The sequence below is a fragment of the Anneissia japonica genome, unplaced genomic scaffold, assembly GCF_011630105.1.
Source record: "Anneissia japonica isolate Jap-2015-1 unplaced genomic scaffold, ASM1163010v1 scaffold287754_len4335492_cov202, whole genome shotgun sequence".
Lineage (NCBI taxonomy): Eukaryota > Metazoa > Echinodermata > Crinoidea > Comatulida > Comatulidae > Anneissia > Anneissia japonica.
Window position 1 is genome coordinate 4,245,523 of NW_022705543.1, and position 66,443 is coordinate 4,311,965.

The 66,443-nt window shown below is 32.6% G+C and overlaps 3 protein-coding genes across 5 annotated transcripts in view; 1 reads left to right on the forward strand and 2 right to left on the reverse strand.

Annotated features, from left to right (window-relative positions):
• LOC117105709 (RING finger protein 44-like) overlaps positions 1-20,451 on the reverse strand; it is a 40,855-nt gene extending 20,404 nt beyond the window's left edge. The window contains exons 1-2 of one of the 3 annotated variants that reach the window (XM_033246943.1): positions 20,152-20,451; positions 1,121-1,332 (exon numbers count right to left, since the gene is read on the reverse strand). In XM_033246943.1, the coding sequence (XP_033102834.1) occupies positions 1,121-1,332; positions 20,152-20,205 (266 nt within the window). In that variant the 5' untranslated portion in view covers positions 20,206-20,451. Of the gene's footprint in view, positions 1-1,120; positions 1,333-11,365; positions 11,480-20,035; positions 20,105-20,151 lie in introns of those variants that run through there. The other 2 variants (XM_033246944.1, XM_033246945.1) reach the window with 2 other exon arrangements.
• Positions 20,452-32,060: 11,609 nt separating this feature from the next.
• Positions 32,061-59,859, reverse strand: LOC117105865. The gene is made up of 4 exons (XM_033247178.1): positions 59,672-59,859; positions 57,952-58,381; positions 38,761-38,840; positions 32,061-32,249 (listed from the first exon to the last, which is right to left on the reverse strand). Exons 2-4 carry the CDS (start codon positions 58,307-58,309, stop codon positions 32,061-32,063), a joined length of 627 nt encoding a protein of 208 aa, XP_033103069.1. The 5' UTR covers positions 58,310-58,381; positions 59,672-59,859.
• A 3,982-nt stretch (positions 59,860-63,841) lies between these two features.
• Positions 63,842-64,186, forward strand: LOC117105866 (proline-rich nuclear receptor coactivator 2-like). Its single transcript, XM_033247179.1, has one exon. The coding sequence runs from the start codon at positions 63,842-63,844 to the stop codon at positions 64,184-64,186; it is 345 nt and encodes a 114-aa protein (XP_033103070.1).
• Positions 64,187-66,443: the final 2,257 nt, after the last annotated feature.

The following is a 66,443-nucleotide window of genomic DNA, read 5'->3' on the forward strand; positions in this document are numbered from 1 at the left end:
CCTTTGACTTTGAGCAGGCAAGACACGGGGAAGTAGACAAAGTGACAACTCGGAGATTTTCAATGATGCAATGTGCAACAGTGTTATTTATCAGTTTGACTGAACAACGTAGATAGCAATATCATTCTTGAAATTATTAAGATAGCTTTCCCACATAGATTATATCACTTGGCTATTCTGTATCCATTTAGTGATTACTTAAAGAGTAAAATCCCATATTTTGTGTGCATATCCCTTCCCTATCGATTACAAGATGAGAGACTAATCCCATTGATATCTTGCGTTAATATCACAACTTTATTTCCAATGAAGTCGTACATGAAGGCTTGCTTCTGAAATACTATAATTGAATAATGCGAGGCATGACTGAATTCAGAACCCAATGGGCACCTTTGCTTGCCCAATGGGCACCATTGCATGCAAGTATGTAGTTCGTTGAAACACAACATGTAATTATGCTGTAATCGTAATCCATTATCTATCAGAACAAGTAAGTTTCTTCTTGATATTCACAAATTGTAAAGACAAATTTATCTATTTACTCATTGGAATACAATTGATTGTTCTTTTCAAATACATTTCCCCACCACGAACAATTTACTACAGGTTCATTCTTGGTTTGTTTAAGACTTTTATTAGCAACAACTCTCAGAAAAAAATCTTGCAGGTGAAAGTTCACAAACACATGAATGGAAGGTTGAGTTGAGAAAATGAATAACCTTCAGTTCAGTGCTATGTCACAGATTCAGAAACCCAATATAGAAATGTGAATTTATGACTGTATTTAATTACAAAACTTAAAACACAGTGCAAGTTTGTGTATTATGGGGCAGACTAACTTCGTCCCAGATATTAAGTTGGTTAGTAAGAGGTTCCCTAATACTATAATAGCAGTAAAGACACAAATAAAAATACTATATGATGAAAGCAAAATTTATTCTTCAATTTTCAACTGTTGATTAAAACTATTTCTGAAAGTTACCACATGATTTAAAGTTGAATTTTACTTGATTTATTGACAATAAGACTACAAATTTGGAAGCAATGCTGTTTTTTCAAGAAACTTCATTTTTAATATCAAAGGAAGTCCACATAAATTTCAATGGGTTTTTCAACATACCTTCTCCTATCTGATATTCTAGCTTGCGTGTTGCAACGGTCAATGATTGAGCCCAATCGTGGATTATTATAATTACTTAAGCTGGAACTTGGCAACCACGGTTGCGATTGGTTTGGTGTTTGCCACGGTCTAACTAAGGGAGGACTTGGTGAAGCTGCCAAATCGATCAACCCTTGCGACATTCTCCTACGTTTCCGGGTTGGGCTTTCACTCTGTAAGATACAAATAATTAATTATTTAATTTTCAACTACATGTTAACAATTTTATCAAAAATCATAGGAAGGAAAGCTGAAAATGATTACATTATCAATAGCAACAGAAGGATGAATGTATTCAAAAAACTGTAGAATTTGTGTTTGGCCTTAAATCCAATTTAAAAAAAATAATAATTATATTATAAAATTGAGTTTGGCTTTAAATAATATCATACAAATAATACTATTAATTTGAATTTGGCTTTAAATCAATTCATTGTACTTATTATAATGACACCAAATTTTAATTTACAAATGAATAGATTATTGTGAAAATGTTCAACTGTTGGTCTCTAAACAAAACAGAATTTCTAACAACATGGCCTACATCAGTAGAACTAACTGGTTTTGTTTCAACCTGCATCTATCACTAAATTCACACTCACACCACAATGGATGAACAGACCAAGAAACCCGGTACTTTTGCAAAAATGCAGGGGGCCTTATGCAAAGTCTTTTAACCTATTCATCGACTACAATGATGTTAATGATTGAATTTGTATGCAAACGAATCTTTGAATGCTTTCATCATCGATGAAATTAATTAAGCAGGAATACTGTTGATTTGCTTAATCAAGTGGACAACTCCAAGCGCAATCTATACCACTAGCATCGCTATGCACTTCAATTCGATAGATAGAATTAAACAATACAAAACCTGCGATTAAATATAAAAGACAAAATATGATTATAATATCCTTGTTTCTTTACTCTTATGAGATTGACTTGAATCATAATTCAAATCTCAGATACCAATTGTAACTATTGTTATTGTTGATTCTATCTTATCTATTTACACCTAATGAACACTACTATTGTTATTTTCCATTATTGTTTATACTTTTTTCAAGACTTTTCTTTAAGTAATATCATCAATTATAAAAATTGCCAGAATACAACTACTGTAAATAGTTTAAATTAGTAGAATAAAGAAAAAAATTATTAAATGTTAGAAGTTTTAAAATATGTTTGCTCTTATTGATGTTAAGAAATAATGCTAGAACATTTTTAAAATAAATTTATTAAACATAGTGACCTGAAGAAACCAATGTACCTTTTGTTGGAAATGCTAAGATGTCAAAGGTTAAGGGTTAAACATCCTTTAGTTGACAATGAACATAGAGAAATTCATAATATTGACCTGGGAATTTCGCAACAGAATTATGTGCAAAAATGTTATGTTTATGTATGTGGAATGCAAGCTTTGTGATGCTTTCACACATGAATAATACATTCCTTTGGCATGAACTTAATTGTTGCAGGTACAAAGCACTTTCTTCTACTTATTTTATCTATTAATATCCATCCTAAAGCACAGTTGTAAATTAGCAATTAATCCTCAAGGTTATCATAGTTCACATGGTACTTACATGAAACCATATCTAATATATTGGATGCTATTATGAGCAATCGTTTTTTTCTGCAAGCAATGAACATCAGAAATTGGCCATGATATGAGGAATTGAACCATAAAAAAACTTAAGGACAATGGCTCAAAATTATCTGCTCATCACTAATGTCGATTCAAAAGAAATTGATTGATATAAAAATTGTTCAATCTGCACAGATCTGTGAGCAGAAACATATTGTGATCATTTCTGATTATAAAGCAATTATCTCTGAAGTGGCCATCTTTTATTGCTTTAAAAACTCAATATTTTCTTCAAGTCATGAAATAGGTTTCCATGAAAACCCTGCAAACACAAACTTTATAACATTCGCAAAGTTTCAGAAAATAACAGTAATAATAGAACATTGCACCAACATTGCTGTACATTTGCAATGTCAGACATTTTTTAAAATGTATATGGTTCTACAATACAAAAAGAAAACAAGTTTTGGACACTGTAATGTTCTTATAATGTAAAATTGGTAGCTACAATAGGTGGAAACTTATTCTTTCTTTACTCCGACCATTTACAGAATTCATAATACAAACATAAATTCATTATCCAAAAAAATATAATATAAGACTTTCTACAAGTTTTTAGAAACATTTATTCAGTCTTCTTAGAAATTTATCACTTTAGCCACATACTGTAATAAAATTAAAATAAAATTTATGTAATATATTTGTAACTGTTGGTGGTATATCTCTAAGGCCCAAATTGCAAGGTACTTTCCATTCAGGGGTCTACAGTTGCTGGTCTCCAAAGACAAAAATATACTGTGGAATGTTCATACACCAAATTCAATTGTTATAATATTGTATTGTACTACAAAATGTCTTTTCTTGACAATAATTAACAGGTTGTAACAGATGATGGCACATGATCTAGCATAATCCATCTTTGGAAACTGACAAAGAAATACCAGATCCTCAGAATAATGAACATTCAATATCAGCACAATGCGAATCCAACTCAATACAAATTATCAATTGTAATTATGTAAACTAAGGTTCGTCTGGTGGTCAAAATTTCCACAGCCTTGCAAAACAACTAGAGTATTTCAATCAAAAACGATATTTGAATATTTAAAGGCTGTCTATATGGGTGTATCAACAGTGTATTAAATTGAAGCTTGTATATACATAAAATTATATCAACATTTTTGTACAGTGTAAGTACCATCTATGTAAGTACTTTCTAATATAAAATAAATTTAAACCAATAACTTACACACATTGTTGAAAACAGTTATGAATTTATATGTTTCAAATTGCTACAGTATTATACCTCAAACATGCAAATTTTAAATAAATACAGTAAAACAGTACTAAAACAATTATATAATAATATAGATATTATTGTTAATTATATGCTTCATAAAGTTTCATGTGAATCAAGGATTTAGTGTCAATCATTCTTTTTAACTTTATTTCAGACTTAATTGGATAGAAATTAATACAATAACTGTAAACAAAATCAGTACAGTACAAGACAATGCAAAACAACAATTTTGCGATGTATCAAGTACTTTCTTACAAACTTTGATACTATCAATAATATTTATGCCAAGTGCTTTTGTTTTTTTTAATTTTATAATTCACAATTGAAACTAGCTAAAGGAATGTAATTCTTGCAATGCTACTAAAGCCATCAGGCATTGGAGTGCTTCAGTATTTTTCTTGCCTGGCATAAATGCAACCGTTCAGTTGACAATGACTGTTTTTGTATGGAGAGAGAGTGAGTAAAGTTGATCAGACACCAAGATACGCATGGATAAACTGTTACTAATCAAACAAAAGATGAGACTTAGCAACAACATTCAGTTAGTGGTAAATGTCTATAAACTGAACTCGAGAACACAAATCTACTACTAGTTTGATTAGTTAACTACACCTAAACAAAAATTAGATTTCCAAATAACACCTAACAGTAAAAAGCAAATCTTCTTAAGTGGAATTTATATGGATGCTAATAACTTTCAACATTCAGTTTGTGACTACATCATTAGTATAGGTACAATCAGGGAGATACAGACTTGAATGAATGAGTCAATGAATAGGCCTATTGATTGCACAATCTGCTACACACACACACACAGTATACAGATCATTTACTGTTGTTCTGTTTTAACCATTAAGGAGTTGCATCTGTTACTTAGTGTCCTTCCTTCATTGTCAATGTTTTCCTACATATCGTTGCTCATATCACGAACTAACACAATCAAAGTAGATTGTGTTAGTTCGTGAAATCACAGTAGCGCGTCAAAACGAGCGCATATTGGTTGTCAAGCAATTTTGTATTCTTTACCACAAAAAGTCCCTAACAACAACAGCGCGTATTTTGACGCGCTTTTTTGATTTCACGAACTAACACAATTGAATTTAATTGTGTTAGTTCGTGATGTGAGCGACGATATACAAATTTTAAAAGTAACTGCTATAGGTGTTAACATTTCAACCACAGCACACCGGGTTAATTAAAAGTATAGCATTCCCATGAAGTTTAAAGCTAAGATAAATAGGCCTGTAAGTAAGACAAAGTGTTCAAATTGGTAATCTACAGCTACAACTGGTTTCAAGTCCTCCATACTTATAAAGTAATTGGTTGTTCGTACACACAGTATTGGTCAATTTATTAAGTTTATTAATACTCAATGACGTTGCCTAACCTACAGGTTATAACATGCTAGCAGCGAGTTCTGTGCCCCCAAAAAAGGTGGTAAAATTTAAAAATATTGTTTGTACATTTATTTATCTAACCTTTCTATTTGAAATGGAAATTGAAGTATATTGTTCATACACAGTGTATTTGGTCAATTTATTAAGTTTATAAATACTCAATGACGTTGCCTAACCCACAGGTTTTACATGCTGGCAGCAGTAAGTTCTGTGCCCACAAAAAAAACAACAAAATTGTTATACTACTACTAAGTATAAAGCTATGTTCATCCAATATAGGCCAGCACTATTCAGAATCTAGTGGAAATAGGACATTTTACTTTATTGGGTTATAAGCATTTTTGCTTTTTGTAGGTTTTTACCTTTATTAATCTAACCTTTCTATTTGAATTGTAAATTGAATTGTGTTTCTTAATCTTTTATATATATATTGAATTTCCTCCTTTTATATATTGCAGTGTATAAACAAAGATTTTGTAATGTACTTTTTTTATATATTGAACCAATAAATATTAAATTGAATATACAATAAAATATAAATAATATAATAAAATGAAGTGATTTCCTTTTCATCTTGATGATGATATTGTTGACAAGTCACCCACATGTGCTGAGATTCCCACAACATTCTTAGTGCAAGTTTAAAATAATCATCAATTAAGTAATTATTAATTAATAATTATATAATGTGTACCATACGTTAATTAGTTTAGTCCAGACATCGCACCTTGTCTTTTTACTGAACCATATTTCAATTAATAGGTTGTAAAGCCTCTTGAACAATATCATACTCCTGTATGAATTACCAATTCAAAATGATTATACACAACTGGTACACCACTTACTTGTACCTCGGTCATTTAAACTTGCAGCTACATTTACCCTTGCATCATTATCTTATCAAAACGAAACTACAGCAAACACACATCTAAGTTATTAGATAATGTATTGACTTTATCCAGGCTTCAATTAAATAAAAATGGCATGGAAACATTGAGGGGGGCGAAGCAAGCAGTGGTTATTGAGTGGACAAAGCACAACTTTCTTCCCTGTCATGTTTGATGCTGTCTCTTATACACATCTCGATGTGTATAAGAGACAGTACTTATGCATAGTACTTAGATTAAGTTTTAGTCAAGTTGTTTGACTTTTTTACTTTTCTTTAATTAAGTTTTTTTCTTAAATTTACTGTTACCTTCTCTTTTTTGGATGCACCACCATTTTGGATGTGTGCCACTGTAATGAAAGTGATTCCAAATAAAAACTAAACTAAAAACTACAATAGATATCCTATTTCCAACCAGCTTAATTAGAGGTAAATTCAGATTGTGCTAATTATGCCCATAAATCAAAGACTGAAAACCGAGGATGTTTGCATTTACTTTCATAGGATAGGTGAAGACACGACACAAACTTCCATGTCAACCTGGGAGTCGTTTCAATAACATAATAAATACATGCCAGATACAAAATTATTCATCAGAAAGAGAATAAGTTCCAACACAAATTGGACTGCTGCTGGACAAAAGCCTTTCCTGTACGTGAAATTGTAATTTCTTCATATTGTTGACATCGACCATAGATAATGGCTAATTGTTAACACAAGCTACAAAGTTCAATTTAAGTGTATGCATGTGTCAGGGTACATAATGAGTGCTTGAATAAATAGATCCTCTGTAGAAAAGTACCAAGATTTCCAATGGAAGGGTATACACATTTAACAGCAGAACCTCATGCTTTCTGGCCTAGATTCAGGATTTAATCATCACCAAGGGAGATGAAAATTATGGAGCATGAGGGTAGCCTCAACTAATGGTATTTGAGGGGGATTAGTGTTTCCCTAGCTAAAAGGATTTTAAAAGGATTAGTACAGCCTCGAGAGCTGATCATAAACCATCCAACAACAGTGAACATAGCCATTGCTTGTCACTTAACTTTGACAATCAAAATGCATCAAGTAGACGGCAAAATAAAATTATGAAAATCCCACAAATTGCTTTATTTAGAAGAATCATACATATTGCCTATCAAGTAGAGCAAATATATAACTGCAACTTTTCCTACCTGCTGACATTATCTTAGGCTATAGAATGTGGAGTAAAATCTTACAAATACCGCACGTACCAAAGTATCAACTGAGTACCTTACCGAGACACGCTGATGCCCTAGGCCTACACATAATATACTAGCCTTGTTAAAGCTTGGTTTCCAAACAATCGCTCACCCTCTCGATGACAGTCACCAAAAGTTGTTGGTGAGTTTGAACCTGGTTCAACTTTGCCGGGTGCATTGCTAGCTGCCACGATGCAATAGTGAAGGCACCCTGATTCGTCTGCAACGCAATCGGCAAAGTTGAACCAGGTTCAACCTTCCCAACAACTGTTGCCGATAGGGTGAGTGATTCTATGATAACCAAGCTTAACAAGCACGAACTTTGATATTTAAAATATATGATCTTAAAATTAAAATCATATCTTTACTATTCTTATATGATTAGCCAGTTAACTACCCTCAAACAAGGAACTAAAGTCCATAACATAAATCATATACTGTAGCACATGCAATATCAGGCTTACATTAGGACAATACAGTACAGTAGTCTATATATTGATTACTCATTCATACGGTTAAGAAAAGAGCTGCGAAATTTAAACTTTCAATACAAAGAAACATATTGAATTCAGTGGAATTATATAAACACATACATTATCATAGTGCAACCAATATAGAAGATGAAAATAATAAATTTTACCTTAAAACTTTCTTTTTTTAAGCTATTATAATCCAAAACATTGTATGCTGAGTGGTAGACATTAAAAATCTCCTTTTCCTCGATGAGTAACTACATGAATGCTAAGCTACAAACTCCCTGTTGGCTTATGGAGATGAGTAATTCTGTATATTGTTGAATGAGATAGTATTGTATAGTACTTCCACTGACTAGCATTTTCTGGGAGAATCTATTGGACTATATAAATGTTTTGTTTACAACCTACAGAGAGTTCAACGGCCTCACAATGACAATTAGGCGTTTCATTCAAGTGCGTGAAATACAACAAATTGTGACTTTCATAAATATACATTATTAAATATATTGATCCACAAGTCTGCCTTTTTATATATCCATAATAGGGGTCTCTCCAAAATATATTCTGCTTTAAATTAAAACTTCAAGGGCGGGCATTCTTGTGATAAGCATTGCATACAGAAGATGGATTGTTTGGCTGTAGAATGAAGACAAGCCCATTAATTGTAATCTGATAAATTTACTCACCAGCTTTATTTTTTTTTAATCTCAAAGCAAATGAAGGATGCAAGGACATTACAAGATAATATGTAAATGATGATATCAACAACCGTTGTTATTATTGCAGATAATTGGTACAAATCCAGTTCGGAATAATACAGTATGCCGTAAAATTCTATTCATCATAACCACAGGCTTGTCCATAACAAAATACAATTAAACAATATTATGTATTACGGATATATCTTAACCACATTTAGTCAATACCCATCCATACCAGAATCAAGAAAGTTAAATTTATTCTTATTTATAGCTTATCTGTAACAGAAATAAACCGCAAACAAAAGATTGGAATCCTGATGATGATAAATTTGGATATATTTCTCACAAAAAAATGTATCCATCATTCATCATTGAGTGCTTACAGGATGGAGATAAATGTTGAAGTACTTTGTTAAATCCAATGAATGACGGAATGAATTTGAGCCAGGACTTGCAAGAAGTCCACCCATGATTCAGCACATGAGGCCTAAAATGAAATTCATAAATTTCATGTTTCTCTGAATCAGGGGTTATTAAACAAAAATAAGTAAAATAAGAAAATATCCTAATTAGAAAAAAATGATCAAATTTTAAAAATGGATGTAAAAGTGATAACAATTAAGATACAATCGTGTTGCACAGTATGTTTCCGAATGAACAAATATATATCTATATACGAGCTATCTTACATTCAGGAAACATATTGGAACACCAAGTGATACCAATTAATTGATACATTTGTAATTGTATACATAGAATTACTAACATTTATCTCTCATGTTATTCATGAATATGTTGTATTCACTGCTACTAAATCCAAAATCCAGTCATAAAAGATACCGGAAGATGTATTACAATTTTTTTGATTAATATAACATTTTTAAAAACCAAAATTTGCTATGTCTAAATTTAATAATGTTCCATTAAATAATTTTAAATGATAATGATTTATGATATCCGAGACCCACTCTGATGTGTTTTATGTATCAGGACATGATACAACATACATAAAAAATAATTAATTGTAAAATACATCGATAATAGCTTACAATTTTCCTTTTGTATATAACTCTGACCTTGACTTTTTTTAGATTTTCCTAATTTAATATAGTTGATATAAGAAAATTAACAAAACATATTTGTAAAAATGAACAAAACATATCTGTAAAGTATGTAACTGCAAAATGTATCCATCAGCAAAACTGAACACAATTGAACAAACCTTACTATAAATGTATTATAATTTATGTATTTAAGCTAACAAATGTTAAACAGATCAGCAACCTTTCGTACAAGAAGCTTTTGTCCTAATATTACCATATACGGAATCTTGAATATTCTCTTCTTGAGTTACAAGTACAGTATCTGAAACTGTTTTACATCCATTTTAAGTTGATCAATTTAAAAGCTAATCAATCCAAACATTTCATATCACTTTACTATTTTATATTATTTATGGTGAATATCAAATCTTTTTTTAATGATGAAACCACAAGATTTCTATTATTCTAATATTAATATCTTTTCTAATATTAACATCAATATTAATTTTTTAAAGAAATTCATTATCATCTATATTTATCACCATTTGAGGAGGTGTAACTCATGTACTAAAGCTACTATCATGTGCTAGTATTTTATTAAATCCAATGAATGCTAACTTACTTTCATCAGGTAAAGTAGTTGTTACAGCCCCTAAAGTTAGTAATTTGATTTTTTTTTAGGGGGAGGGGAGAAGTGTACTGAGCTCTTTACTCCTTTTTAAAAGGGTTGAGGAGAGAAGTTGTTTTGTAGGGAAAAACACAGAACCTTGGAATTAAGTGATTGTTTAAGTATTCCATTGTTTTATAACACCATACTATCTGAGAGTTTAGTCTATTCCAAATTAAAGTTCATTTGTATCATAAAGTTTACCCTTACCACAAACAGTATAGTCTGAATCCTTACCAAACTTTGTTTCGGTCAGTACATCTACCAGGCTAATAAGCATTATCCTGAGGTTTTCTTACCATTTACTTGATGGCTTTGTCCTCAATCTATTATCCCCTACACAGCGTGCACTTGTTCAATTTCACCTATGTTTACTAAAAACTAGATTATCAACTTCCTTAATAAGTAACAATAGTTATCAAAGAACAGTTTACAAAACAACTTCCTTAGTGAGACCAAACTCAAAAGAGCTGTTTAATACATGACTTAACATAACAAAGCAAATTTGTGAATAGAGGCGGAAGTGGTTTTCTTAGCAACAGAATTTATCGGTGCATGTTCATTCAGAAAATGCGATCAAAAGTTCAGATTAGAACTAAAAGGCATGGAATAGGCCTACAAGAAGAAAAAGTAACCCCATTTACTTCAAGTAACCCTACTTACTTCAAGCACAGGAACGAACCTGGTCTGAATGATGAATTAACCTTCCTCTAAGCCATACCATCAAGAGGAAATTGACACGCTATAGTCTTTTATTTCAACCGATTTCAATGCACTTTTTTTTTGGTTAGATCTGGCCGAGTCCTAATTGTAACTGCATGGGTATTTTCTCCTTTGGGCTTTAGGGAGGAAATGTTATATCATCTTCAGCTGGAGGTTTATGAAATTATGAAAATAGTATAAAAAGAGCCTACCACAGTACCTGAGAAATATAGTTGTTCCAAATAGAATCACTGAAATCCACAAAAGGCAACTTTTAAAAAGCAGGAGCAAAATCGAAATAGTTAAAACTAAGCATACTCCTTGAAGATTTCTCCTATACTAATCAGCTTCGTAGTATGGATTAGGTTTTAAATCATTGTAATGAGATTAATAATTAGATCCCACACACAACACCTGTGACTCATGTCTAAGTTATTCTGTACTCAGTATGAGTCACAAAGACAATGGGTTCTGCTTAAAGTTGAAACACATCATCAAGACAATACAAACTAAAAATTTAGGGTTCTGGTTAAACAAACAATAATTCATAAACAGTTTGCATACCGCAACCTCACAAAGATTAGTGCCAATAATGCCTAACCTTGTACTTTTGTGAATTTAATCTATAATCTGCTTGACAACATTTACCAAAGCCACAAGACAATGTATACTAATATATTAATAAAATTTCACCTAAGGCCTGTTCTTATTAAGGATACATAAAATAACACTGTGATACAAAAAGTGAATAAGGGGCAACTGAATCTATAAAACATACAAGAGCTAACGGAAACATTACCTTGACCCAAGAAAGGTAGAATGGCCTAAATACCTGAATACATTAGTTACAGTATAGCACATGCCATGCTAGCAAGGCCCATTGATTTTTACTGTAGATAATTTGAGGGTAATGGTGAGAAAGCCTGATTCCTTCATGCTAATGATATTTGGATGTTTTGCACATAAATACAAGGCATACTCCATCATGCTTCTTGGTTATTTATTCACTTTTAGTTTATATTCATCTGCAGTATGAACACCAATAACTGGATGAATAAATACATTAACATTACATCAATAATTAAGAATTACAATCAAATAGTCTTGATTAGTTATTTACAGTAACTCAAATTGGAGTAAATCGTATAAGATGACACCTGGACAGTAACCTCATATAACTTACACATTGCTGAATTCGTAAAAACCTAAGAGCAAAGAAAAGAACTGGGTCGGGAGAAACTTGATACAAACACAGTACTTCCCCTTCTCGGGTCAAGTATGCTCTAATAAGCACATAGATTACTTTTTAGTTTATCTTTTGTATTTTACTTGCCATATAAAGTATACTATTCATTGAGGGGAAAATTGGGGAACAAGGAAGTAAGGGTTTGGTATAGAATGTTAGCAGTCAAATCAGTGACAACATGAATTTTAATTTGAGTACAGAGTAGCAATACCACAGTATTATCTTGATCACAAATTTATATTTTACCTCTTTATAAATATTTTCCATAACCTCCAAATACCAACCAAATATGCATTATCCACAAAGGCCTTAACTCCTACTGTCACAAATTGTCTACAGCATTTATTCTAACATTCTAAAGAAAGAGAAGTCACATGCTAGGATCTGTCTGTCATTTTGTTGGGGTGTGTTATTCGAGGAAAGTCATTGTGTTGGGGTGTGTTATTCAAAAAAAGCCCTATCTGTAGTAGTGTGACTAAATGTAAGATGTCTACTGAGTCATCATTTTTGTTTACAAATCATAATTTGGAATTATGAATTTCCCAAGTTTTTAGTTTGGGTCAACAGATATTTACAAGTCAAAAGATCTGGATGTAGCTAAACAAATAATTAAGTTAAGAAGGGATATATCATCAAAGTACAGGCTTATTATTGCCTCATATATGCTTATTTACTTCTTATATAATACCAGAAGTTATTAAAAGTGAATTGCTTTACATCACCTATTACCTTACCACTGGATGACTAACATGCACTGGCCTAATTACCAACGTTTTACTTCACTAGTTATAATAACGTGCATAATATCTTACAGTTTAAAACCATAATACACTATAAAATATTGGATGATTTGTATGGATTTTTTCTCTTACTCATGATTAAAAAATTGAATTTCTTCATAATTCTTTTTAGTTGATGTTCGAAATAAAGTATTAGATTACTTTAACATGAGGTTCATAATTAAATTCTATGTGATGATATCAAATACACATTAATCTTATTAGTATAATCAATACATAGCTTGCACTATGACCAACATAGTATTCGAGCTGCAGATCTGACTGTTAGAGTTTAGGTAGAATTTAAGTAATGATGATGAAGCCGGTGATGGAAATGGCAATGTTATGATGATGAGGATTGAAATAGTGCTGCTGAAGATGCCATGTCATTGAGGTAGTGACGATGACGATAACACTGCTGATAAAGATGACGATAAGCCTGCTGCTAACGAGAATAAGAATGCTCTTGAAACACATGACGGTGATGATGATGATAAGATTAAATAATAAAAATATTAATATGATTATATTTAGATATCAACCAACAATAACATTAGCATAAACAAAATAATTAACCAGTAAATTTATCTAACAGAAATGATATATAAGATACCTAGAAAAATTCAATTTATGGATACTTATCTCTACATTATACAGATGAAAAGACACACTGACACACAATTATAATTATCACTTTCATCATATTTTGCATAGAACATTCTACAATAACCAATCATACAGAAGCAGAGAAATTACAATCAAGATAACTGATATTTGCTGGCTGTGTGGCTAGGAACGTATCGTAATTATACTTAACAAATTCAGTCGCAGTTGCAACTGAGCAATTGAATTCATTCTTCTGTGCTCCAATGAATGCTATAGAAACATACAATGTATATAATGCTTATAAAAATCAATTATATATTCTGTTTACATTTTAAATACATTTTTTACTAAATACATTATTAACAGATAAATGTATTATGTTTTTATAAGAATCACTACTTTTAATATAGAAGGTTTGTTTACAAATTGTTAATTGTATTTTAAAATAAAACTATCTATAACATAATAAGAATAATTTAGATTCATGTCCATGTTTTAAACATAACATAAAATTAAATCTTGCATTTTTTTACAGAAACTTTGAAAGAACATAACTGAGGACAATGTTAAATGTCAATTGAGATTTAATCCACAGAATAAGAAAGGTTGTTCAGGCAGAGAAATCAAATAATCATTCCATGTATAGAGATTATAGGGTGCGTTCGGGCGAGTTTTTTGTGGCGTCTAACACGGTATTAATCCAGAAAAAGCCATTTCCAGTTCTCGCCAGGTCGTTCGTCTGAGGTTATGGTTTTTTGGAAGCCGAGTTCTGCACGAACCGGTAGACCACCCGCTGATACAATACCGGTAAGAACCCTATGTAAATGTTTCCCGTTCTCGCCAGAACACATCCATAAAATAATAATACTTCATAATTGTTATATAATATATGGATCCAACTTTTATTTCCATAATTATATTATTTTTCTTCACATCATACACACAACACCATGTAGTCTATTAGCCAGACACAACTTTTATGCATGTAATAGTTCGTTTTCCTCAACAAAATGCTTTTACAACTGACAAATTTTCACAGCCGTAGAACCGTAATCATGTTTTACAATAACCTTATCACAACTAAGGGCAACCTATGGACCCTAGTCCAATTAGCACAAAAAATATAATTGATAAAAACAAACTAATTAGTATCCTAATACTTTTATCCGCCGAAATTCACTTTAATTTACTGTCACCAATCAAAATGTACCTATAAGTATGGGCAACTTCATACCTTAATCTGTAGATTATCCTGTTAACTAATTAACAAGTCTGAGACATTAATAACAATCCATTTTGTAATGTTATTCTTAAAAATATGGCTACAGTAATTTAGATCTTATGTGGACGTATTAAGTATAATAATAGTAAGGCCACTAATATATTCATAGTCATCTTTAAGCAGTAACATCTTTATTCAAGGCACCTCTGCCACTATCTTCCTTCATACTTTTTCCTCTTTATACCATTGTTGTCACTGCATTCACTCCCTGCTTCCCATATTTCTGCCAGAATATTACACATCAAATGACCACTATCCTAGGCCTAAATGACCACAATCCTAGGCTTATATACAACCAAGAATAATTTATCAAAGATTTTAAATAAATAAAATCACTCTCATAAGATGCTTCTCTAACGTTTTGCATATTTAGTCTTCTAACACAACGATCATATCAAAATTCTGTTTGTGTGCAGACATATCTACATTTTTCTGCTTACTTTTTAGTCAAAAGTTAAACATTAATATCCATGAATATATTAATCCAAATACCAACATACATTTTAACACATTCAGTAACGATGATTTGACAAGGCTTAGTAGGCCCCTATATTCTGAAAATTAACCAATTTTGTCACTTGATACGATATAATAACATAGGTTCCACCGAGTCTTGCATACAAATTCGCTGTTGTTTATTATGCTTCGTTGTTTGCATCTACATAATGATACCTGTACACTAATAAATGCACAAGTGACACCTGGAATGCAACTGTTTTTGACAAGTTTAGTGAGAACTTTCAAACATGAATATTTGAGTTTATATATTAAGATGGAAGCTTGTTAGTTACAAAGGTATTTTACTGGCGACTGACCATATTGGGGTTAGCTTTGACTTTTCGGTATCAGAACATGATAATGGTACAGATGCCAAATAGCCATTTTATGGTAAGAAACCATCTCATTCTACTACATGCTGGTATTTACAGATCGGAATTTAATTCTAGTGAAAATGTAAACATTAAACATCAATAAAGCTTTCAATATTCTTAAATGAAATCCTATTTCTAAGAACTCAATTGTATAAGAACTGCTGACAACAGATGTCATGTTTCTCATACCAGGTAGCATAAGAATATTCTTTAATTCCTCTGATATCCTTCTTACTACAGCACAAAACAAAGCGTGGAGAATCACTCATAGATTATAAGAGAACAATGCACAGGTTTAAGGCAAGAGACCACAATACTGTATCTTAATACCTGTGTATTTTTCTAGGCTTAGCGTTTTAGCTTATTTGACTACAGCTTACTATAATCATTGTAATAGTGAACCCATAAAGGAGCCGTAGTACCTGTTCTTTACCAAAGCAATCCTCTTTTAAAAACAGGATCTCTGAGGCTGTAAACCTTATGTCCAAGGTGCTATCTACTTCCTCTCCTTCTACATTAGTAATTTTCCACAGTAGCAGTTAAATGCAATACCTGCATTACTGTTTACCATGTTTTCTTATTCCTCCTCAAACACCACTGATGTACCTCCATGGTAACTGTTTTCTTGTAAGCACTACCAAACATAAATTGTCTGGATTTTTTAATGAAGGCCTAATGTAACACCTCCTAATTTTGTACCCCATGTCCATCCTTGAAACAGCATTCGTAATTGAGAAAATTTGTAATTCAGGATGTCCAAATTTTTGTATAGCATCTCAGTAGCAAGGCTCTCCTAGGGCTAAGCTTTTGAATACTCAAGGTCCCCAGAATTTTTTTGTCAGCGAATAAAATTAATTCAAATAATGCTCAGAGCTAGAAAAATGTCTGCCAGTTGCTACAATACAATTTCTATTTCTTACAGCCTTTGCATGGCCTACAGTATACAGCACATCTAAATTTCTCACAGGAAATTTAAAGAATTTTCATAGAATGTCTATTTCAAAACTAATTATTTTGATCAGTATAAACTAATAGAAACTTGATAAGTAAATAAACTGGTATAAGTTTTACTTAAATTTTTGGTGGATTTTTCTTTATTTTTTTTGATTGGCAGTAAACTGTACATGTATGCAGACCAATTTTCTTGTTATCTTTTGCAAAATATCTTAGCTTTGGTTATTTATAATAAAATTATTGAGTTTCTCAATCTACTTTGAAAAATATGCATATTCTATTCATTGTTCCGTGTTCATTCTTGGGCTTTATTTCAATTCACTAGCTGAAAAGCTTTCGCTTACAAATGATAGCTCTAGGGTGTTCTTGGCGTCACTTCGCTGAAGTCAGACAGAGGACTCAGTCAACTTCAAATTTACAAGCTAATGTAGGGTGTTTGCAGAATCCGTTCTTGTATGTTTAAGCTAAATTTGAATTGCTAAAAAAAATTATAATTTATTCAATTCTAATGTAAAATTTAATATATATAAACCAAGCATGTTTGTTTATAATCATTTAAATCAACTGACATGATGACAACATCTTTATGTACCATACTCTATTGGTTTTCCAGAAAAAGGGAATTCAAAGGGCTTCAGCAGGAAAATATGAATAGATTGAGGCAGGCTATATTATAGTGAATACATGTATATTGTCAAATCTGCCAATTGTCAAATATATAAAAAAATGAATGTGTTAATTTCAATTTACAAACAATATACATAATGGTTCAAAAATACACTGAATAAATTCTATACTTAAATCAATTGGATTTAGTTACTTGAAAAATATTTAATTATGTAAATATTATGCAAATTATGTAAACACTGTCTTGACAAACAGAAATTTCCATTTTCACAACCGACTAGTCGTCCTTATACTGACAGATTTTTTACACCAGTCCAAAAATCAACAGGTTTGCGTTGATTTCTTAGAATAGCCCTAGTCATTTGGCATAAGACGTGCCAGCTAGTACTATTAGCGCCAAAGTTATCAGAGCTTCAATTTTTTTTTTGTGTAGAAAATTACATTAAATTGTTGGTGGTTGCTAGTACTATCTACTAAGCTATAATCATGCTTGCATTTAATGAATGGCCTTAAAACAGATGATGAAGAACTTGGACATCAACCAAGATAACAGTTTTATATTAAAGAGGCTCAAATTTATAGATGATTTGGTTTTTGTTAAAAAAATTCCTAATATCTTGTAAAGGGCTATATACCTAGAAAAATGAATGAAATGACATAGCACTTTTATTACACAGTGTGGATGAAAGCTAGAGCTAATAAATGTTATAGTTAGTCTTAATAAATCATGAAAAACAAAATAATTGAAAATCAGGAGTTAATTGAATACATGAATGTAAGAATAATTAATTACATAAACAGGAAGCAATGATAATATATTTCATTGGATGAGAATGAAATACACAAAAATATAAACCAGACATAAGCAAACAGATAAAAGAAAAAATAAACAACTGTAACTCACAACTAGCTCATATAACAAAGCATAACTGGGTAGATTCTCCAGCATAAATAAGACTCAAATGTTGCGGATGAATCGGACAGTACCACTACCTAACATCTGCCGCGATGAGTATGTACGTGCAAGAGGCAGTCGCATCACAGGCTATTGAACAAGATATTCTCACGACGGCCAAAAGGCTATCCCCAACGATAAATCGAGTCAGTCTGTGTCGTACAACACTGCCTGAGTTGGCATTAAGGCCACCACTTCCAGTAAATGTTTAAAGACAACCAATTCCAGTGCAAATATACTTAATTGAGTGATTTAGTTTATTTAATTTGTACTAAATTCTGTTCAACACCTTTCCTATTAAACTGTGTTAATCAAATCCTATCAGTCCGGATATACTCACTGTATGAGCCTTTAACACAATATTGCAACTCCGAGTACAGAAACTTGTTTATATCAGAATTTATTGAATGTTACACAACATGACTACAAAAATCACTTGTAAGAAGTCGCTAGAAGTGTGTGTCCATTTATTTATTAGAATTTAAATGACCCCCAGATGCTTAGTTTAATTGTATGTTTCCTTAATTTTGTTGATAAAAATGTTTTCTGAAATAAGGTATTAAATGAATGATATTTTTATGATGAATGTATTTTCATTTTCTTATGAATCATGTTTTTCCTGATATTGCAAGTTATAATGACAAAAATCATTTTTAATGACAAGTCAAAATATATATCTCTAAGCTTTGACTCCTTAAGAACTCTTCTGACAAAATATGAATTATTAAATAGAGAATCAATTTACTAGCAATGTTATTAACCTTCCATGGAAAACTCATAAACAATATTGATGAAAGCACTCATGTTCGACTATATAGCATGTGACCTATTTAATATACTAGGACTATCATATAACATTTCAAGATAGATTATATTAATACTGCCTATATTATATATATATATATATATATAGTCTCTATACGTACGTACATACATACATATTACATTATGATGAAAATAAAACAGTATAGAACATCTTTCAGTGTTAGATACCGCACACAATAATTACTAAGTTGCAAACAAAAATATCACCCTTATTTTCTTAGAATTATAAAAAATTTGTAGGCCCACCATATATATTTCTTAAGAACCAGCTAAGTAAAACGTGGTAAAACACATCAGGCCCGTAGTGTGCAGTGGTTAAGGGGGTTACGACGAACCGCCGAAAAACTGGATAAGGTCCGCATTTAAAAACAAAAAATTGATATTCGTAGATATATTTAGAATGTTCGCCACAGAATCGGAGACCATACAAGCCAAAAGTATTTGAACTCGGCATTTCTTAAGCTTTCCCAGCTAACAATATTACGTTATTGTCTAATGGTTTCCAAAGGGTTCACTTTCCACTGAAAAGAACCTCCCACAAATTAATCACGCTATGGGCCTGCACATGTTGATGTGATTAAACACTAATCATAGATCACATCAACTTGCTGATGATAGTTAAGTCACCAGAAAGGCAATACAATACAATACAATACTTTATATGTACCACACATCAAAACAGCAATGCCAAATAGCTCATTCGATAGCTATGTTTTGGTCCGAAAATAAAGGGAATGAACTAACCATACACAGAATGGTTACGGCCACCATGACCTGCCTAGGCACAACGTAAGACATAACAACAGGGCCTGGAGATTTAAAGTGCAGCTTGGAAAATAACACTACTGTTTTCTACTTACATCTAGCCTGTGTGAAACCCTGCAAAAAAGTAAGTAACGTTTGTGTCTTTGCATATGCTATTAAATCATCTTTCTTCCTGAAGTTCACAAGTGAAGGCACTCTAGATTGAGGTGAAACTGTTCTATGTGAAATGTGTTCGAGGTTTCCTTTGTTGTGCTCCAACAGTGCATTTGCATTCGAGCGCGCTCACAGTGGTTGTATTGCATCTAGTTCCAACAATCTGATTTCCTGCAGGCCATTTGCCCTTGCTTTATTGAACAGGTCTAACAATTCTGCCTAGCATATTGACAAAGGGAATACCAACCAATTACCATAGCCCTTACCATGCCAAGGCTAAGCCTCTTCCAGGCTTGTGGAACAGTCCATTATCCGTGGCAGGGATGAATAATAACTTAAGTAGTCAGCTAATGTAAACAAGCACCCATAGCTTGGAATAAGGAGATTATTTAAATAGTTTCGAAGTAGATTTAGGTGCCAGAACATAATGAGTTGCCTTAAAATAATTCTTGTTAATTGGTAGTTACTCTATTAGCATGGGCACCATGCTATATAGTCCTTTAGAAAAGAATTGGATACGTACTCAGCCTTAGTAATGTTGGGAATCAATAATCTACGAAGAAAACAAAACTCGAAAGAAATGAATATCAATATCTAAATTCAAATTAAGAAAATGAAAATTTAGATACTTTTTAAGAAATAAGCCTACAATAAAACAATAAATAGTATGTAAAATCAAAATATATATTAACATAAAATAAATAAAATTTAATTGACAACTAGAAATATTAAACTACAATATTTTACCTGTAAGTTAGTCTTCATTTTAAACAATCACATTAAAAAAAAAATCTTTTGTGTTGTTAGAATTTATCAATGCAAAATGTTCAATATTTTTATCATATTATATTACTATATAACCTTGCTAGTGCATTAGGTTGAAAAATATATCAACCAAAAAATTGACATTAATCTAAAAATGTTCATCTGATTTACCCATCAAGAGTACCGTTATATTTAACGAAAGTCATCAATAACTATTCATCATTTCACTTTTCTTGTCAAAATCAATCATTCGTTTTCCCTCTGGATTTTGGTTTCATCGATCTTAAAATAAGGACATATCACTTTACTATACTAACCCTTATATGATCTATTTGTCTCGAATACAAAAACAAACTTTACCCAGTTCTATCATACATTGTAAAAAGCTAGATAAACGTCATCATATATTCTAAGATTATTGAAAATACACATTTACGAAAATCAGGACAACAAAGACACTGAACAGGAAGCTTCCAACTGCTGCTGGATTGAACACAGGAAGGCAGATTAAGTACACATCTTAATCCAACATAAATCCTAAGAAAAAATATGGCTAAAAACCCACAATATCAATGCGTGAACTTGAAATAATTTTTCCATATTACATGTTGATATACAAAGGCTTTGCGAGTGGAGCTTTGGCGCCTAGTTAAATACATGCCCTTCAATCCCAATGACCTGATTTCAATTCCAGTGAACAAGTTGAGATTTTTATCATAACCTAAGCAATACCAATATTTATCCCTCCCTCCTTCAATAATGAATAAACGCAAAAATGTTAATTTTCAAGCATGAAAAAAATTGAAATTTTAGAAAAATTTATCTTTTGCCTGCTGCTACTGACATGAAATCTCTAAATAAGAAGTGTATTACTTCCTCTCAATTAAATACATATTAAGCCAATCAATCCTATTACTCAACTGTTTTCATTGCAACATTGAATCATCAACTTGAATTAATTAATCGCTTATTACATTGTATTTTAATGGCATAAATATATTCATACCATCTTTCTCTATAAATAATCACATTTTTTGAGACCATGTTGCAACTATTAAGCAATTTTTATTAAAAGGTTAAAATTCTTTGTTATTTTGTAGTGGTTCACACATGGAGAAAAGTACAAACAGAAGATATCAAATAAAAGATGTCTTGCATTTTTACAGGCCACCTTGGCATCTCTGGACAGTTCCTCACTCAATTAGTATAGCTCAACTTATTCTCATATTAACTTTAAACAGTTATTACCTGATATGAATAAAGCAAAGAATGCTCAAGTGTTATTATCAAAGTGATAACTAAATATTTTATGTATATTTAAGGCTATACTTACATTGGAATAAAGTCTCCGATTTGATATTGAAAAATTTGTGGAAAGAGATTCTTAGCAAAAAATAATAATTACAAGTGATAGAAAATACAGTATGCAACATCGTCACTGACCCTTTACATTGGTGTCAGCAGAATAAAAATTGCATTGCCCACTTGAATAAAACCACCAAAATTAATTGTCCTAACAAACATCATTAGCATGCACACATCCCATACATTGGAGATAGTATCTGTAATTATCTAACAATGGAGGTAGGTTAATGACCATCAAGTCAATGACATTGCATTCAAATAGAAGACCCTACATCATCACTTACAAGTAAACAGGGCAGAATAAGAGACAATCCATTTCATATCGGTAGAGCATTACACTGCGTCAGCTGTCATTCCCTAAAGACCCTGCCAAAATTTCCATTCAAAAGTAGACTTAATCAATCAATCTATCAATCGTCAATCAAAATATTTAAAGCATAAAAATCCAATGTAAGGAATGTTTGGTGGCACTGCAACATTAGTTCCGAGAGATTTTGTATTATAGAATAAATATTAATCCAATATAATGTAGGCATTAAAATTATTATTTTCATTACCACAAACACCACTCTTGGATATTACTATTTAAATTTCTACACACTACCGCTACCATATTATGCAGAATGCTCTTTACTATTCAAATACACAAAGAAATGAACAAACACAATGAAATCCATTTACAAACACTTCAAATAATGTACTGAGAATTTTAAATTTTAATGTTTATTTTTCAGTCTGTGAATGCAGTAACATTTAGAATGCCTACCATAGGTGGCGCAATTTATAATTAAAATGATGCACACAAATATTTTAACAAAGGTGAATCTCAACAATATAATACTTAAAGAATTATAACACATTGATTTTTAATTCTTTTTTCCTTTTCATTTAGAAATGATATAGATTTTGTTTATGTCAAATAACTTGATTTGTATGAAAGATACACATACAATCTTATATATACAGTAATGAAATTGATGTAAATTCTAGGTATGTACAGTACTTTGTTGTTCCAAAATGCAAGTATTCCTTAACGACGAAATAAAGTTAAGCCTTACTAGACAATTGGATGTAGTTTGATTTGAAAGCAACTGAATTTTGTGGTAATACCAATGAAAGAGAAATTCCCATTATGCTAAAATGCAAGCAGTTGCTTAACCTCCAACCTTCACTACTTTACTTTTATTTTCCATATTTTTAAGTGCTTTTCATACAAACACAACAAGGATAAAAGCTCTTTCTACTCACCAAGCTCAAAGACGAGAAAATTAGATTTGAGGTGTTTACAGTGGTAATAACCACTTCCTGCTGATTTGATTTTTCTGGCTTATCTTCAATCATTAGTTGTAGGAAAAGGCTAATTCATTCACGAAGATAATGAATAAAATGGTTGTTAATTAGTTCTTTGTAATTTTAAATTAAGCTGAACTTCTTTTGAACCATAGCAAAACTATTAAGTTCCTAACTCCAACAAGAAAACTTTTAAGGCGCTAACTCCGAGGAGACTACTACAGCGATAACACCAAAGAGAACACTACTCTAGGATGCTAACTCCTACAAGAAAACTACAATGGTACTAACTTTAATGAGAAGACTATTGAGCATTCATTTTAACGGCCGCTCTGAATACACAACCACATTTTACTAAAGAAATTAAGTGTGCATCGCACAATACCGACACTGAAGCAATGCTCCTATACAGCTGTGACAGTGCTCAAGCAAATCCAACACTGCCACTCTTTTGTGAGAATTTCCAGACAAAAATGTGTTGAAGCATAAAGTGGCTTGTTTGAGTAGCACTGTAGTCTTTTGATTTCAACAAAAAACATTTCTAGTTTGAAGTTCATGTTTAATTTATTTTTAATATAATAAATTTTGTTTACCAAGGTTCATAAAAACAAAAAAAAAACCATATTACACATCTCAGATTCAAGGAAAACAGTATAAATAAGGCCCTATAAAAATATTATTAGTTTATCACCTTATCTAGGCTGGAAAAGTGATGAGGGAGGAATTTTTTTTTTTGCTAAAGCCAAATATCACCCTTGTATTGTTTGCTGGTGCATTGATATTCTAAGTAAAATATGATTGAGATAATACAAATAATATCTACTAGCTATATAATAAAAAATGGGGAAAAAAAACATTTTCAAAAGTATGTTTTTTTTTTCAAGTACCACAGAAGACATGCATGCGAGGGTGATAAACTAATATATTTTTAATAGGGCCTAAACTACAGAATGGTTGATGTGAACACATTAAAGTCATAATTAATAATAGAACACTGATATGAAATTTCAAGGTACTATTATTGTGTATTCCTGGTCAAATCATCTTTCTCATGGAAACACATTATTTTCAAATCCTTTTTTCAAACATCACTACATACACCTTCATGTAATAAATTAAAAGGGTAGGAATGATTAAAATTCCTATCTTCAAAAGTAAACATTCCCCATAAAAAATGGACTAGTCTATCCTTCAACCTAAGATAATCTTATTTTGATTTATTGAATATTACTCCTCATTTGCATACTACTCTATTTCTCTGATTGGCTGAGCATGCTGGTAGGTCAACTCCACAATAATGGAGGCGAATCTCATCATTACTCAGTTGATAAGCCTGTGTAAACATTCCAAATAGAGGGCGCTATATCACATCAAACTGATGGAAAACATCAGCTTTTAATGGTCAAGGACACACAGAGAAAATTCAAAATTACTAGGAAAACATAACAGACAAAGGAATCTTATTAAATAAGTCTGACACTATCCATAGAAACCTTTATATAATTATTACATTACTGTATATAATTTGTATTAAATGTTTAAAAGTATAAAATTTAGCAATTAATACTTCTCTTATTTGCATAATATAACAGATTATGCAAATAGGAGAAGCATTTGCATAATATAACATAGATTCAACTCTACTATATCTTTTAAAAAGCAGATACAATAGTGCAATAACTAACACTTTATTGTTGATATTAAAAAAAGTAATGAAGCATATATGAATTTATTACCCACTTTTTAAGTAGAATAATATGTCTAATATATCAACATATAATTAAAAATTATGGATAAAAATTATACCAAAATGAGCTGTGAAAAGTACAGTGTCTCTTTAATCCATTGTACTTCAAACATGACTTTTAAACTTTTCAAAATGACTAACGTTAAATAGCAATTCAAAGCATTTAAAATGATCCAACCACAGAGCAAGCAAAAATGGCCTAATTTGAAATTCACAACTCACAGTACTTGCCTAGCTAGTAAATTGCAGCAGGCCAGGATTGCTATTTCGTTGAACCGAGTCTTGGTCTCTCACCAGCGGGGTACTGATTGTGTTATCTGGACCCAATTCCAGACATGTAATCATTACCAACCAAATTCAACCACTTGTTTTATCTCGTCTTCCTACGGGCTAATGACAGTTTACTCCGGTTGCACTACAGGTACCACAATCGAATTGGCTTACTATCCTTCAAACAGTTTCTTAATCTTAATTTTAAAGTTTTTAAATCATTTTAAATCTTCCTTTATACAATGATTAACAATTCAATTTAACTACTTCAAATTTAATTTCTGGAAAAACATAAAAACAAAACATGATGTTGCCTTATGAAGGATAGCTAACAAGTTATAAAACCTATCAAGTGGCTCTCCTAAGAGCATCATTACATATTAAAAATTATTTAGAAACAAAATGATTTGGACTACAAACTATCACTGATTACAACTTATAATAAGAATGAATGAATTAGCCTAAATTATAATAAAAAAAATCAAAATAAAGGGACATTCAAATATTTTACTGAGCTTATTAAGTCTTCTGTAGAATATTATATAAAAAAAAAATTACAATAATTACATGTTGTTTGATACTATGACTAAACTTCTCATTTGAGAGATCGGCAATTACCCATTGTCCGCCTTCTAGAAGTAGAAAATCAATATAAAAAATGAGATTGACCACCCAACATTAATAACTAATTTTCATACTTGCATTAAAGAAAACCCAGGTGGCAGAGAAGAAACTAGAACACAATAAAAAGACAATCACTTATTGATATGCTTGATCAATGGTTTCCATGACAATTTTAGCAACTAGTTCAAATGAAATACAAATGTATATCGACTAGGTGAGAATTGATGACAGAATGTATTACACCTCAAGGAATTTATAACTTATGAAGACTCTCCCAGAGTTGATATCATAATATTTTGAACCCTATTCATCCATCAATGCTTGTTGCGTTATCCACTCGATATTATCAATTCATTTTATTTACTTCTTATTAAGCTAATTAATTTCCTCATTCAGTGACATTTACTGGTTTTCTCTGAGGGCTTCGAAGATCTATGCTTGTTCTGATGGTAGTCAGTTAGCAGTAGTCATGATCTACATTTTTGCAATAAGTATACATAGATCTTTAGGTACAGCTTGTACGTATATAGGTATCTAGAGCACTGCATAGTTGCTGGCTATTATAATGTGCATGTGTATTCATGAATATGAGATCATACCGTGACAAATCAGGCCATATTTTAACAATGCCTATGGATACATATAACTGTAAAGCAAAGCATTATGTTGTCTCCCTTTATCTTAGTAGAGTACTCATTGCTAAAGTGAAATAATGTAATAACTTTCATTTGAATCTATAGAGGGCAGTATAGTTCTTTTAAGATGTTCACAGCTTTTCCAGCATTCTATGAAATAACTGAAAATTTTTTTTTTTCAATCATTTTCCATATTTAATAACTTGTTTTCTTAGTGGTTTCCTTTAAATACAATAAAAACATCTTCCACAAAAAAATCATAACTCATTTTTAAAAAATCAATAATTTAACTCATCTAACACGTCATTAATCTGCTAATGTTCTCTTTATCACCTTTTAATTAGTATACAATTACATCCTAATTTCACAGAACATTTCGTTACGATTTCTAATTTTTATTATCTTATAATCCATTGAATAGTCATAAACAGCTGCAATAATTAATAAGCCTACAATACAAAATATAAGGGGTTTTTTTTTCATAACACATTTCAGTAAGTACTCCTCCAGTTTCAAGGCCTGGTAAACTGTATATAAGGAAGAATTTTGAATTATTAAAACAATCATGAAGCCACAATATATTAAAGCCTCCAATGAATATTTAAATATGGGAGAAACAGAATTAGGAAAAATTCAGCTGGCTAAATCTGCGCATACCCACAAGGGATAAGCAAGTATGGGACATTTTGTAAGTTAATATGGCCAAATCTATGATTGATAATTTGTATATACTGTATTCTAATAAGGTAAATAATCTTATGGGATATAAATGTTATTGAACTTATGATTTGCTCAATGTGAGCTAATAGGAAATTTTGTTTAGTGAAGGGGGAAGGTACTATGACTCTGAGCAAGCACTGGACTCTGATCTGAATGGGAGGGTAAAGCAACTATTTGAAATACTCCCAGCGCTCTTGATAATCTTTGGGACAATCCTCTACTACAGTAAGTTGACATGACAAATGATCTACCACTATTTCTTTATCATATCACTATCTATGCTCTATAACCAATTTAATTTGAGCTTTGTTCTGTATATTCAATTCAATTCAAATATTCATCAGACAATTGAAATTCAAATATCCATAGTTCATGTGATATGTGACAGTTAATGTTACTTAATAACTGTTAGAATGTACAATAGAATACATGGGTCTTGGAAAACCACTTTAACAAGTAAGAAACTATTGTAGACCTGCTCCATCTGTAGACAGGATAAAATATAATGAACTCGACCCCAAAATGACCTAGAAAAAATTTGATAAACAACACTTTTATGAAGGCTTGAAGTGGCCGCCACATGTATTCATATGATGATGTAGATTGAACCACATTTATCCTTAAGCCTATTAAAATGTAAACAGCCTGACCTCCCCAAGTTTACCCCATAGTGGGTAAACTTATAGACACAAGCACACTAGGTGCAAATTGCTTGTGTCCTTGGGCAAGGCACTTTATCTACGGTTGCCTCTCTCCACCCAGGATTACAAGTGGGTACTTGGTAGGTTCCAACACGATTGCGCTGATTACTAGCTGCAATATTACGGAATAATAATATAATTTAATTTAATAATTAAATTTGCTGTTGAGTATGAGTTCCATATGTGTTTGATCCAATGACCGGGGTACTAATGTGAAGCGCTTAGAAGCATTGTGCATGAAGCGTTATATAAGAGCGACATATTAATATTATTATTATTATTATTATTATAAGTTTACCTGAACCATTAAAATGTTCACATGAAACCATCTTAAGGGCAAACAAAAAAATTCTTGTGTTGGCTACACTTTGGGAAAATTTTTAAAAAAATGGATAGGCTTTTTTTTTTTCCAATAATGTATTTGTTTCTAAAAAGTTAAATATACACAAAAATACAACAAAGATCATTTTATAATCTATATTGAAGAGTAGAACGATTGCATAACACTGTAACATCGCCTACTGTCCAGCAAGATAGGCCTGTTCGAGCCTTTTTAGGTCATAAAAAAAAAAATTGTTTGTTGTAGTCAAAAGAATAAAAAACTAACAATGCCGAACTTCATATTCGTACATTTTGGGTTGGCCGGGCGTGGCCAACACAATAATTTTTCTTTGTTTGGCCTAAATTGAATATATACAATTGCTCCTCTAGAACAAATATAAATCAGCACCTCTAAGACAAACATACATCAGCGCCTCTAAGATGAATATATACATCAGCCCCTCAAGAACAAATATATGCATCAGCCCCTCTAAGACAAATATACACCAGCACCTCTAAGATGAATATATACATCAGGGGTGGATCGCTATAAGCGGTCTTTAGACGTCACTACTGGTCTATGATTATAGACCATTGCTATACCGCGGTCTAACCAGTCGTCTTAAATTTTAAAGCCTACTCGAAGGAGGCTTAAAATGGTCTTAAATCATTTTCATCATGGTGTTACAGGTAGACCTAGTCCTACATTCGCAAGCTTCTCATCGTCTGTAAAGACTGGTCTGCGTTTATTTACGTTCATTTTAATAAATATGCATGTTTTGAGCAAGTGTAACAGCGCCCTTAATTTTATGTTTTATATCAGGGATTGCTTGTTTGCATTTCAACACTCAAACGGTCTAAGCGAAGACTGTTTTATAGCAATGGTCTTAGCAGAGTGACTTTAGTATGACTGTCCCTTTAAGATAAATATATACAACTTCTCCACAACTTTTCCTTTAAGATGAATATACTGTATACAATGTCAGTCCTTTTCAGATGAACAAGTACAACTTCTCCTTTAAGATAAATATACAATAGCCTTTAATTTTAAGATGAATACATACAAATGCCCCTTTAAGATGTCTCATGAAGAGGTACTTCACTACAAAGTGCTTCCTCAAAGTTTGAGACATCATAATCTTGCGATGAATGGCTTCCCAACTTGTAGTTCTATCTCCTCTAATTCAATGAAGGCCCAAGAACAGCATTAACATGCATGCACTGCACCTTGCAAAGCCATCAGTTTTGGGATGTTGGAATTCCATACAAAGTATTCAGACTGATATTTAGCCTAGACCACTACATGGTTCAAAATCATTTCAAAATCATTTCACATAATCTTAATTAGCAGGCTATTTAGAAAAAATAGAAAGTGTAAGTCTGTTTTACATAAAATGCCAGTACTCATAGAAATTTGTCAAACTTAAAGTTAACATCACTCACTTGATACAATGTAAATTAATCTTAAAATTTTAAGAAGTCATCATTGTGAGGGCAGTATTTACTTCCTTGATTAAAAATGTGTGTATGGAAAAATTATTTTTATTAATAATTATATTAATAATACCTAGGCCTATAACAATTATAATGAGTTCGTTGGTAGTCTTTAAACTCATTGCTTCTTTAATAAATAAACGTTTGTTAACGGTTTAAGACAATATAATTGAATTTGTTTAAATATTTTAATAACATTTATTTTTTTAAATAAGATGATGTTTTTTGTTGTTGCACAATGATACTTGAAAAAAAAGGCCTAAATGTTTTTCATGGCTGGAAGCAACTGAATTAGATACATGAATCTTCACTTTTATAAATAAAAAAATTTGTTGTTAATTAAGCTAAGTTTTAGATAAAGAAGCGAGTTCTGACACCAATCTCTCCTGATACAGCGGTCCACTATATCAATTTGTTAGTTGTAGGCCTACTTCTCATATAAGTACAAGTTGTCTTTGTTTTCTCAGTGCCTGAATTCCTAAAATAAAGTCATTAAACTGCATGAAGTCAGCAGCTAAGTGTGCAGCATTTAGATGTGTAGTTTCTATCTATTGATCTCCAGTGAGGGCGCCTTATAGCAATCTTATTCTCACAACATAGTAATTAACTAACTTTGATATTTATCCCGCACTTTTCTTCACCCTTAGTATGTCCATAATTATATTTATCTACTAAAGTAAAAAACATATTTTATAATTGATAATCATGGAATATTTTTAGCATATTTCAGGAAGATTAGAGCACATTTTATTGTTTATTAACTACCACATTTAATTTCTTGAAATATTTTCAGTTATTTGTTCCCAATTACTTTTTATATCACCGGTATTCAATTAACAATTAACAAAAATGCATGTTCTTTAATTAATTTTGTCTGAAAGGTCAATGAATTCAATTTAGATTGCTTTTAGTCAAAACACATATCCAATGACAGACAACTGATGTAACATAATAAAATAAAGTGGAAAAACCTCTACCCATAATGGATTCTATTTTATATAGTTATCATTTTCATTATGCTTGCTAAGTCTCTTGTTCATGTTAAGAATAAATCATCAAAGTGTAATCCATTTTAAGGTCTGACGACAACTAAAGGAGAGTGAATTCAGCAAAATAACAAACTTTATTTACTTCAATTTAGGTGTAATTTCTCAATTTCAAGTCTTGCTTCCATTTAAGATAACATGCCTAGTGGCAAAACGTTACGGCTGTAGACAGTACGGAGCCAGCTTTCAACCAGGCCGTATTTCCCTTTCTTGCGGAGAACGGCTCGGAGGAAAAAATGAACCGGAGTTAATGTGATCATCAGAAATTTTGAGGTCACTTTGCCTCTGGGTAAAATTGCCTTTTGTGTTCTATGAACACTAAAGATGGCCACTTCGTAGACTAAGCATTAAAACAAATGAGAAACATGATGGATAACCTACATACGATTAACGATTAAGGATTAACAATGTCTCTGTGCTACTTCTTTAAAATATAAACATCTTAATGCTACCTATTTAAACATGTCTCTGTGCTCCTTTAAAAACATCACTATGCCACTCTTTGAAAAGATGTCTGTGCTACTTCTTTAAAAACATCTCAGTGCTCCTATAAATGCCGTGGTGCTACTCCTTTACAAATATCTCTTTTATTAACATCATGATGCTACAATTTTTATAGTAATACTTCTGTGGCAATCCTTTATGTATTGTACTGTTTCATTTTTTTTTTTTGCATCCTGCTACTCCCTATTTAATACCTCTGAGCTACTCCTTTTTAAGAGCATATCTGCACCACTCCTTTAATAATGTTTCTGTGCTACTCCATATGTTTTTGTGCTACTACTTTAATATTGTATCTGTGCTATTCAGGACTGAATTCAGATACCTAATTTAAGCAGTCAAAAAAGGATGCATTTTTCCATCACTATGTTTTTAGCCTGGCCCCTGTGCCTGAGTCACTTGCCCCAGGCACTTTCTCTGGCTGTCCCCTCTCGTTGCTACTGGTGCTATTTCTTCAATAAGTCTTGTATTTTTTTCTGTATAGCTCATTTCATAGCGTCTGCAACTTTTTAATGTCTCTGTCTTCGCTTGGTAACATCTCAGTGCTACTGTTTTATCACTCTAAATATGATAAGATCTAATTCTGTTATTGTATACAGTATGTACTGTAAAAGATTAAAATACATTAAAAAAAATCTCTGATCATTATTTTCACATTGTTAAGCGCCTTTGAGCATAATTGATCATGAAAAGGAAGCTAAATACATTTGGTAAATAAATATAATAAATAAATAAATATTTACATCAAGATTTAATAGATGGATAAGATGGCCATTTCCATTGTTCTTAATAGGGAAGTCACAAAACTAGTTAAAACTAAAGAAAATAGGCCTAATCTTCAACTTCATAAGATCCCAAAGACATGAATAGGTGAAATCAAATGCTTGCCTTTGCCAAGAATAAAAAAGAAATAGGTTTGTGAGTTGCTAAATGCATTTCCGATGCGAACAGACTTAATGTGGATAATCATTGACAGAATTCAAAGGAAAATGAGTCAGAAGTGAAAACATCAGGTCAATACACAAACTAAATATATATAAAAAATATAAAGAAAATGAAAGAGAACCAGTATAACATGTACAGGTTATTAGTGTGTTTGGAGATGTTTCTATATATTTGGAACAGTTTTCTTTGGCTTAATTTGATTTTAAAGATGTACTTTCCCAGGATGAAAAGGTCTGTCGCTATTATAGATATTAGTACATTGTGTATCTGTTGAATCACATTCACCTGTTGAGCGTGAAAAAATGTTGTGTCAGAAGGAAGGATGGGGCACACTGATATGTGTATGCTATGAAGCTCAAAGCAAAGATTGTATGTAATGAGGCCCAATGCAGGGAAGTATCTAGGCTTGTTGCAGCAAGTTCCCATGAATGGAGGCCTAATGAAGATCTGTGCTGTAAGGAATGCTGCGGCAATTGTACCCATGTAATGGGCCTGATGCAGGGAAATATCCATGACATGAGTACCATTGCAGGGAAGTATAATGTGATGTGAGTGGAAACAAAAGGCCAAATGCTGGGAAGTATCAATGCCATGCCATGAGGCTTGCAACAGTGAAGTATCTATTTCAAGAGGCCTGTTGCAGGCAAAATATGTCATGAGAATCAGTGCATTCAGCATATCCATGTCTCATGAGCAATGTATATGTGCTGTGAGGCCGATGCTCCAATATGAGAATATACACTAGTATAGACTTATTGTAAAAACATAATATCCTGAGCCCTATGTTCCTGATTGATTGTGATATACTGAATGTACTGCCCACAAGACGGCCACTTTAAATTAAGTTTACGAAGACATAGTTGCCAAAAGAGTTTAGGTATTTCTTGAGAAAAACTACATTAAAAAAATGTAACATTCTGGAATTTATGTCGTAATTTTACAGCAAAGCCATCCATGTACTTATGTAGAAATGTATCAAGTAGATTGGTCAGGCAGATCACTAACGAAACTGTGGGCAGAGTTCAGGTAATGCTAACCGAACTATGCAGTATCATTTCAAGTCACATGACAGCATAATATCTGGCAACGATTTTTGTGACAGTTATTTGATACAAAATGAAGCAAATCTTTGATAAATGTGTGTAAAAAAATTGCTGGGTGGAAAAAAAAACAAGTAAATTATCATTAAATAATTGGGCAAATCCAAAAATAGAAATTAGTAGCCACGCTTCACTTTACTTCTCAAAACTTAATACCTGAAATACCTTCTTTTGAAGCATTTATTACTTTAAAAGAATATCTTCCAACATTATTACTTATTTTCATATCTGTTTTATTATTCATTCTTATTTTTTTTAAATATCTGTAAGTATAAAGTATTCAATTACATATAATTTTGTGGTTTTATTACATTTTCATCTGATAAATAATAATGTACACAAGCACTCAATCAAAAAAGAAATTTAAAACATAGTACATTTTGAAAAAGTATATAATAATCTGTCTGTTTGAATCATCATCTTCAACACCAGAGGCAATATTAAAAGAGGGCAGTATGAAAGGTCACAGGCCAATAATTGACATCTAAGTATAATTTGCACTATCTATCATAAAGCCATAGTTTCACATAGAAGGCATGTACACAGTTATACTCAATGATAAATACTATGTGAGCCTCATGGTTACGAAAAATGCGTGAATGAACTAATTTTTACAACTACACTCTCGGAAGTATTGCTTCATGTGATGCTATTACCGGTATCCCTAGGTGCATGATCATCATGGATGTACACAGTGGCTTTAGGGTGAACTAGAATGTAGGGCTAACCTATATAACTATTCTTCACAGTAAACAGAATCAAGGGAGTGTACACAGGGCCTATTTGCGGAGAGACTTGGGTTCAGCTACTTAAAGTCTGAGTGAGAATTTGATTTAAACCAACATTGATGTCGAGCAAGCTTCCGAAATACTTGCCTTTTCCATGTTCGTCGTCTCAATTTCTAAACGTATTAACCACTACTAACATTGATATTTAAGGTTACTCTTTATGTGTTCCAGTTATGTTTTTTGATCATTTGTATTTTCTTGTTGTATGTCATTTGTATACTGAATATTTCCTGCAGTCCATAGTGCACTCATAATATTTAACGTAAATATGATAAAAAGAGCCAAAAAGCTAATATGAAAGGTACACAGGGGCAAAATGCAATAAAGCTTCATATAGCAGTTATTAAAGAGAGACTAACATCTATATTATTAAAAGGGAGATCTATGTATTAGAGGTACTCAAACGCTATTTAAGGGACACAAAGATCTATAAAGGGACACAAAAGCATGTATTAAATTAGCACAAAGATATACTGTAAAACCAGAAACTTTCGCGGCCTGAAACTTTCGAGAATCACCAATTTCGGTCGTTTTCGCAACATAAAACTTTCGCGAATTGCAAAAATAGAGTACAAAATTTTTATTCCTTAATCCAGAGAATACTAATAATTGAAATACAAAAGTCAAAATTATTTACTTATCTTCACTGTTCTGTCAAAATTTCTGCCATAATTTGGAGGAAAAATGTGTTTATATGTACACAAATAAATGTAACTTAGACATATTGTGTCTTTTAAATTGATCGTTTTCTGTATTCTGTACTGCAGTAACAACATTGGCATACTTCCAATACTGGTACTTTTCCAGTCTAGACCGATCGTGGGAATAAGCTTCACTGTTATCTAACGAAATGCACGTACTGGCGGCGCCACAAAGCTTCTACTGTCAGCTAGCGAAATGCGCATACTATCGGCACCACATAGGATACCGATAAGGTTACCGCAAGTGAAACACGCGCGAACAATTAGATTGACATTTCCTAAGATAACGGTATGGCTTTTCTCTTCAGTAGGGCTTAATGTTACCATCCCAATTTTTATAAACAACTTGTCCCACGTACAGTACACTTACCTGCGCGGTGAGCGGTGGAAGCTGTCCAGCGATAGTGAAAAAAAAAAACAAGAAACATGCGAGTTTTACTATTTTGTGTTCATTTCGTCATTGATAAAATATTGTACTGTTAAATTCCGTATCGTACGAGGGAACCTTAGAAGCTATCTAAGAAGACAATTACAGATTTATAGTTTATTGTTAATGAAAATACAGTGTTCATACTACAATATACCGTACATAATAAACGACCATACAATAAAACTCGATGTTGGTATTTAATTTTAACGAAAATACGATAGCAGCCTTTATGTAATACCGACAGATCCTTAGCGCAAACAACAAAGGTTATTTGTCGTTTGAACAAGTGCGCGCGTCAAAGCATGACCTGATTCCCACGCATACCAATCAGGACTGACAATCAACCTACTCTATTCCTGCTTTTGTTTCGAAGTACAGTACACAAGTTGGCAGAAGCACGAACGTCAGCTAATTTTACCGATCCGATCGACATTCACGATGATCAGATACAGTAGTATACTACCAATCTTTTGCGCTCTCCAATACTTACTTCAAACATGTATGTGAACTGAAAATTATTCGTGGCATGAAACTTTCGCGAATGGCTAAGATTAATGCGCGCGAAATTTCCTGGTTTTACAGTATATCAATGGGACATGTGACTAAAAAAACTGCACATAGGTTGGTTAGTTAAGGTGCATAGAGACTAGTATGTTAAAAGCACATCCTTCATGGTACACAAGGCTTATCTAGAGAAGTACACAGGGACTAGTGTATTAAAAGCACATGATTAAATGTACACATTGATATCAAGAGAGGTACACAGACTAATACATATTAAAAGCACATACTTAAAGGTACACAGGACTTATATCATGAGAGGTCAATAGGGCTTTGTCCTCTGGCTGAGTCATGAACAAGAGTTTATGAAGGAAATGCATAGAGAGCTAAGCTGTGTTTTATCAGCTCAGTTGAGCCAACAGACTTCAGGAAGGCCTACAGATAGGCTTATGCTATAATGTGTCCCACAAAAATACAGCCTAGTGATTCAACATTATGAAACAAAGGCAATGATGCAAATTATACAGAAAAAAGGCTCATTATTACGACACGTACAATCACCCTATATTACAGGGGTCTCAATTCTTCTGAATCTAACGAAAATTCAGAGAGCCGTCCGCAGCCCTGAAAGAAAGTAAAAACCTCACAAAAACTAAAACCTACTGATCAGTGATCCCCATTATGTTTACAGTACACCTAAGTTACTAATTCCCCTTGCGTTTAAGAGTACGCCTACTGCTTACCCTGATTAGTTCCAATTAAACATGTTCTATAGATCATTTATTCCTATTGAGCCAATTTAAATTGTTCAAACATCCTTACTTCTCCAACTTACTTCATAAATTATATTTATCTCAGGTAATGAATATCACAAATTTTCTTGCTGTGCACTTAATTTATTGGTACTGTATTTGATGATGTTAAATATTCAATCCAACACTACTGGCAATGGCATCAACAAATGATTTAATTTATCTATTTATATTACTTCCCCTAGTGTTCCACAAGGCCATCTCCCTTGTGGATTATTCAGTTTTTTTTTTCTTCAAGCCAAATTTATTCCGAACAGCTGAGCAATTAACACATTTTTAGGAAATAAAAAAAAATTTATCTTGCTATTAATGGTTTTGTATTTCTTTGTTTTCTAACATTTATTAGGGTATAAAAATTTGCCAATACCAGTACCTGCAAGGATAAAATAATACATTTATTTATGATGTTATTCAATACCTTCCAACACAGGTTCATGTTTACTTACAGAGTGCATGCTTCCCTAGTCTATAAGGCAAAACTGTTTTTATACCTTTAGAGAACCCTTTGCCCACCAATAATGATTTTGAATAAAAAATAACATTTTATTTTTAGCCAATTTATTCCAACTTCCACTATAAAAAAAAATGGAAATTTCAGAAAAACATGGAAATTTCAGAAAAAAAACAAATGTTTATCTTTATTTTTATTAAGCCTGTTGCTGTATTGAAATCTCTAAAATTAAAATGTGTATTTCTTCCTACTCATTTATTTTTATTTTCTCTTCTGTCTTGATGAATTCTGGCACAACCATTTCTTAAATATGAAAACAAAATTTTATTTTCGCCCTCCTCTGATGGTCCTTAAAAAAAGTTTGCAAAGCCACTTAAAAAAAAAGTATCACTAAAGACAAAAATGTCTTTATGACCAGCTTCAGTACTGAATTAAAGATCATAATGCTTAACTACATACTTTCATTATTAATTAAAACATTTCTGAATATCAATATGGAGTTTCCTTGGGCATCACTATACCGTATGACGCATTGTATGTGACGGGTGACCCTTACTGTTGACCACGATGCTTCGTCAGATGCTGGACAGTTGGTCATGATCCTTGACAGTTGGCCATTTTACTGTACTTAAGGCCGGCAGCTACAGTAACCTACATATTTTTTGCTGATTTTCAGCTCAAATATTCTTATTTTGTTTTTAATTTTTAAGCAATTTCAGCCTCGGTAATCTACAGTAATTGGTACAGCAGCTACAGCAACCTATGCATTTAACTGGATCCATTTCAAGTTCAGCAAAACACAAGCATTTTTATCCAAAGTTAATTCAACACAATAAATAAATACGCTTCTTTTTATAAGAACCAGTAAAATTTTGCCAAGGCTCGGCATCCTTATTCTTTTGCTGATTTTAAGATCAAAGTTCTTATTTTGTTCAATTTCAGTCTCAGTGTTATAAAAAAAGTATGATAGTTAAATCTACAATAATAGGTATCAAACAACAGATCTGCAGCCTGGGAATATCAAGTCCATGCTGCAAGTAGGATACAGAGGCCTACCCCCAAGTGCTCATCTTAGAGAAACAAACGCAAGTTTTTCCCAATGAAAATATTCACAGCTGAGACTTGATACTGGCCTCAAGGATAGCAGCCTGAACCACAACCACTGCAATAACTGTTGCATGTTACACTAAGTTCGTCACATAGGGCATACTCTACATATAACTACCTAATTATATATGATATTTATATTTTAAAGAGGATGAACAAGCTGGCTTAAAATGTATTATTATGTCAACTTGAATGTGAACCAGCATAAATGAACAAGTTGATTGAAAAGTTACAAACCTTGTTTTCACTGTTTTCAGCAAGCGAACCTGTTACCACAACAGATGGTGAACGTTGACTCTGCTGACTACCAAATGATTCTAGAAAATCAAAAAACAAAATAAATTGAGTCAAATGTACTGAGAAGGCCTACATTACCAATGTGCAATCACACAAGATTTCACGAAAATTGTATAATTAGGCTATGTTCTATGAGCTAACGGTTGGAAGGATCTGGATCCTGCTAACCGTTAGCTCCCGTGCGTCCATCCGAGAAAATCCCGATCCGGATACCAAAAATATGATGATCAAATCACTGGCCAATAAGAAACTGGAAATTGTAAATGGGTACGTGTGATTGGTTGATGATAGAAACACGCTCAACTTGCTAACCGATAGCGCTTAGTAACCGTTAGCGGTATCCGGATACTGCTAACGGTTAGTGCTATCCGGATACTAGGGCTCTCGTGAGAACGAGGCTTATGTTATTCTTAGCAACATCAGTGGATGGTAGGTATGCTGTTTCACAAACATATAATCATATCATAGGTATAAAATTTTGTATAGCACAAGTTAGCCTATATCAATATATCCTCCAGTACTTACACATCATAGACAACTTAAAATCAAAAGGAACTGTGGTGTGCTTAATAATAATAATGGGTTGCCCATGAGGTCATTCAAAGTTTACTCAAAGCTTATCTGCATTAAATATTGTTCATGAATATTCATCATATGAATTTAAATACAAAGTGTTCCTATTAATGATGAAGATAAACTTTATCATAGTGTTTTTTTGTTTTTTTTTTAAATTGGTTCGCTTCATGTTGTTTATTCTTAGACTGTGTTTACACTGTGTTCCAATTCCAAATTAAACAGTAACAGTATGTGCACCTGTGAATTTTCATTAATTATCCAGTAGGCAGTTGAAATAGGAGGAAGTTTAAATAGAAAGTTACAATCACATTTTGTTTACATAACAATTTCACATTAGGATCAATGCTCATTTGCCAAGCTTATGTATTGTTATTCTAAAATCTCTATTATCTTAAGGTAACCAAGAACATAAACTTAATAAGCTATCAGTTAGTACAGAATGTTGGTATATGGAGCACAAAGAGAAAATAAATGTAGTTTTATATTATATTCCTAGTTTCATTCCAGTATTTAGTTCCCCTACAATATCTTTTGTCAATTACCAGTATCTCTTCTTCCTAGTTCTCAAAAGTTGAACTCGTTTTCAAAAATACATATGAATATTGTTGATTTGATGCTCATAAAAAAAAAATCATCTTAAACAGCCAGAAATCATTCAAATAGAGCGACGGCAGACTGATTGAAGACTATTCTCTTTTTACTTCAAAAATTATCTATTTTGCATAATGATAGTAATCATTGCTAAGCACACTATAATGATGATGTCCAGTCATTGCTACATTGTTGCTATGACAGTGTCATGGTGATGTATGGTCAGTCATACACCTGGCTTCATCAGGCCACTGTGTCACTAACCCTTCATAGAAATGGCTTCAACTTTGTTGTCTTTTATCATCCATCCAACTTAAACAGAGCTCTACCAATGCATGTTTCTTTTTGCCTAAATTTTCATCCTGATATATATACTGTAGGTTAATATATAGAAAGTATCTTTGTACAGTACTAAATCCTACATGTTTGAATCATATTCCTAGGTTAAGTAAAACTGGAGTAAGATCATTTTAAAGTTCAAATGTCTAAAAACATACTTAAAATTGCCTCTAAAGATAAACAACTGAGAAATTTTGTGTTGGTTTTCCTATCAATTCTGAAAAATAGCTTTACAAAATGTGCCTCAACAACATGATTACCTAAGGTAATTCAACTTGGAACTTTTGCTAATGTGAAATATACATAATAAACTTATCAGAAAAATTGAAATCCAATTTTTGTCAAAATATCACTTCAGATATATTTTTTTAAATATATCAAATTGACCTGGTGTACCGCAAGACTCATTTTGTCACGAAAGCTCACAAGTGTGAGTACCACAGGTAAAATCAAAATATGGTTTGGGATACAAAAACAAATCAAATTGAGCGTTCTTTTTTAAAGCAGCAGTGGATGTCTTAATTCCATATAATTATTTTTTATTTATTGTTGATATTGTTATAAATGCTAAGTTTTTGTGAAATACTCGTTAAACCTTATTTTGACATTGTTTTGTTCTTCAGCACCTGCAATCAAATACTGAGGATGCTAGTATCATGCTAGTATTAAGTCATACAACTCTAAAGTACCTTTATATTTTTGAGTTATGTTTTCTAAGCTATTTCTCATTTTACACAATATTGGCACACTGTACATATTTATGATACATGATTATATATGTCATACTCTTTCATTTAAGTACGAGGTAGCTTCATCTATTCTGCATTTATTGCAAAACAGCTGACATTTTTTTCATAACAATGATCTCGATCATAACAAAAAACCCCAGAGATTTTCTACAAGCAGATATGTATTAAAACATTGATTGAATAGGATCATTGGCGACAGCACCACTAATGCCGTTGCTCTTCCCCGTTTACACTGCTGCGAATTTATAAAAGATTGACAAAGTAATTTTCTGAACACAGGCAATGATGAAGCATAATGGAACTTTCATTCGCTCTTGGGAAGCTACACGCATAATGGGAAGGGGTTCTCGTTGGATGTTCATAAAGCATAATTCCAACTAGTAGTAACTATGCCCAGTACCTCCATCTGCACACAAAATAATTTCATTTTAACTTTCTTCTGTTGAATCTTAACTTCAGGTTTGGTGACACAGTCGGTAAATGCATACTAAGCTTTACTTTAATGGTTTCTACAATGATAATGGTATTTGCTCCTCGATGTTTGATGTGAAAGCACCAACTGCAAATCAGAATCAGATTTATTTGTCTTCACGGAAATTACATTTGAGGCAAAACTGCTCTTAACATTTAAAAATTCAATATGCAACTTAATATATAGACTGTTGTCTAATGTTAGTTACAGTATATACTGTAGAATATGACAAATAATAATGAAAAAACCTTGTGAATTTAAACTTTAATGATTATTAAAAAGATATTGTTTTAAAATCAATTTTTTTGCCTGGCATTGCAGAGATGGCTATAAATAATGAATGAACCGTTTCAAGTTGGCTTATTACACCATGACTTTAGTTTAGGAACAATACAGTTTGGCTTTTTTTTATGTGCAGGACATCACATTCTGGCTGACCTAAATGATTACTCTTCAATGAAATTATTATCCAAATACAACTTTAAACTCGAGCCTTAATCGCAAGCCGTTTGAGGCCAGAATTCCACTCTTGTATTACATGTAAATGCTAGGGCATTGAAAGTAAATGCTAAACCTATGCTTCATAAATATCTTATTTAGGTACATTGATTTATTGTAGTGCTTAGCTTTGGCTCACTGGCTGTAGACCATAGCCCTTTGAATCACAACACATATAGCTATGACACTACACCGCTGCACCTGCAAACACAATACAACAGGCTGACAAAGTGCACTTTAACCGAGGTCACCTGGCTTTGGTGAAACCCGAAAATTCAATATAAATGAAATTCTACCTACATCATTTTGCGCAAAGAAAAGCTTAGACTAAGTGGATTGTTTGTTGTCTATCTTTCCCGTGTAACACAAGATAAATGATATAAAATATATGGATGGTATGACCAAGGTACACCTTGAAAATAGTGTATATAAATGATTCATTAAAACTATCAACTGGTGCCATTGGCTAGTATTGAACCCAGGACTCTTAAAACTGAAGGTGGGCACCTAAAAAAAAACTGGTTCCATAATGATGATTAATCAAGTCAAAATATGACAATATTAAGAACTTTTATCTAAAGAAACAAAATAATGATATCCTTTTGATCACTTTTGTATCTTTAGTTCTTTCATAATAATCATAATAATAATAATGGTCGACTTATAGAGCGCATATCATAGAGACCTATATGTGCTTTCATGAGTTAATTCCTTTGTGTTCAGCTACTTTTCCCAAAATTTGACTCTTTTTCTTGTCCTAATTTCAAGCCCAAATTCATTCTCCAATGCTTGTTGAAAACGGAAACATCCAGAACTATTCTTTTTTAATTGGCTGTTATATAACGCATAAGGTTAATACAGTGTCAAGTGTGATACATCAATTACTGACTGTTGTAATACAGTAGGACTACTGTTTCATGACTTGCCGATATGAAGATTCAACCCATGCAGTAAAAGTAGCCAAAATTCAGCCCGGTCTCGGCTGACATTAGCATCCACATGTACAGCGTGCTTGCATTTTATACTAACCTCTGAGGAGATGGAATGAAACCAAAATCTAAACTTTGATCTAAAAGATGTCAAGAAGGAAGTGATAGACTTTCAGCTTTTAAGCATTGTGTTCATTTATTCAACATTATCTCATTATAATTTTTAATCCATGATCTACCTCTTAAAATATAAACATCCTGAACTCTCCTTTAGTCAATTGTGTGTATCTTTATTCACACTCTTAAATTAAAACAGAGACCAGCCAATTTCGGCTTATGAACTATGGATACTTGTTAACTGTTAGTGCATAGCATAAATAGCCTCATGCATAGGTCTATCTAGACCTGCTAAGGTAGCATTATGTTGATTGTGATTACTGGTATTAGGTATCACAACGGACATACACTGCATAACCACAAAACTGATAACCTGTCTCTTATACACATCTAGATGTGTATAAGAGACAGTATATATTTTTTGCTAATATTATGTTATCTATATAATAATAATACCATTATTTATATTCAGTTTCTATACAGGTTGCAGTTCTTACGTGTTGAAAGCTGGTAAACTATATTTCAAAATTGTTTACGCATTGATTATCAGCCCGACGATCCAGCCTACGATCATTGCAAAGCTAATTAAAATAACAATGACCTTCGTAGTGGTTCGTAGCTACGTTCCAAACGGTACCTACGAGCAGGCTACGAGAGGTTATGCGCAGATACGAAGCGATATTTCCTGTCTGTACTGTATATATATATATATAATTTAAATATCACTATAATCACTTTATATATCATTATATTCATTTTATGAGTAAATCTAACTACAATTTGAAGCACTTTAATTTTATTTTACCTTTTTGGCATTTTTCTCTCTCGGACATTGGTTATATTTACCTAATTTGCATATTGAAAAGGCACATATCTTAAAATATATTATGAATTATTTTGTGAAAAACTTAAAATATATTATGAATTATTTTGTGAAAAAGATTAGACTCACTCTCTCATAGATGTTAGTAAGTTTGCAAAGTTTCATGCATTTTCTTTGTTTAGTTTTAAAGTTATGCCTGGCCAAAATGTGACATTTGATCATATTTTACGATTTCCCTGCCGACAGTTTTTATCGATTTTTAACAAAATACGTATTTTGGTAAAGCATATTTGAGATATAAAGCATCATATGCAGTATTTTTTATGGGATATTGGCAATAAATGTCATGGACAATGGCTAAATGGAATTTCAGATGGTTTCTTGTGTATTTTTTGTTTTAAAGGATATTTATATGACTTTTTGATCATTTCTGTATATTACAGAAATTTGACTAAGTCCAAGTTACCTTGAAGACGACTTTAACTGCTCATATAATCTAAACTGCTCAACCAATTTAAAAAATTTAAAGTGTTTTTTGTTTCATTTTCTGAGATGCAACTGACAAACAAATCAAATTTAACAGAATAGGGACTTAAAATTTTTGGTTGTGATACCTACTGTACTTGTATGTGTTGTGACAACCTTTACAGCCTTTTCTATAGACTTTTATACATTTTAGACTAAATTTCTTGTAATTACAGATGTAAATTTCTATAATTTGTAAATTAGCAAGATGAAAGTTCACCATATCCAACCAAGAAAGCAAAGATGCTTGTATTAAAATGCCCTCTCACAAAACCACAAGGTATTTTTATTAGCCTTCCAAATCCTTGCTAACACTGACAGTTACTGACTGCTATAACCAGTCCAACGTTACCTAACAGAGTGGAAAGTAGATGCAGGTATATAACTCCTTTGAAAAAATTATAACTGCTCAATCAATTCAACTGTCTCATAAATTTAACTAACTAATTTTAAAAGTTCTAGGGCAGGTTACAACACCAGGTTGAAGGACAAGCCCTAGCCTAGACAGTTAAAATGTACACACAAATCACTGTCTGAACATGATAAGCCATTGGCAATATGTGGTTTTAACTGTTACCAATTACCAATTTTATTTCATAGACAGCTTTGTATAGGTTAACATTGACCCAATATATAATTACTAATTGAATATTAAGCCATGGAACAAAGTAAAGTGCTAAATTTACAAGTACCTAAAAGCATTGTATTATAATTTCATAACTCCATGATACTATTAGAAGCTACCTATTATTTCATCGATTCAGGGGTTTTTTTTCTCATTTTTTTTTGTCAAATGGAATGTGTGATGATGCTATATGAACTAAGTATTACCCATTTCAAGTAAGTACAAAATTTCTTGATAATTACTAATGCCTTATATCTTGGTATAGGTCAGCCTCAGAAAAGGCCGCAAAGAAACCAGTATAAATGGGTAAACTTGTTGCAGTTATCTATATGACTTTGTATGTCGATAAAAACTCAAGAAAATACTGTATGATGTTTCTTTAGAAAAAAAAATGCTTTAAATTTATGCGCAACATTCGTAGTGCCTGGGAACATGCATACAGTGCCACCACTTTAACATTTATAGCCACCAACAGTCAAATTATTATTTATTAATATTTATTTCTATTTTATTCACAAGTGATGGAAATCCATAATCTACAGACAATGATCTGTTAGGATCATAAATATTACGTGGCATATTGGTTGTACAATGGCTGAATTTCAGAAAATCTGATTCAAATATGTTAATTATTTAAAATCAGAAAAGTCATTACAGACTAAACTGTTTTTGGCTACAATCTCTTCTGCTGAGATCAAACAGTATGCCGAGTGATTTAAAATTTTCCGAATAGCCAAACAAGTACAGAAAAAGTAATGAGCCAGATATTGATGATGCACAGAATTACTGGTATACAGTTAAGTACATTCTTTGTCTCTCAATACTAAGAAGACCAACAAAACAGATGATTAATGCACAAGTACCATGCATGCTATAATTCTTGGACATGGATACAGTTTCACTTTACAGGTAGAGAACTACAATTGTTATTCTGTATTTTACTTTCTACATGCTTTGTTCAAAGGGAACCTTAGAATTATGCATGCCTGCAAAAAGCAAAGCATTGTTTGCTACCCACTCCACAAGCTGACATCAAGTTTCTGGCAAACATGGCAAATTCATGAGTTCACAGACAAATATAAACAAATTGATGAATAGAACTATTTCTGATGTTGATTTATCCAATGCATAATGACTGAATGACAAAATCTTTTATCATAACACATACAATGATAATATTTTAAAAATTAAATGTTAGATTAATACTGAAAAATATGAGGTCACCCTACATTATATTTAATGAAATTTCAGATGAGCAAATTAATATTTTTAGTTTGACAACCTCAAGCAGCTTTTAAAGATAGAGTTGGCCATACACGCTAGTTGAATATCACAACTGACGATGGCCTGATAATGATGAGAAGCTTTATCATTTGGAGGGAAGATCTTTGGAGGTTTGTGATGCTCAACCACCAATTGACCTTTTGATAAAAAAAAGTTTATGCTTAAATACAAACCATTTTCAGGAAAACACAAATTCCTATATGATAGGAAAGAGAAACAAATGAGATAATATATTGATAAGAATTGATATGATAGTGGGAGAAGCCTATTAATGTTTTAAGTGGATGGCATGATGAAAAGGTTATCTTTAATACTCTTAATTCAATCAATGTGTAATAAATAATCTATAGTCACTGAACAAAAAAATACATATGATATTCAAATTATCTGCACCTGTAATAAAAAACCCTACTTTGCAGACAACAGAACAAAAGGCACCTGTGTAGAGAACAAAAGAAGACACCTGTGAAGCAGAACAAAGACTATTATGAAAACTGATCTGTCAAAAGCAAAGAACCGCTCAAATTAAGATTTTATACATCACACTGACAACAATGATTTTACAGTATGAGTAATTTATTCAGCAAATATTATTGATTCAATATATAATCAATCAACACGGTCAATATAATAAGAAGCAACAGAGCATGCATGATACAACCTACAAGCTTGGAATGGGAGGGGTCACAGCATGCTTGACACAACCGACAAGCATGGAATGGGAAGGGTCATAGCATGCATGATACAGCCTACAAGCTTGGAATGGGAAGGGTCACAGCATGCATGACACAACCGACAAGCATGGAATGGGAAGGGTCACAGCATGCATGTTACAATCTACAAGCTTGGAATGGGAAGAGTCACAACATGCATGATACAACCTACAAGCTTGGAATGGGAAGGGTCACAGCATGCATGATACAACCTACAAGCTTGGAATGGGAAGGGTCACAGCATGCATGACACAACCGACAAACGTGGAGTGGGAAGGGTCATAGCATGCATGATACAACCTACAAGCATGGAATGGGAAGGGTCACAGCATGCATGATACAACCTACAAGCTAGGAATGGGAAGAATCCCAGCATGCATGACACAACCGACAAGCATGGAGTGGAGGATCATAGCATGCATGATACAACCTACAAGCATGGAATGGGAAGGGTCACAGCATGCATGATACAACCTACAAGCAGGGAATGGGAAGGATCATAGCATGCATGATACAACCTAAAAGCTTGGAATGGGAAGGGTCACAGCATGCATGATACAACCTACAGTACAAGCTTGGAGTGGGAAGGGTCACAGCATGCATGATACAACCGGGAGTGGGAAGAGTCATAGCATGCATGACACAATTACCGACAAGCGTGGAGTGGGAAGGGTCATAGCATGCATGATACAACCTACAAGCATGGAATGGGAAGGGTCACAGCATGCATGATACAACCTACAAGCTTGGAATGGGAAGAATCACAGCATGCATGACACAACCTACAAGCTTGGAATGGGAAGGGTCACAGCATGCATGATACAACCTACAAGCAGGGAATTGGGCAGGGTCAGCTTAATAGGGCTTTCGATTTGTGCGACGACGCGACGCTAGAACGGAATCACTCATGTGTGACCGTCCTACCTTGCGTTCTACGTTCTCTGCATACATAGATTTGGCCAAATATACAGTATTCATTTAACCCTTTCCAATCTGTGTCACTACCGTGTGGCTGCAGCCTTTTTAAAGCTAGGCTCTGGAGAAAGAACATTTTTAAACATTGTTCAAGAAATATTTTCAAAGTTATTTTTAAGAAACTGAATGGATGTTTCTCCTTTTCTATCAGTTCCTATATGTATACATAAAATATGCCTCCCCATTCTCCCTCCTCTCTCCCCCCCAAAAAAAAGTTTTCTCTCCAGTTCCTCCCCCTCAAAAGTATTTACAATTTGGCAGCTGGATACTGTGGTTCACTATAGGCTAATGATATTTGTGCAAAACTTTTTTCAAAACATTGAAATTTGGCATGAATCGTCCATGTCGGAAAAATGAACTCCAGAGAGTTTCTTCATCAGACCCTCAAATAATAAGTCTGGGCTAAAGTTCCTATAGAATGTTTTTTAAAAGTCGTTTCATTTTCATTTTATTTTAAGTAGTTAATAACATTCCTCTATTTTATTTTACAGTATTTTGTGATAAGAATACACATTATTGTGTCATTTTTATTTAAAATAATAAACTGCTTTACTATATTTTTTTAATTTGAGATTTTTAGTTCAACTTTAGTCTTTCTGTGAAAGTATAAAAAAAACTCTTGCATCACTTTTTAAACCTGAATGTTCATCGTCCTAGGTTATAGTACTTTATATTTTGTTGATGTTAAATCAATCAATTTAATGAATAAGACTCTTAAAACATTTTCAACCATTTACAAATGTCAAAGACACAATAATTTTTTAATGGGCTACTAAAAAATACATCAATGTATCACTGCATTGTTGCTAAAAAGTGCAGTTCAACTTGAGTAGATTCGTGGAATGGGGAAGTGGTGGTATGGAGGACATCGAAAAAAATAATAATAGAGATGATAGACATACCACCATGTATGCAAATATTAGCATATATTAATTATTATACTTTAATTATATTAATATTTAGGTGCTAACTATTTAACTATTTAATAGGCATAGGGTTTCTTTCTTGGTCACTCTAAATGTGTTTTCATGCTGTAAGCATGTAAATCTTTAAGTAGAATCTTCAATTTGGGAAGTTGGAACTGCGTCACTGTTCCCTTAAAGTCCTCTAATCTTGTAAACATCAATTAGTCATTTTTCTTCTTTTTTTCGGATATAAACTTTTATGTTATAATTTTAGAGGAAAATTAATTATAATATTCATGCTATGAATAACAACATTTTTGTTGGCATATAGACAGCTGTATTATGCACGTTATAAATCCATTGATTGATTGAACATAAATTGTAACAGCCCCCTGTACTTTGTCATTTTATACTCTTGTAGCCAGTACAGTATGTTTATACATTCACTACCTTTAAACTTGGTTTTAAACTGCAACATACAGTGTAATGCAGTTTCTGCTGCCAGTGGCTTAGGAAAAGCGTAATTTCAGAAATGTCATGACCACAGAACTGTGATGTGAGGGGCTTCTGATAGGATTTGAATAAAAAGTTTTATATGAAACAACATACACAGAAGAACTGAACATGTTGGACCGCTTCTGGAATTTCAAGACTTAAATGCATTGATGCAGTTTTTGACATACAGTACATCAAAATATAATGATAACAACAAACTTCTCCTAGACCAACCTGTTCAAAACCTAGGACAAGAATATTTAGTCGTAGGCCTTATGTATCTGCCAGCTAATGTAAATATCAGTTACATAAGTAAAGCATACATTTTAAAATAAATGCAATGGTGAAGCATGCCTATGTTAAAGCATTTAAAACAGGTTGGTACGATCAGTTAGCTTTTGTTGAAGCTATGCTAACTTTGCACGCATAATGAGCCTTTTGTTTAATGAAACAATGAGCAAGCCAGCATTGAGCAAACCGCTTCAGCTACACCTCAGGGAGACAAACACACCAGCCTAGTACATATGTCAAGTTCCCAGGTTTAAAAACATCGACCAAATGACTTCACTAGCTTCGATCAACCTGACTTTATATAGTGAATAATGCAACACCTATGTACATGAACAATAACAGCAAAACAAAGACTTCTACAGTATCATGAAATTACACCGAGAATAAAACAGTGTATAAAAAAATATAATTTCCATTTGGTTGTCAGAACAACCTACAATATGTTAATGAAGACAAGAGTGAAATTTATTTGATAATTACAGTACCTTGTTTTATGAAAATGAATATTATGTTATTATTATCATACATTTTTCACCCTGTATCCTAAAATTCTAATGTCTGTTGATTAATATTATAAACAAACACTTCATTTAATTGAAATTTTGATCTATTAATGTGGACAAATGTTGTAACATTTATTTTTATTGTAAGCAGACGTTTTCCAATATAATATTTAAACTATCAACATTTTCAATAAACCAAATACTTAAGTTTGGAACTTTTTGGGGGAAAAAAATTATATTTTAAGTATGTGTGCTACAGTATAATAATAATCTACATACAGTTGAGAAATAAATCAACATTTTTTAAAACAGACACATGTTCTTCGTGTTTCCCACCACAAATGGTTTGTTATACAACAATAAAGTACTTAAAATCATCTGTATCAAAAACAAAATAATTATTATAAAACATTTACATATTTATGAAACGAATGAATGAGTCAGTATATTTTGGTAAGTATTCACGGATTTGGCTTGATCTTGGTGGTCACTTACCCTCTTCACACATTTCATTTAACTGTTGTATAAACAAACTCCAATAAAGTAAAATAACTCGCACAAAACGTTTGAAATGTAATATAAATTTGAATGGTAACAGCAGAATGAGCTGATCACTGCATGTAGAACACCTTAAACCCAAACCTTGGCAGTGGGCCAAAGCCTTATCAGCCCTGTCACAGAAAAGTCACGAAAACTGCTGTGAAAGTTTCTATCTGAACAACTGAAAATGACATTTAAAAAACTTATCATTGCATAGGCTAAGATATAACTACTGTACTTGGCTAATTCTATTTGAAATGTACAGTAATATAGTATGAATACTGTGCTATTTCATGCTAATTTATCATGAATGATAAATTATGCTAAAACATCTTTGCTTTATTTTTTGTCTTCATTTCAATGATAATTATTTTTATTTTCGATTGCAAATTTACTTTATTTACTGTATGAACATATTTATCAGAGTCAAAATCAATGGGATTTAAGGTGCAAAACCTCACACATTTGATTGCTTAATACCACACTTGGGTTTATTAACAAAATTCAAATTTATTTTTACAAAATCAATAAGTATGACATGGGGATAGAAATTAGATATGATACAAATTGTTATAACAAGTTTATAGAGGCAAAACTGGAGGTGGCACGTTGTTAGTTTGTTTCGTAAAATTGTAAAGGAATGTGCCAAAATATCCAAATTCCGTTGACTACAGTTCATCAAAATATCAACAGAGAAAGTGACTAGAACTTAGAAGCCTTATGTTTATAATGGTTGGAAAGTTGAATTGTGAGCACAATACTGTCTGTGTTTTCCTAAAACACATGAATGTTTTCTTCTCGCATAAATTCTAACCATGTATTAGTCTTAATATCCTTTAAAGCCTTGACCAGACTATCACATTTCATTACACAAAAACATGTGATATGCCTAAATATGGTCATGGTGATATCACATCATAACTATATATAGTCACATCATGACTATATATGGGCATACAAATGTTTTTTGTCAATGAAAATTTGATATTATTCTGGACAGAGCTTAACACTATACACTTCTTTTTTGAGGAACACTGAGGCTGCTTAAAAAATTAAGAACAAAATAAGAACAAATTGAGACTGAGGTAAAATATCAAATGAGGTTTTTATTTTTTTTAAATACTGTAGAAAAAACAATATACCTTATAGTACCATATTTGCATTTAGATCCAACTATGTAAAACCCTATGTGATACAGTATAGTAATATACTGCTGTAGGTTATAATTTTATAGGTTTGAAGTGTGTAAAAATAAGAACAAAATAAGAACATTTAGAGCCTGAAATCAGCAAACAAATTATGAACACCAAGTCTGGGCAAAATTTTACTGGTTCAAAAAAATGCCTACTGTACACCCTCAGAATAAGATTGTCACACCAAATAAATAAATAAATAAATGAATAGCATTTAGTTTTCCCTATTTTTTGTGTTTTGTAATTGTTTGTACACAGGTCACTCATCACAATATGCAGTCTTTTAACACCAACATAATGTCAATGGCTGCTGAATGTCTGAAATCAGACGGCTACAAGTACCAGTACCAGTACCCAAAATGTCAATGATTGCAGGGAGTATTTCCTTGCAAAGGTAATTTTAATAAAAGCATTTTAAACACAGTACAGCAGGTAGGACAGTACAGTAAAACGTCCATTTTACGAATGGTCTTTGCCCCATCATGGCATCATCATCGACCTATTATTACGGTAAAAAAATTGTGCACGTTTTAAAAAGTGATGATAATGTATATTTTTCCTAATATAATCAAGTTTGTTGTAATAATTTATTAATAGTTCGATATTTTCTTCCATTTCTGGTATAATAATTACTATATTAATGTAATAAACCTAACCAGAACAAACAACTACCAACGCAAGGGTCATCGGATTGAGCGCACATGTTTACGATGATGAACGAGAGTGTTGGGGTCAGCAACACAACATGACCATACAAAGAATAGTGTGTGTGCCATTCAGTGTCAACGATTTATGTTGCTGGGAAGGCCTACTATGTACTGTAGTTGAATGAGTTTACTCGTCTATATGATGAACACCAAACACTTTGCACAAAACATTTTAGTTTTGGTTTTTGCTACACCATTATGATGAGTCTAAATCCTTGAAAATTTGATCTGATTACTCGATCAGCATAAAATAGCTGATGTCATTACCAGTAATATCATATCTTGTTCTCACAGTACTATATTGGAACAACCACATGTTCAGTTGAACAGTAACTATGAACTACTTGTTTTAGAAAAAAAGTCAAAACTAATTTTATAATTTATTCTTATGTTATGACCCAATTTCAACACAACTGGCAGACTTTTTCTATGAATCAACTAGCCCCTTTTCACCTTCTCGATGACTTATCATATTTTGTTTAAAATGATTTGAAATCCAACGGGAATTAAATCAGTCGAAAGGAAGACGCATCTTGAACATTTATACAAATTCAATATTCAAGTTTATCTGCATACAGTAGTCCACACTATGTAAAACAACAGGGGTGTCACAGGTGTGCCTATGTTAGAAATACTGTACCATGTTTATCAGAAATTTACAAGCAGGATGAACATAAATTAAGTCTACATGAAACATACTGTATTAAATAGATAAACTGTACACTCACAGTATGTATAGCTTTCATATGCATTCACCCTCCCTCACAATGAGATGAGGAAAATGATGAGACCACAGGAGAGGTTAAATAATACAATGTTCAACAAATTTTTTATCCTCCAAAAACTCAAAAAGAATCAATAGGACTTGATTTTCCAATTTAAATGCAAGGAAACTTTTCAATACTGCTCCCACCAATAAGAAAATGAATGCATCCTCTATCATTATAACAAAGACGTTAACTACCGTATTCAAAGCTCGATTTATCGGTAAGTGTTCATCGTATGTTTGTAACAACTCATACTTAATCAGCAGATGCGTTGTGCGGTATGACCTGAAAAGGGAAATGCCCCTGACGAGTTCCAGGTTTCCTCTGACTTGGGGAATACTCGAAGTCCACACTGGGATACAAGTTATAAAAAGTTTGCTCTCAGCGACAAAGCAGCAGTAAACTAATTCTATCAAAACCAGTCAATGATGGAAAAGAGTATATTTTTGGTAGAACTTAAAAGACCAGTGACAGTACAATGTAAGTAAGTACGATATCATGTCCAACAATGGCTAAAGGAACCAGACAATGTGTTTGAGATAGAGGCATTAATATCGGGTACCGAGATACCAAGTGAGTCCTACACTACATGATTCAATCACTATCACAAGGTTTGGATGGGGTTTGCACTGTTTTTTTTTAGGTTTGCGGGGTTTAGCAATACCCTTAATATCCTTACAAGGGAGTTATCGCTCTGTAGGGGGTTGTGAAGCTTGTAAACAAGCACTCTATGGTCCAATCCTGTGGGAATTTCATTTATTAAATCTTCATGAAAAACGAAGTTACAGAAACATTTGTCGCTGCGTCATGAGCATAATTTCAGAAAAATACTGGCGCACTGCAAATGTTAATTTTAAATCAGAAAGCAGCTGTAAGGCTTCCAGACAGAGTACAAACATGTAACGTTCGGTGTACAATTATCATTCTAATTCAAAATTAAACTGAACAGAAAGTACAGTACTACATCATACAAAACATATCTTAAATTAAATTAATTTCATTAAATTCAAATCAATTGCAATATAAAATTTGAATGAATTTATTTTCTTCTGCAATATATTTGTTGTTATTAAAACCAACTAAATACTGCACACTGGTTTTAGCAAATTACCAAACCAAACATCCCTCTGCAAACCATCTCTGGGTCAGGAAACACTAATTATTTAGAAATCCCCACTGAACATAGTTGATTAAATCAGTTTAATCAATTTAATTTAGAAATTAATATGTAGAATACAGTACCTCACAATTATTTTCTGTACAATGTATTAATGATTGTTGACCTTAAGTAGTATGGTATTGAATAGTGGTTGGTGGAACACTTGCAGTTAAACATGACATCAAGAGAGGGGGTATTGCGTGGTGTCCATTTTACTTGTTCTTGGTAAAAGGAACAATGTACAATAGTTTTAAAATGGCTTGCAGAATGACACCAACAAGTCGCCAGCCTCGACCTCAAACCATCAATCTATTCATTGGAAGCCCAAAGCAATACTGTGTTGTGTAATTTGGTTACCTCTGTTTACTAAGGATTATTTTCAATATGGAAGAGGGAGTAGTTCTGCACATTGAGAATAGTAAGTTGACTGTAACCAGTAACCAGTAACTATACAATGTATTCTGGTATTCTGATTATAATGTACAATGGAATGTACTGAGTAAAATTCTTGTTGTCAATGTTCATAATAGAACATCCCATGATATTGGCTCCCTATGTGCCTCAATTTTCCATGGATACCAAAGGCTGAATCATCAATTGAATAGAACACATATTGCTAAAAAGTAATAGTCATTTATTATATTGTAAATCTTCTACTCGAATGTATTTAATGTTCTTTATTTGCTGCAAGAAGAGCCCCGTGACAGTAGCTTTGTGTTGCTTTTGGGCAATTTGACCAGCCAGCCATACTTTTTTTTTATTGTTTTACTGGTAAAATAAATGATATTTTATATGTAAAACATATTAATAAAAAAGATATGAAATATTATTATTATTGATTAATAAAACTTATATAAAACTTATTTAATAAATATATAAGTTCAAAATAATCATCAAAAAATGTTCAATGCTTATTAAACAAATTGTAAATTATCCTTAAATATATTTTAACATCGTAACATTGTACTGTAATTGGTGTTGTTGCATGTGAGATTTGGGAGATTCGCAACTTCACGAAAAGAATAATGAATACATCATAATCATTAGCGTCATTCATGCCTAAAACATTCTTGACAATATGTTGTATGATCCTTGATTCATGCAAAAAGCATGAATGCCTACGTTGTTACAGATATGCTACTGCAGGGAAAGGGTTGTCTAAAATTTGATGACGTAACCGTATTCGTTATCGTACGCTTACGAAAACTCCCTATTATTATCAATTGGAATTTTTTAACATAGATTACTAGCAGTGTTCAAAATTGTATGTTGTTGACAGATGCTATCACATTATATTTAAAAGCAGGGAAGATCCTGTGGGAACGAGGGACCAGATTCAACTTTCGAAAAGAGAGAAAAAAGAAGAGAATAAAAAAAGGAAAAAGAGGTGTGGGGGGATGGTAATCTAAAAACAAGCTAATTTTCCCGATTTAAATTCCATGTATCATTGGTTATTGTCAAGCATTTTAAAAAAACAAGGGTGTGACCGCTCACCTGCACGGTCCACCACACTTAAATATGGTACCGTACATGCAAAAGTTACTATATTGGGTTTTTTGGAAGAGCTAATAAGATAGAAATTTTAAATAATTAGAATGTTTATTTGTACAAAAAATATATTAAAATGTTTATTTGTACAAAATTAAGATACAGTACCGCCACAAAATAGCAAGGCTACGCGAAGCGAACCTACGAAGCAGAAGTATGTTGTTTATTTGTATGTGCAGAAAGACTGCTGTAGCTTACTGGAATAAACAAATATTGCTTGATAATTTGTGAATGACAAGCACAAGTTTAGACTGTTAATTTAAAGTATGGACCTGTTTTTCAATAAGAAAAACGTACAATTGACTTCATGGGAGTCTCCTCTTCCACTTGCTGTCCACGAGTCGACAGGAACTTATTTGTACTGCTGTATTATATTTTTAATTAATTAGCCTAGCCTATTTTTTATTTATAATTATTTTACCTCTTTTAACTGTTAAAAAAGGATGCCCTCAATGACAATATACACATGTGAAAAGATTGTTCATCAAATAATATTTTGTAGTCTTGATTTAGTAAGATAAATAATAAATATATAGAGAGTTAACGTCCGTTGATTGTAAAATTACCGAATGTCACATGGAAAACCCAATGGAAAATAAAACTTGGCAAAATGCCAATTCATCTTGTCAACCCCAAAAATCCAGAATCGGACAGAGTGCGCGCCAATCAGAACACAGTAAAGTGTGTTAAAGGTTAACCTCGTGGCAAATGTTGAAAAGCTGTGAGCGACAGTGAGTAAAAAACGAAGAAAATGCGGTTTAGCATGACTAGCCTTACTTTGGCAAGGTAGTGATTTCTATAGTTCCATTAGTATTGGATCGATTAGCAGGTTCTGCTTCAAATTATGGTAAACAATAAACAATGTGATCTTTAAGTAGAGATCATAATAATTTTTGTACATGATTTGTCATCAGTATTATTATTTAAAAGAAGAAAGAACAATAATATCAGATCAAAATTCTCTAAATTGGAAAGTTAACCAGTATAAATTACTGTCTGCTGTCCTCCTCTATGGGAAAATATAGGCCGATCAAAATTCAAACATACTGACGGCCCACTAGGTTACCTAGCTATCACACTAAACACAGTTTTAAAGCATAATCGATCTAATAATAAGGTAGGAAATAACAAAACAATAAGTTCTAACATTGTTTATTAGTAAATTGCAACATTGTTTAAGTGTTGAAAGCCGGTAAACTATATTTCAATATTGTTTACGCATTGTTTATCAGCCCGACGATCCAGCCTACGAAGGTTGCAAAGCTAATTAAAATAACAATGACCTTCGTAGTGGTTCGTAGCTACGTTCAAAACGTAACCTACAAGCAAAATACGAGAGGTTACGCGCAGATATATATAGCGATAATTCCTGTCTGTACTGTATCTTAAAATTGAAAAAAATAAAATTTCTTAAAATTGGGGAACAAAATTGAATACCATGACGCGATTTGAACGCACAACTTTAAGTTCTTTAGAGCACATCCTTAGCCGACCGTGCCATCCATGCGACATGCCCTATTAGTGGTAATGGTAGTAATGTACAGTCCTTGCTGAAACCCATGTTTTTGTAGGTGTGGGGGTTACCCTGGGGTCCAACGTAACGTTTGTTAGAAATCACCTCTAGTTTATGTGTACAAAAATTTCTGCACATCCGTTCAAAACTGGCGATGCTGGACGCTTTTTATGTTCTGGTAACAAGAACAGCAGTGAGGCTCTGGGGTCAGCGCTTTGTGCGGACCCAAAGATCTCAAACACCAACTCTGAAATGCTTATAATTACTAATTAGATTTTTAAAAATTTCACATACCTTGATGCGACCTTCTTCTAGCGCTGGTCTCCCGTAAATCGTAACCTGGAGAACGCGTAGGTCCCGACTCAGTTGGGCTTGCAAGCCCTATATTATTCCTATGAAGACTTAGATAAGATGGAGAAGTCCTTGGACTCGTTGTTGTCACTGTGCTACCACGACCATACATCGGGTCTTGCGTGTTGCGTGTCGCTAAGTCTACCAAGTCCCTGTGATTGGTTATTTCACAGTGTGCATACTGACTAACTTCCGAATTATTTGAGTAACGCGTTTGTTCACGTACACAGAATGGCGAAGGCTTTTCTAAAATCCCAACACTTGCTTTTGTAACATTCAATGAAGATGATGACACTGGCATAGTATGCTATCCACAGCTACCCAGAAAATTTCCGTGTTTTATATTGTTCCTCAGATTGTGTATTCATAAAACCTACAAATAATAAAAATATTTAATATCAACACTGATAAATATGTGTCGTTGTTGTATAAGAAAATGCTCATAAAATTTTGAAAAATTTTACACGTTCACTGCCAGAGACGAGTATACTCGTCCCACAGGGTGTTTCTGAGGGCGTTAAGGACGACTACACTCATCAACATCGAGACAACAACTCTCTAGTGTTTATTACTTCTTTATTACACATTGTAGAGCCACAGAGTAACGGCTGGTAGTTCGGGAAAGATACACATAGACGAAATGTACAAATAACGTATGTATGTTTGTGGGGGCGCCACACATACCAACCAATGTAAAAAGTGACAAGAAAACTCGCACTTGGCAGAGACAATAAAAAATGCTGTTCCAATGCCAGCAATGAGTTTACTTGTCCTTTAATATTTCCCCGCCAATTTATTGGTAACTCCTTTTTGATAAAACAGCCTATGACTAGATAAAATTTTTTAAAAGTATGCATATGAAAAAACCTAAAACAAGGTCTGGCAGTCAACGTGTTAAACTTTATCTTGCTTACACCTTGGTCAGTACATTGGGCTGAAGCCCACTCCAACTATTTTAAGTATTGTTAATCATACAGATTACCAAATACTGCAATACATTCAAATTAAAATTAAAACACTCTCGCCTACTAGTACTATACTTGGACCTTATCATCATCAGTTGTATATAAATTATAATGTACATTTTAATACTTAATGTTTTCATATTATCGGAGAAAAATTTGTTAATATTTTTAACTTTTTGCCTCTGTTTAAAATCTGGAAAATTTGATCGGGAATAGTATTCCTACAGAATCAATGCCTTGATCTTGATTAAAAAGAGTGTCACTTCACATTCAACGACGTATCTCAACTGTCAAGAGGCCTAGCTTCGAACTCACTGGCCTAAATATGTGATCGTTTTAAAAACGTGTGGTGACACCGATACATGAATTCAATTTATAATTTATAAGAAGGAAGGCATCATAGAAAATAACATGAACTGTTGCCAGGAAAATCACCACAAGAATTGCCATTTAATGACACGAAAACTGAAACAACGCCATGTTTAACAGAGACAACGACTGGAGGACGATTTCACCATTAAGCCTGGCGCTAAGCACCGTGTTAAGCAAACGATAGCCAGTCTGCGAAAACAACATTTCAACGATTAAATCTACGTTTCTACCTACGAAACGTAATTTCATTTACATCTATCAATCTCTATTTTAAGTCTTTGTGTGTGAAAGTAAACGAGAAACAATCGAAAACAAGATATTCTTACCCTGGTACAGAAAACCGATCCTTCCTTCTGCACGCCAACTCAGCCTTTTATTATCGCTTTAGTTTAGCTATAGCCACTGCCGTCTGCTAGGGCGAGCTTAAAGCAAGGCTTAAAGCTAGCTGCGCATATATAAACAGCGCCTTTCACACAAGCTTCCGGAGACGGGATCCCGCTGTGTTTTCAATAGTTTTCTACGTCACTTCCGCCAAATTTAATTCTATCGAATCGAATTGCCTCCTACAGTAACGTACTATAGCATGGGATATTTTAGTTGTTTTAAAGGCATTTTAAGCTTATTTTTTTAATCGATAATGTTGGGACTATATATAGAAGAAACAAGTTTTTTTTTACTAATGCCAACACATGGTAATGTAACTGTCTCATAAAACGTGGATGATTGATTAACTTATTAATATACATTGTCATAGAACGTGTGGTTTTTTAAAGTTATAATTTCATATATTTTTATTACTCGTATAATTTCATATATTTTTATTACTCGTTAAACTCGTCTGGGGATAGAAATGTTTTAAATTAGAGAATATTTACTGTCTCTCTTAAAATATTTAAAACAAACCTAAATAATAAAACAATAATTCACTTGAAATGATAATGAAGATAACTTCCAATTGGGCAGATATTGAAACAAACATTATATCAAAGATGTTTAAATTACTGAGCAGCCAACGGGGGTCTACACAAAGAATATTATGGAACGAGTGTACGGAGGGCCTACTAGATGCGAGCATGGAGCTTTAAATGGGTATGAGATATGATTAACTTGAAAGAACAATGAATGAATGAACAAACAACTGAACGAATGAAGAACAATCGGGGACCGAATGAATGAAATTCTAAATTAATGAAAGAATGAATCAATCAGTAAATCAATGAATCAATGGATTAGTGGATGGATGGATGGATGGATGAATGATAAATAAATAAATAAATAGACAAGTGAACGAATATATGAATGAATGAACGAACGAACGAACGAACGAACGAGCGAGCGAACGAGTGAGTGAGTGAGTGAGTGAGTGAGTGAGTGAGTGAGTGAGTGAGTGAGTGAATGAATGAATGAATGAATGAAATGAATGAATGAATGAATGAATGAAATGAATGAATGAATGAATGAAATGAATGAATGAATGAAATGAATGAATGAATGAATGAATGAATGAATGAAATGAATGAATGAATGAATGAATGAATGAATGAATGAATGATTGAATGAATGAATGAATGAATGAATGAATGAATGAATGAATGAATGAATGAATGAATGAATGAATGAATGAAATTCTACATTACCGGTATGCCTACATATAAGCCTATACGCGGAGAATTGGTATAGGCCTATCACTGGTATAAACGGATGCCTATTCAACTACCGAATGGTTCACGCGGGCGATCGATTGCTGTCCACTAGCAGCATCGTGTACGATGACCTTATTTATGATAATGAGATATTATTCTTTGTTGTACGTCCGCAATCAAGAAGATCACAATAGACCAATGCAAAGAATATCATTATCATTATCATTATCAATAAAATAATAATTATCGTTTATTATTATTATTATTATTATTATTATTATCACTTTTAATGCATATTGTTATTATGTATTATGATTACATTGATTATCAATCAATCAAGAAATCAATCAATCAGTTATTAGCATTATTAGTCTATAAAATAGTAAAATTAATATTTTCCAAATGCCTCTGTAGGCCTACTGTTGCTTTTTGCACCAGAAAGTTTCTTTACGAGGCTATCAACAACTTTGGATTACAATATACGGTAAGTCATATAAAAATGTAATTGTAGGATCAAGCGCTGTACAGCTTTCCTTTAATTATGACAAGATAAAATATGTCACAAGCTTTCATTCAATATCTTCATTGGTCGCCAAATGCGTGTAGAAGTCACGGGGTCATCTGGACTCTGCAAGGGAAAAAGGGAATTCCCTGACAACCATGGACCTCCCTGTCGGCGCGCGCACACCTAGGATTGGATTGACGACGAAGAGCATGTATACGTATAATTTACATAAGGCTGCGGCTGCTTGACGGTTTGCATATGACCTGAAAATAAAAATAAGATAAAAAAAAAAAAAAAAAAGGTGCAGGGGGTAAGGCGGCAAAATAAGCAGCTTTTACATTAGGCCTGTGGCAGACAACTTTTAGTGGTTTTTATTTTATTATACCGTACCTCTAGAACGAACGACAACGCCAGGGCCTTCCGGCTATTGTATATCCCCGCTCCCCCACCCCACCACGAAAATAAGCCCATTAAATGCCTCCAAATTCGACAATAAAATTATTTTTGAAAGTATAATACATACTCCAAGTATTGAAATACACGCCATCGTGTTGGGATTCAATATTTCGACATTAATTATGTCATCATCAGGAATGGTGATCATCATTCCTGATGATGACATAATTAATGTCGAAATATTGAATCCCAACACGATGGCGTGTATTTCAATACTTGGAGTATGTATTATACTTTCTTATCTGAGATTAATCAGTGGACCTTTCGTTTTTTGGAAATTATTTTTATTACAGTATAGGCCTATCCTCCGTCGGGATGTTTTTGACAGAACTATTTGCTAAACAAGAAAACAAAATTTTATTTTTAGTTTTTTTCCGCCCGCCTCTGACGGTCTTTAAAAAATAAGTTCGCAAAACAATATGAATAAAAAAAAAAGTCTCGCCTTACCTTTATACAAAATGGATTTGCATTTCTCCGTCCAGTTAAGCTTGTTATCAATATCATTAATTTTAATTGGATTATTTACTGCAGACCTACCCCGGCCAAAGTTAAAAATAATTTCTTTGGTTTATCAATCCCATTACTACACTGTTTACATTCACCAATAAATTTTTAATTGACGTTCCCAAATATTTCCATTTTTGTGGCAAAATCATCTCTACAGGTAGAGCGATATTGTATGCCGCCCTCTATTGAGATGTATAGTACTCTGTCAATGACTATCACAGAGATATTAAATAAAGGTTATGTACTGTGTACTCTATTTTATTCTAAAACATGGAGCTTAATATAAATATTAAACAAAGGCCTAATATCAATAGCAATGCTGATGATGAGAACGACGACGACGACGACGACGATGAATTACGATGATGATGATGATAGCAATGATGATGGTCGATAATGATGATGATAATGACAATAATAACGATAACGATAATCAATAAATATTAATAATGATATTATATTGCATTTCCGATAAATATAAAATAAAATATAAATAAGTATAGCTTTTTCTTAGGAAAGTCTGTTATTTAATAGATTGACAAGAATCAATCAGGATTAGGCCTGTTTATGATATGCTTAAGAACTGTGTCTACAGAAGAAATGAAGCTGTCTGTTATGTACACCTGCATAATGAAATATTTCATATTTTTATAAGTGTTGGTGGCAGTAATTAGAATTAAATTTTGTAAGTAATTCTCTAGGGTCCCAAATGATCAGCTGGGATCTTGTTTTTTTTTGTTTTTTTTTTTTTTTTTGCATTTATTATATTTCTCAAGTTTATTCTAATATGTTCTTACCTTACCTTTTTAAATATTTAAATGAAATCGTGACCTGTCAGTTTATTTTATTTCACTAATGGGAAGTCTAAATTGTGTTTCAGTAGGGTGGGAGAGGGTCCATTATGATTTTATAGACCTAGAATAAGTCAAACAATAGCAATACCCCCATTTACTTGATATAGGCTTTTTTTCAGTATTTAAATGTAGTAGCCAGTCAGTTTTTAAACTTCGCCTAAGTGGGAAGTCTAAATTGTGTTTCCGTACTATATGAAACATGGATAAACCTTGCTTTGATAATATAAATCACAGTATTTTAATTAATCTTGTATAGATTATATTCACAATATTCCAAAAATTGTATAATCAATAAGAAAAGATTTTGTAAGAATTTACATGGAAGCCAAAAATTACGTAATATTCAAAATTAAATTTTAAATGTGCCAAAATATTTAAAAGTTTGTATAAAATTTAATCAAACAACCCAAATACGATCGTATCCAGAGAAAGTAAATCAACATGAAGGCCAGCAGCTATCAGACCATCGTTATGAATTACGAAGACACCTATACAGTACCAGTCTATGATCTGTCTCTTATACACATCTAGATGTGTATAAGAGACAGCAAACAACTGCAGAGATCGTCACCAAAATCAGCATTCCATCCAGTAAAAGCTTCCAGCTATAACAATGGAATGTTACCAATGAACTTTAAAAGATCTTCGCCTCTTCAAACAAGATGTTCCCCTCAAGGATTTCAGGTAGATGAAGAGAGCAAACTGCGAGAATCGCCATCGTATGCTGGGGCAAAATTCAGTGAAGCTCCGCCTCCTGATTGTCTGCCATCTCCACCTGTAGGCTGGGTACAGCGGTGCTCTATGGTACCAAATTCACCAGTGTCTTTCAGACAAATGGAGAACAGCTTGAAAACAATGCTTAAAGTTGCTTCATAAACTCTTGGCCAAATGTGACAACTCAAAATATGTTCACACTGAATATCAATATTTGCAACCATTCCAATGGTGTCACGCGAACATGAATATATCATGGACAAATTCGGTTTTTGGCTTCCAAAAATTGTACATTTGTAGTGTAAAAAGTTTTATAGGACCAAGTTAAGATGTAGTATTTTTGTATACTGTAAGTATTTGAAAATAAACCAGCAATTGGTTGTATTATAAGCTAAGATGATAAAGAATTTGAAGCTGGAAAGAAGTTTGCACAGATATTAAGTAAAATTGCAGTATTATGATATTTATAAGATCTGCAGCATTGTGGAATAACAAACAATGAAAGTGCAAAGTATAAGAAAATTTCGCGTGGAATTTTACAGTACTTAATTATTATTATGTGGTGCTTTTTACCTTGAAAGTTAAAAGGCATAGTATATTTTGTCTCTGGGCTAGGTATAGCAAATTTAGTCAAGGTCAAAATTAAGGATGGTGTCACTAACTAAAGGTAATGCCTTTGTATAGGATTATTTTGTATGTTATTCCATATTGGGTGTGGGTGGGTAGAATGTGCAATAATTTGAAAGCTTCAAGTTCTCCAACTTTTCAAAATTTTTGTGCTAAATAGTTCTTTTATGATAGTTAAGATTTAGATAGGATTTTTTTTCTGTGCAAATTGTCATTCTCCTCTTGTGCTGTAGTTAGAACCATGTAGCTTGTAGGAAACTCGTACACTATCAACTCTTTTCTGTTGTTCTCTCAATATTTTCTTCTGGATCTCATAAATATGGAAAGGAATGGTTTAGGTCTAGCAATAATATATGGCTGTTGATTGGATACGTAACAAATTAAGAGGGAGGTGGGTGGCTAGATTAGGGGAGCCTGGAGGAACCATTATGATTTTAAAGACCTAGAATAAGTCAACTGACAATTGATAGCAATACCCCAGTTGATATTATAGGGGGTTTTTTTTAAATATTTAAATGAAATCGTGACCTGTCAGTTTATTTTATTTCACTAATGGGAAGTCTAAATTGTGTTTCAGTAGGGTGGGAGAGGGTCCATTATGATTTTATAGACCTAGAATAAGTCAAACAATAGCAATACCCCCATTTACTTGATATAGGCTTTTTTTCAGTATTTAAATGTAGTAGCCAGTCAGTTTTTAAACTTCGCCTAAGTGGGAAGTCTAAATTGTGTTTCCGTACTATATGAAACATGGATAAACCTTGCTTTGATAATATAAATCACAGTATTTTAATTAATCTTGTATAGATTATATTCACAATATTCCAAAAATTGTATAATCAATAAGAAAAGATTTTGTAAGAATTTACATGGAAGCCAAAAATTACGTAATATTCAAAATTAAATTTTAAATGTGCCAAAATATTTAAAAGTTTGTATAAAATTTAATCAAACAACCCAAATACGATCGTATCCAGAGAAAGTAAATCAACATGAAGGCCAGCAGCTATCAGACCATCGTTATGAATTACGAAGACACCTATACAGTACCAGTCTATGATGATCCACAACACAAGTCTACCAAACCAATCTTCTACTTTCAACTGTGTTTTGTTATATTTTTTTTCTAGGCCCTCTTTAGGGCCACACATGAACAAGAGAGATTTGAAGCAGCATATTATGCTTGCAGTACTTGTTTGTTTACAGATTAATAGATTTCAAAAAGTGTATGATTTAAATTATACACGTCATTGTAATTATGTATGTTTATTCCACAGCAAAGTAGTGGTTCGCAGTTCGGCCTGGTAGCAGGATTCCTAACAGGCGGGTACACCTTGGGGAGTTCAGGGGGAGAGCTCCAGTGGTGGTCAGAAGCAAAGTATCCCTGGAGCTGAGGCATTCTAGTTTGTAAATACAATAGACATATTTTTTTATGTATTTAATGCAACATGAGGGCGTAGAGATTCTTTTGAACGGACTTGCTCAAAAACACAGTATCTGCTAATTACGGTGGCATAGTCTGGTAATAATAATATTTATTTATTTATTTATTTCATGATACATCCAACAGCCAAAGGTCAATAACAGGATGTCTTATATAATATGGCACAGTATGTTGTGATTAATGATGAGGAGATTGTTACCCAGAAAGTGTTGGGTATCCAACAGGAACATTTTCAAATATATTTATCAAAAAAACTATTTCAGTATTCTTTTTACAGAGATCATCCCCATCCCTATTAAAACAATTGCAAGTACTGTACAGTAAGTGTAAATGTCCACTGTATGGTAC

What these genes read in the sequence shown, in the direction of transcription:
- LOC117105865 (XM_033247178.1), bottom strand. Translation starts at nt 58,309, where the DNA reads ATGCCAGTGTCATCATCTTCATTGAATGTTACAAAAGCAAGTGTTGGG. An exon ending in TAGAAGAAGGTCGCATCAAG is followed by an intron (nt 38,841 to 57,951) that starts GTATGTGAAATT and finishes TTGATTTTCTAG; the next exon opens with AATCATTTGGTAGTCAGCAG. An exon ending in CTGAAAACAGTGAAAACAAG is followed by an intron (nt 32,250 to 38,760) that starts GTTTGTAACTTT and finishes TATCATATTTAG; the next exon opens with AGTGATAAAACAGTAGCACT.
- LOC117105866 (XM_033247179.1), top strand. Translation starts at nt 63,842, where the DNA reads ATGTGTATAAGAGACAGCAAACAACTGCAGAGATCGTCACCAAAATCA.